Below are 66,789 nucleotides of genomic sequence, written 5' to 3'. Positions count from 1 at the left end.
AGAACATTTTTTCAAAAATCTTGAAGCACAGCAATATAATCTGCGGCTCTCCCAGCGTTTCAATCACAAAATATCTAAAATATAAAATTATTTACAGTTAAGGAAATAATTTAATTGTATTAAAAACATTCTAGTACACTTAAATAAACCGAATTTAAATCACAAATTTAACTAAGAGGCTCCAAAATAATTTATTTATGAATATCTCAACTTTTAACCTAAAACACGTACCTGTCACTTTAAAACACTTATAAAAATAGTTCTAGTCCATGTAGAGCCTTGGAACTTTTGGGCAGCAAAAAGGAGGTTCAAATTTAATAAAAAATCCAACGGGGCACTCGAAAAATACGCAGAACTATTTTCACAAGCTGTAGAAGTCCAGTGAAACTTTTGTGACCATCGCAGCACTCCAATCACCAGAAAACTGAAATATAAATTTATTTACAGTTAGAAGAAAAATAAAATTGTAATAAAAACACTGTAATACATTAAATAATAAAAATTTTAAGTCAGAAATTTAACTTGAAAGCCTGAAAATGATTAATTTAAAAGTAACTCTACTTTTAACCTCAAAAACATACCTGTCACTTTTAAAACACTTATAAAAAATAGTTCTAGTCCATGTAGAGCCTTGGAACTTTTTGGGCAGCAAGAAGAATGTTCAAAATTGATGGAAAATCCAACAGGACCCTCGTGGATGCAGCAGAACATTTTTTATAAAATTCTGAAGCACAGTAATATATTCTGCGGCCCTCCAAGCGTTTCAATCACAAGATATCTGAAATATATAATTATTTACAGTTAAGGAAATAATTTAATTGTATTAAAAACATTCTAGTACACTTAAATAAACCGAATTTAAATCACAAATTTAACTAAGAGGCTCCAAAATAATTTATTTATGAATATCTCAACTTTTAACCTAAAACACGTACCTGTCACTTTCAAAACTCTTAATAAAAATAGTTCTAGTCCATGTAGAGCCTTGGAACTTTTGGGCAGCAAAAGGAGGTTCAAATTTAATAAAAATCCAACGGGGCACTCGAAAAATACGCAGAACTATTTTCACAAGCTGTAGAAGTCCAGTGAAACTTTTGTGACCATCGCAGCACTCCAATCACCAGAAAACTGAAATATAAATTTATTTACAGTTAGAAGAAAAATAAAATTGTAATAAAAACACTGTAATACATTAAATAATAAAAATTTTAAGTTAGAAATTTAACTTGAAAGCCTGAAAATAATTAATTTAAAAGTAACTCTACTTTTAACCTCAAAAACATACCTGTCACTTTTAAAACACTTATAAAAAATAGTTCTAGTCCATGTAGAGCCTTGGAACTTTTTGGGCAGCAAGAAGAATGTTCAAAATTGATGGAAAATCCAACAGGACCCTCGTGGATGCAGCAGAACATTTTTTATAAAATTCTGAAGCACAGTAATATATTCTGCGGCCCTCCAAGCGTTTTAATCACAAGATATCTGAAATATATAATTATTTACAGTTAAGGAAATAATTTAATTGTATTAAAAACATTCTAGTACACTTAAATAAACCGAATTTAAATCACAAATTTAACTAAGAGGCTCCAAAATAATTTATTTATGAATATCTCAACTTTTAACCTAAAACACATACCTGTCACTATTAAAACACTTATAAAAATTGGAACTTTTCACAAGCTGTAGAAGTCCAGTGAAACTTTTGTGACCATCGCAGCACTCCAATCACCAGAAAACTAAAATATAAATTTATTTACAGTTAAAAGAAAAATAAAATTGTAATAAAAACACTGTAATACATTAAATAATAAAAATTTTAAGTCAGAAATTTAACTTGAAAGCCTGAAAATGATTAATTTAAAAGTAACTCTACTTTTAACCTCAAAAACATACCTGTCACTTTTAAAACACTTATAAAAAATAGTTCTAGTCCATGTAGAGCCTTGGAACTTTTTGGGCAGCAAGAAGAATGTTCAAAATTGATGGAAAATCCAACGGGAACCTCGTGGATGCAGCAGAACATTTTTTATAAAATTCTGAAGCACAGTAATATATTCTGCGGCCCTCCAAGCGTTTCAATCACAAGATATCTGAAATATATAATTATTTACAGTTAAGGAAATAATTTAATTGTATTAAAAACATTCTAGTACACTTAAATAAACCGAATTTAAGTCAAAAATTTAACTTAGAGGCTCCAAAAAAATTTATTTATGATTATCTCAACTTTTAACCTATAACACGTACCTGTCACTTTTCAAACTCTTAATAAAAATAGTTCCCGTCCATGTAGAACCTTGGAACTTTTTGGGCAGCAAAAAGGAGGTTCAAATTTAATAAAAATCCAACGGGGCACTCGAGGAATACGCAGAACTATTTTCACAAGCTGTAGAAGTCCAGTGAAACTTTTGTGACCATCGCAGCACTCCAATCACCAGAAAACTGACATATAAATTTATTTACAGTTAGAAGAAAAATAAAATTGTAATAAAAACACTGTAATACATTAAATAATAAAAATTTTAAATCAGAAATTTAACTTGAAAGCCTGAAAATAATTAATTTAAAAGTAACTCTACTTTTAACCTCAAAAACATACCTGTCACTTTTAAAACACTTATAAAAAATAGTTCTAGTCCATGTAGAGCCTTGGAACTTTTTGGGCAGCAAGAAGAATGTTCAAAATTGATGGAAAATCCAACAGGACCCTCGTGGATGCAGCAGAACATTTTTTATAAAATTCTGAAGCACAGTAATATATTCTGCGGCCCTCCAAGCGTTTCAATCACAAGATATCTGAAATATATAATTATTTACAGTTAAGGAAATAATTTAATTGTATTAAAAACATTCTAGTACACTTAAATAAACCGAATTTAAATCACAAATTTAACTTAGAGGCTCCAAAAAAATTAATTTAACAATATCTCCACTTTTAACCTTAAACACATACCTGTCACTTTTTTAAAGTCTTAATAAAAATAGTTCCCGTCGATTCACAAACTTGGAACTTTTTGAGCAGCAAGAAGAATGTTTAAAATTGATGGAAAATCCAACGGGACAATCGAGAATGCACCAGAACATTTTTTCAAAAATCTTGAAGCACAGCAATATAATCTGCGGCTCTCCCAGCGTTTCAATCACAAAATATCTAAAATATAAAATTATTTACAGTTAAGGAAATAATTTAATTGTATTAAAAACATTCTAGTACACTTAAATAAACCGAATTTAAATCACAAATTTAACTAAGAGGCTCCAAAATAATTTATTTATGAATATCTCAACTTTTAACCTAAAACACATACCTGTCACTATTAAAACACTTATAAAAAATAGTTCTAGTCCATGTAGAGCCTTGGAACTTTTTGGGCAGCAAAAAGGAGGTTCAAATTTAATAAAAAATCCAACGGGGCACTCGAAAAATACGCAGAACTATTTTCACAAGCTGTAGAAGTCCAGTGAAACTTTTGTGACCATCGCAGCACTCCAATCACCAGAAAACTGAAATATAAATTTATTTACAGTTAGAAGAAAAATAAAATTGTAATAAAAACACTGTAATACATTAAATAATAAAAATTTTAAGTCAGAAATTTAACTTGAAAGCCTGAAAATGATTAATTTAAAAGTAACTCTACTTTTAACCTCAAAAACATACCTGTCACTTTTAAAACACTTATAAAAAATAGTTCTAGTCCATGTAGAGCCTTGGAACTTTTTGGGCAGCAAGAAGAATGTTCAAAATTGATGGAAAATCCAACGGGAACCTCGTGGATGCAGCAGAACATTTTTTATAAAATTCTGAAGCACAGTAATATATTCTGCGGCCCTCCAAGCGTTTCAATCACAAGATATCTGAAATATATAATTATTTACAGTTAAGGAAATAATTTAATTGTATTAAAAACATTCTAGTACACTTAAATAAACCGAATTTAAATCACAAATTTAACTAAGAGGCTCCAAAATAATTTATTTATGAATATCTCAACTTTTAACCTAAAACACATACCTGTCACTATTAAAACACTTATAAAAAATAGTTCTAGTCCATGTAGAGCCTTGGAACTTTTTGAGCAGCAAAAAGGAGGTTCAAATTTAATAAAAAATCCAACGGGGCACTCGAAAAATACGCAGAACTATTTTCACAAGCTGTAGAAGTCCAGTGAAACTTTTGTGACCATCGCAGCACTCCAATCACCAGAAAACTGAAATATAAATTTATTTACAGTTAGAAGAAAAATAAAATTGTAATAAAAACACTGTAATACATTAAATAATAAAAATTTTAAGTCAGAAATTTAACTTGAAAGCCTGAAAATGATTAATTTAAAAGTAACTCTACTTTTAACCTCAAAAACATACCTGTCACTTTTAAAACACTTATAAAAAATAGTTCTAGTCCATGTAGAGCCTTGGAACTTTTTGGGCAGCAAGAAGAATGTTCAAAATTGATGGAAAATCCAACAGGACCCTCGTGGATGCAGCAGAACATTTTTTATAAAATTCTGAAGCACAGTAATATATTCTGCGGCCCTCCAAGCGTTTTAATCACAAGATATCTGAAATATATAATTATTTACAGTTAAGGAAATAATTTAATTGTATTAAAAACATTCTAGTACACTTAAATAAACCGAATTTAAATCACAAATTTAACTTAGAGGCTCCAAAAAAATTAATTTAACAATATCTCCACTTTTAACCTTAAACACATACCTGTCACTTTTTTAAAGTCTTAATAAAAATAGTTCCCGTCGATTCACAAACTTGGAACTTTTTGAGCAGCAAGAAGAATGTTTAAAATTGATGGAAAATCCAACGGGACAATCGAGAATGCACCAGAACATTTTTTCAAAAATCTTGAAGCACAGCAATATAATCTGCGGCTCTCCCAGCGTTTCAATCACAAAATATCTAAAATATAAAATTATTTACAGTTAAGGAAATAATTTAATTGTATTAAAAACATTCTAGTACACTTAAATAAACCGAATTTAAATCACAAATTTAACTAAGAGGCTCCAAAATAATTTATTTATGAATATCTCAACTTTTAACCTAAAACACATACCTGTCACTATTAAAACACTTATAAAAAATAGTTCTAGTCCATGTAGAGCCTTGGAACTTTTTGGGCAGCAAAAAGGAGGTTCAAATTTAATAAAAAATCCAACGGGGCACTCGAAAAATACGCAGAACTATTTTCACAAGCTGTAGAAGTCCAGTGAAACTTTTGTGACCATCGCAGCACTCCAATCACCAGAAAACTGAAATATAAATTTATTTACAGTTAGAAGAAAAATAAAATTGTAATAAAAACACTGTAATACATTAAATAATAAAAATTTTAAGTCAGAAATTTAACTTGAAAGCCTGAAAATGATTAATTTAAAAGTAACTCTACTTTTAACCTCAAAACCATACCTGTCACTTTTAAAACACTTATAAAAAATAGTTCTAGTCCATGTAGAGCCTTGGAACTTTTTGGGCAGCAAGAAGAATGTTCAAAATTGATGGAAAATCCAACAGGACCCTCGTGGATGCAGCAGAACATTTTTTATAAAATTCTGAAGCACAGTAATATATTCTGCGGCCCTCCAAGCGTTTTAATCACAAGATATCTGAAATATATAATTATTTACAGTTAAGGAAATAATTTAATTGTATTAAAAACATTCTAGTACACTTAAATAAACCGAATTTAAATCACAAATTTAACTTAGAGGCTCCAAAAAAATTAATTTAACAATATCTCCACTTTTAACCTTAAACACATACCTGTCACTTTTTTAAAGTCTTAATAAAAATAGTTCCCGTCGATTCACAAACTTGGAACTTTTTGAGCAGCAAGAAGAATGTTTAAAATTGATGGAAAATCCAACGGGACAATCGAGAATGCACCAGAACATTTTTTCAAAAATCTTGAAGCACAGCAATATAATCTGCGGCTCTCCCAGCGTTTCAATCACAAAATATCTAAAATATAAAATTATTTACAGTTAAGGAAATAATTTAATTGTATTAAAAACATTCTAGTACACTTAAATAAACCGAATTTAAATCACAAATTTAACTAAGAGGCTCCAAAATAATTTATTTATGAATATCTCAACTTTTAACCTAAAACACATACCTGTCACTATTAAAACACTTATAAAAAATAGTTCTAGTCCATGTAGAGCCTTGGAACTTTTTGGGCAGCAAAAAGGAGGTTCAAATTTAATAAAAAATCCAACGGGGCACTCGAAAAATACGCAGAACTATTTTCACAAGCTGTAGAAGTCCAGTGAAACTTTTGTGACCATCGCAGCACTCCAATCACCAGAAAACTGAAATATAAATTTATTTACAGTTAGAAGAAAAATAAAATTGTAATAAAAACACTGTAATACATTAAATAATAAAAATTTTAAGTCAGAAATTTAACTTGAAAGCCTGAAAATGATTAATTTAAAAGTAACTCTACTTTTAACCTCAAAAACATACCTGTCACTTTTAAAACACTTATAAAAAATAGTTCTAGTCCATGTAGAGCCTTGGAACTTTTTGGGCAGCAAGAAGAATGTTCAAAATTGATGGAAAATCCAACAGGACCCTCGTGGATGCAGCAGAACATTTTTTATAAAATTCTGAAGCACAGTAATATATTCTGCGGCCCTCCAAGCGTTTTAATCACAAGATATCTGAAATATATAATTATTTACAGTTAAGGAAATAATTTAATTGTATTAAAAACATTCTAGTACACTTAAATAAACCGAATTTAAATCACAAATTTAACTTAGAGGCTCCAAAAAAATTAATTTAACAATATCTCCACTTTTAACCTTAAACACATACCTGTCACTTTTTTAAAGTCTTAATAAAAATAGTTCCCGTCGATTCACAAACTTGGAACTTTTTGAGCAGCAAGAAGAATGTTTAAAATTGATGGAAAATCCAACGGGACAATCGAGAATGCACCAGAACATTTTTTCAAAAATCTTGAAGCACAGCAATATAATCTGCGGCTCTCCCAGCGTTTCAATCACAAAATATCTAAAATATAAAATTATTTACAGTTAAGGAAATAATTTAATTGTATTAAAAACATTCTAGTACACTTAAATAAACCGAATTTAAATCACAAATTTAACTAAGAGGCTCCAAAATAATTTATTTATGAATATCTCAACTTTTAACCTAAAACACATACCTGTCACTATTAAAACACTTATAAAAAATAGTTCTAGTCCATGTAGAGCCTTGGAACTTTTTGGGCAGCAAAAAGGAGGTTCAAATTTAATAAAAAATCCAACGGGGCACTCGAAAAATACGCAGAACTATTTTCACAAGCTGTAGAAGTCCAGTGAAACTTTTGTGACCATCGCAGCACTCCAATCACCAGAAAACTGAAATATAAATTTATTTACAGTTAGAAGAAAAATAAAATTGTAATAAAAACACTGTAATACATTAAATAATAAAAATTTTAAGTCAGAAATTTAACTTGAAAGCCTGAAAATGATTAATTTAAAAGTAACTCTACTTTTAACCTCAAAAACATACCTGTCACTTTTAAAACACTTATAAAAAATAGTTCTAGTCCATGTAGAGCCTTGGAACTTTTTGGGCAGCAAGAAGAATGTTCAAAATTGATGGAAAATCCAACGGGAACCTCGTGGATGCAGCAGAACATTTTTTATAAAATTCTGAAGCACAGTAATATATTCTGCGGCCCTCCAAGCGTTTCAATCACAAGATATCTGAAATATATAATTATTTACAGTTAAGGAAATAATTTAATTGTATTAAAAACATTCTAGTACACTTAAATAAACCGAATTTAAATCACAAATTTAACTAAGAGGCTCCAAAATAATTTATTTATGAATATCTCAACTTTTAACCTAAAACACATACCTGTCACTATTAAAACACTTATAAAAAATAGTTCTAGTCCATGTAGAGCCTTGGAACTTTTTGAGCAGCAAAAAGGAGGTTCAAATTTAATAAAAAATCCAACGGGGCACTCGAAAAATACGCAGAACTATTTTCACAAGCTGTAGAAGTCCAGTGAAACTTTTGTGACCATCGCAGCACTCTAATCACCAGAAAACTGAAATATAAATTTATTTACAGTTAGAAGAAAAATAAAATTGTAATAAAAACACTGTAATACATTAAATAATAAAAATTTTAAGTCAGAAATTTAACTTGAAAGCCTGAAAATGATTAATTTAAAAGTAACTCTACTTTTAACCTCAAAAACATACCTGTCACTTTTAAAACACTTATAAAAAATAGTTCTAGTCCATGTAGAGCCTTGGAACTTTTTGGGCAGCAAGAAGAATGTTCAAAATTGATGGAAAATCCAACAGGACCCTCGTGGATGCAGCAGAACATTTTTTATAAAATTCTGAAGCACAGTAATATATTCTGCGGCCCTCCAAGCGTTTTAATCACAAGATATCTGAAATATATAATTATTTACAGTTAAGGAAATAATTTAATTGTATTAAAAACATTCTAGTACACTTAAATAAACCGAATTTAAATCACAAATTTAACTTAGAGGCTCCAAAAAAATTAATTTAACAATATCTCCACTTTTAACCTTAAACACATACCTGTCACTTTTTTAAAGTCTTAATAAAAATAGTTCCCGTCGATTCACAAACTTGGAACTTTTTGAGCAGCAAGAAGAATGTTTAAAATTGATGGAAAATCCAACGGGACAATCGAGAATGCACCAGAACATTTTTTCAAAAATCTTGAAGCACAGCAATATAATCTGCGGCTCTCCCAGCGTTTCAATCACAAAATATCTAAAATATAAAATTATTTACAGTTAAGGAAATAATTTAATTGTATTAAAAACATTCTAGTACACTTAAATAAACCGAATTTAAATCACAAATTTAACTAAGAGGCTCCAAAATAATTTATTTATGAATATCTCAACTTTTAACCTAAAACACATACCTGTCACTATTAAAACACTTATAAAAAATAGTTCTAGTCCATGTAGAGCCTTGGAACTTTTTGGGCAGCAAAAAGGAGGTTCAAATTTAATAAAAAATCCAACGGGGCACTCGAAAAATACGCAGAACTATTTTCACAAGCTGTAGAAGTCCAGTGAAACTTTTGTGACCATCGCAGCACTCCAATCACCAGAAAACTGAAATATAAATTTATTTACAGTTAGAAGAAAAATAAAATTGTAATAAAAACACTGTAATACATTAAATAATAAAAATTTTAAGTCAGAAATTTAACTTGAAAGCCTGAAAATGATTAATTTAAAAGTAACTCTACTTTTAACCTCAAAAACATACCTGTCACTTTTAAAACACTTATAAAAAATAGTTCTAGTCCATGTAGAGCCTTGGAACTTTTTGGGCAGCAAGAAGAATGTTCAAAATTGATGGAAAATCCAACAGGACCCTCGTGGATGCAGCAGAACATTTTTTATAAAATTCTGAAGCACAGTAATATATTCTGCGGCCCTCCAAGCGTTTTAATCACAAGATATCTGAAATATATAATTATTTACAGTTAAGGAAATAATTTAATTGTATTAAAAACATTCTAGTACACTTAAATAAACCGAATTTAAATCACAAATTTAACTTAGAGGCTCCAAAAAAATTAATTTAACAATATCTCCACTTTTAACCTTAAACACATACCTGTCACTTTTTTAAAGTCTTAATAAAAATAGTTCCCGTCGATTCACAAACTTGGAACTTTTTGAGCAGCAAGAAGAATGTTTAAAATTGATGGAAAATCCAACGGGACAATCGAGAATGCACCAGAACATTTTTTCAAAAATCTTGAAGCACAGCAATATAATCTGCGGCTCTCCCAGCGTTTCAATCACAAAATATCTAAAATATAAAATTATTTACAGTTAAGGAAATAATTTAATTGTATTAAAAACATTCTAGTACACTTAAATAAACCGAATTTAAATCACAAATTTAACTAAGAGGCTCCAAAATAATTTATTTATGAATATCTCAACTTTTAACCTAAAACACATACCTGTCACTATTAAAACACTTATAAAAAATAGTTCTAGTCCATGTAGAGCCTTGGAACTTTTGGGCAGCAAAAGGAGGTTCAAATTTAATAAAAATCCAACGGGGCACTCGAAAATACGCAGAACTATTTTCACAAGCTGTAGAAGTCCAGTGAAACTTTTGTGACCATCGCAGCACTCCAATCACCAGAAAACTGAAATATAAATTTATTTACAGTTAGAAGAAAAATAAAATTGTAATAAAAACACTGTAATACATTAAATAATAAAAATTTTAAGTCAGAAATTTAACTTGAAAGCCTGAAAATGATTAATTTAAAAGTAACTCTACTTTTAACCTCAAAAACATACCTGTCACTTTTAAAACACTTATAAAAAATAGTTCTAGTCCATGTAGAGCCTTGGAACTTTTTGGGCAGCAAGAAGAATGTTCAAAATTGATGGAAAATCCAACAGGACCCTCGTGGATGCAGCAGAACATTTTTTATAAAATTCTGAAGCACAGTAATATATTCTGCGGCCCTCCAAGCGTTTCAATCACAAGATATCTGAAATATATAATTATTTACAGTTAAGGAAATAATTTAATTGTATTAAAAACATTCTAGTACACTTAAATAAACCGAATTTAAATCACAAATTTAACTTAGAGGCTCCAAAAAAATTAATTTAACAATATCTCAACTTTTAACCTTAAACACATACCTGTCACTTTTAAAAGTCTTAATAAAAATAGTTCCCGTCCATTCAGAAACTTGGAACTTTTGAGCAGCAAGAAGAATGTTTAAAATTGATGGAAAATCCAACGGGACAATCGAGAATGCACCAGAACATTTTTTCAAAAATCTTGAAGCACAGCAATATAATCTGCGGCTCTCCCAGCGTTTCAATCACAAAATATCTAAAATATAAAATTATTTACAGTTAAGGAAATAATTTAATTGTATTAAAAACATTCTAGTACACTTAAATAAACCGAATTTAAATCACAAATTTAACTAAGAGGCTCCAAAATAATTTATTTATGAATATCTCAACTTTTAACCTAAAACACATACCTGTCACTATTAAAACACTTATAAAAAATAGTTCTAGTCCATGTAGAGCCTTGGAACTTTTGGGCAGCAAAAGAAGGTTCAAATTTAATAAAAATCCAACGGGGCACTCGAAAATACGCAGAACTATTTTCACAAGCTGTAGAAGTCCAGTGAAACTTTTGTGACCATCGCAGCACTCCAATCACCAGAAAACTGAAATATAAATTTATTTACAGTTAGAAGAAAAATAAAATTGTAATAAAAACACTGTAATACATTAAATAATAAAAATTTTAAGTCAGAAATTTAACTTGAAAGCCTGAAAATGATTAATTTAAAAGTAACTCTACTTTTAACCTCAAAAACATACCTGTCACTTTTAAAACACTTATAAAAAATAGTTCTAGTCCATGTAGAGCCTTGGAACTTTTTGGGCAGCAAAAAGGAGGTTCAAATTTAATAAAAAATCCAACGGGGCACTCGAGGAATACGCAGAACTATTTTCACAAGCTGTAGAAGTCCAGTGAAACTTTTGTGACCATCGCAGCACTCCAATCACCAGAAAACTGAAATATAAATTTATTTACAGTTAGAAGAAAAATAAAATTGTAATAAAAACACTGTAATACATTAAATAATAAAAATTTTAAGTCAGAAATTTAACTTGAAAGCCTGAAAATGATTAATTTAAAAGTAACTCTACTTTTAACCTCAAAAACATACCTGTCACTTTTAAAACACTTATAAAAAATAGTTCTAGTCCATGTAGAGCCTTGGAACTTTTTGGGCAGCAAGAAGAATGTTCAAAATTGATGGAAAATCCAACGGGAACCTCGTGGATGCAGCAGAACATTTTTTATAAAATTCTGAAGCACAGTAATATATTCTGCGGCCCTCCAAGCGTTTCAATCACAAGATATCTGAAATATATAATTATTTACAGTTAAGGAAATAATTTAATTGTATTAAAAACATTCTAGTACACTTAAATAAACCGAATTTAAATCACAAATTTAACTAAGAGGCTCCAAAATAATTTATTTATGAATATCTCAACTTTTAACCTAAAACACATACCTGTCACTTTTAAAACTCTTATAAAAAATAGTTCTAGTCCATGTAGAGCCTTGGAACTTTTTGAGCAGCAAAAAGGAGGTTCAAATTTAATAAAAAATCCAACGGGGCACTCGAAAAATACGCAGAACTATTTTCACAAGCTGTAGAAGTCCAGTGAAACTTTTGTGACCATCGCAGCACTCCAATCACCAGAAAACTGAAATATAAATTTATTTACAGTTAGAAGAAAAATAAAATTGTAATAAAAACACTGTAATACATTAAATAATAAAAATTTTAAGTCAGAAATTTAACTTGAAAGCCTGAAAATGATTAATTTAAAAGTAACTCTACTTTTAACCTCAAAAACATACCTGTCACTTTTAAAACACTTATAAAAAATAGTTCTAGTCCATGTAGAGCCTTGGAACTTTTTGGGCAGCAAGAAGAATGTTCAAAATTGATGGAAAATCCAACGGGAACCTCGTGGATGCAGCAGAACATTTTTTATAAAATTCTGAAGCACAGTAATATATTCTGCGGCCCTCCAAGCGTTTTAATCACAAGATATCTGAAATATATAATTATTTACAGTTAAGGAAATAATTTAATTGTATTAAAAACATTCTAGTACACTTAAATAAACCGAATTTAAATCACAAATTTAACTTAGAGGCTCCAAAAAAATTTATTTATGAATATCTCAACTTTTAACCTAAAACACATACCTGTCACTTTAAAACACTTAATAAAAATAGTTCTAGTCCATGTAGAACCTTGGAACTTTTGGGCAGCAAAAAGGAGGTTCAAATTTAATAAAAATCCAACGGGGCACTCGAGGAATACGCAGAACTATTTTCACAAGCTGTAGAAGTCCAGTGAAACTTTTGTGACCATCGCAGCACTCCAATCACCAGAAAACTGAAATATAAATTTATTTACAGTTAGAAGAAAAATAAAATTGTAATAAAAACACTGTAATACATTAAATAATAAAAATTTTAAATCAGAAATTTAACTTGAAAGCCTGAAAATGATTAATTTAAAAGTAACTCTACTTTTAACCTCAAAAACATACCTGTCACTTTTAAAACACTTATAAAAAATAGTTCTAGTCCATGTAGAGCCTTGGAACTTTTTGGGCAGCAAGAAGAATGTTCAAAATTGATGGAAAATCCAACAGGACCCTCGTGGATGCAGCAGAACATTTTTTATAAAATTCTGAAGCACAGTAATATATTCTGCGGCCCTCCAAGCGTTTTAATCACAAGATATCTGAAATATATAATTATTTACAGTTAAGGAAATAATTTAATTGTATTAAAAACATTCTAGTACACTTAAATAAACCGAATTTAAATCACAAATTTAACTTAGAGGCTCCAAAAAAATTAATTTAACAATATCTCCACTTTTAACCTTAAACACATACCTGTCACTTTTTTAAAGTCTTAATAAAAATAGTTCCCGTCGATTCACAAACTTGGAACTTTTTGAGCAGCAAGAAGAATGTTTAAAATTGATGGAAAATCCAACGGGACAATCGAGAATGCACCAGAACATTTTTTCAAAAATCTTGAAGCACAGCAATATAATCTGCGGCTCTCCCAGCGTTTCAATCACAAAATATCTAAAATATAAAATTATTTACAGTTAAGGAAATAATTTAATTGTATTAAAAACATTCTAGTACACTTAAATAAACCGAATTTAAATCACAAATTTAACTAAGAGGCTCCAAAATAATTTATTTATGAATATCTCAACTTTTAACCTAAAACACATACCTGTCACTATTAAAACACTTATAAAAAATAGTTCTAGTCCATGTAGAGCCTTGGAACTTTTTGGGCAGCAAAAAGGAGGTTCAAATTTAATAAAAAATCCAACGGGGCACTCGAAAAATACGCAGAACTATTTTCACAAGCTGTAGAAGTCCAGTGAAACTTTTGTGACCATCGCAGCACTCCAATCACCAGAAAACTGAAATATAAATTTATTTACAGTTAGAAGAAAAATAAAATTGTAATAAAAACACTGTAATACATTAAATAATAAAAATTTTAAGTCAGAAATTTAACTTGAAAGCCTGAAAATGATTAATTTAAAAGTAACTCTACTTTTAACCTCAAAAACATACCTGTCACTTTTAAAACACTTATAAAAAATAGTTCTAGTCCATGTAGAGCCTTGGAACTTTTTGGGCAGCAAGAAGAATGTTCAAAATTGATGGAAAATCCAACGGGAACCTCGTGGATGCAGCAGAACATTTTTTATAAAATTCTGAAGCACAGTAATATATTCTGCGGCCCTCCAAGCGTTTCAATCACAAGATATCTGAAATATATAATTATTTACAGTTAAGGAAATAATTTAATTGTATTAAAAACATTCTAGTACACTTAAATAAACCGAATTTAAATCACAAATTTAACTTAGAGGCTCCAAAAAAATTTATTTATGAATATCTCAACTTTTAACCTAAAACACATACCTGTCACTTTAAAACTCTTAATAAAAATAGTTCCCGTCCATGTAGAGCCTTGGAACTTTTGGGCAGCAAAAGGAGGTTCAAATTTAATAAAAATCCAACGGGGCACTCGAGGAATACGCAGAACTATTTTCACAAGCTGTAGAAGTCCAGTGAAACTTTTGTGACCATCGCAGCACTCCAATCACCAGAAAACTGAAATATAAATTTATTTACAGTTAGAAGAAAAATAAAATTGTAATAAAAACACTGTAATACATTAAATAATAAAAATTTTAAATCAGAAATTTAACTTGAAAGCCTGAAAATAATTAATTTAAAAGTAACTCTACTTTTAACCTCAAAAACATACCTGTCACTTTTAAAACACTTATAAAAAATAGTTCTAGTCCATGTAGAGCCTTGGAACTTTTTGGGCAGCAAGAAGAATGTTCAAAATTGATGGAAAATCCAACAGGAACCTCGTGGATGCAGCAGAACATTTTTATAAAATTCTGAAGCACAGTAATATATTCTGCGGCCCTCCAAGCGTTTCAATCACAAGATATCTGAAATATATAATTATTTACAGTTAAGGAAATAATTTAATTGTATTAAAAACATTCTAGTACACTTAAATAAACCGAATTTAAATCACAAATTTAACTAAGAGGCTCCAAAATAATTTATTTATGAATATCTCAACTTTTAACCTAAAACACATACCTGTCACTATTAAAACACTTATAAAAAATAGTTCTAGTCCATGTAGAGCCTTGGAACTTTTTGAGCAGCAAAAAGGAGGTTCAAATTTAATAAAAAATCCAACGGGGCACTCGAAAAATACGCAGAACTATTTTCACAAGCTGTAGAAGTCCAGTGAAACTTTTGTGACCATCGCAGCACTCCAATCACCAGAAAACTGAAATATAAATTTATTTACAGTTAGAAGAAAAATAAAATTGTAATAAAAACACTGTAATACATTAAATAATAAAAATTTTAAGTCAGAAATTTAACTTGAAAGCCTGAAAATGATTAATTTAAAAGTAACTCTACTTTTAACCTCAAAAACATACCTGTCACTTTTAAAACACTTATAAAAAATAGTTCTAGTCCATGTAGAGCCTTGGAACTTTTTGGGCAGCAAGAAGAATGTTCAAAATTGATGGAAAATCCAACAGGACCCTCGTGGATGCAGCAGAACATTTTTTATAAAATTCTGAAGCACAGTAATATATTCTGCGGCCCTCAAGCGTTTCAATCACAAGATATCTGAAATATATAATTATTTACAGTTAAGGAAATAATTTAATTGTATTAAAAACATTCTAGTACACTTAAATAAACCGAATTTAAATCACAAATTTAACTTAGAGGCTCCAAAAAAATTAATTTAACAATATCTCCACTTTTAACCTTAAACACATACCTGTCACTTTTTTAAAGTCTTAATAAAAATAGTTCCCGTCGATTCACAAACTTGGAACTTTTTGAGCAGCAAGAAGAATGTTTAAAATTGATGGAAAATCCAACGGGACAATCGAGAATGCACCAGAACATTTTTTCAAAAATCTTGAAGCACAGCAATATAATCTGCGGCTCTCCCAGCGTTTCAATCACAAAATATCTAAAATATAAAATTATTTACAGTTAAGGAAATAATTTAATTGTATTAAAAACATTCTAGTACACTTAAATAAACCGAATTTAAATCACAAATTTAACTAAGAGGCTCCAAAATAATTTATTTATGAATATCTCAACTTTTAACCTAAAACACATACCTGTCACTATTAAAACACTTATAAAAAATAGTTCTAGTCCATGTAGAGCCTTGGAACTTTTGGGCAGCAAAAGGAGGTTCAAATTTAATAAAAAATCCAACGGGGCACTCGAAAAATACGCAGAACTATTTTCACAAGCTGTAGAAGTCCAGTGAAACTTTTGTGACCATCGCAGCACTCCAATCACCAGAAAACTGAAATATAAATTTATTTACAGTTAGAAGAAAAATAAAATTGTAATAAAAACACTGTAATACATTAAATAATAAAAATTTTAAGTCAGAAATTTAACTTGAAAGCCTGAAAATGATTAATTTAAAAGTAACTCTACTTTTAACCTCAAAAACATACCTGTCACTTTTAAAACACTTATAAAAAATAGTTCTAGTCCATGTAGAGCCTTGGAACTTTTTGGGCAGCAAGAAGAATGTTCAAAATTGATGGAAAATCCAACAGGAACCTCGTGGATGCAGCAGAACATTTTTATAAAATTCTGAAGCACAGTAATATATTCTGCGGCCCTCCAAGCGTTTCAATCACAAGATATCTGAAATATATAATTATTTACAGTTAAGGAAATAATTTAATTGTATTAAAAACATTCTAGTACACTTAAATAAACCGAATTTAAATCACAAATTTAACTTAGAGGCTCCAAAAAAATTAATTTAACAATATCTCCACTTTTAACCTTAAACACATACCTGTCACTTTTTTAAAGTCTTAATAAAAATAGTTCCCGTCGATTCACAAACTTGGAACTTTTTGAGCAGCAAGAAGAATGTTTAAAATTGATGGAAAATCCAACGGGACAATCGAGAATGCACCAGAACATTTTTTCAAAAATCTTGAAGCACAGCAATATAATCTGCGGCTCTCCCAGCGTTTCAATCACAAAATATCTAAAATATAAAATTATTTACAGTTAAGGAAATAATTTAATTGTATTAAAAACATTCTAGTACACTTAAATAAACCGAATTTAAATCACAAATTTAACTAAGAGGCTCCAAAATAATTTATTTATGAATATCTCAACTTTTAACCTAAAACACATACCTGTCACTATTAAAACACTTATAAAAAATAGTTCTAGTCCATGTAGAGCCTTGGAACTTTTTGGGCAGCAAAAAGGAGGTTCAAATTTAATAAAAATCCAACGGGGCACTCGAAAATACGCAGAACTATTTTCACAAGCTGTAGAAGTCCAGTGAAACTTTTGTGACCATCGCAGCACTCTAATCACCAGAAAACTGAAATATAAATTTATTTACAGTTAGAAGAAAAATAAAATTGTAATAAAAACACTGTAATACATTAAATAATAAAAATTTTAAGTCAGAAATTTAACTTGAAAGCCTGAAAATGATTAATTTAAAAGTAACTCTACTTTTAACCTCAAAAACATACCTGTCACTTTTAAAACACTTATAAAAAATAGTTCTAGTCCATGTAGAGCCTTGGAACTTTTTGGGCAGCAAGAAGAATGTTCAAAATTGATGGAAAATCCAACGGGAACCTCGTGGATGCAGCAGAACATTTTTTATAAAATTCTGAAGCACAGTAATATATTCTGCGGCCCTCCAAGCGTTTCAATCACAAGATATCTGAAATATATAATTATTTACAGTTAAGGAAATAATTTAATTGTATTAAAAACATTCTAGTACACTTAAATAAACCGAATTTAAATCACAAATTTAACTAAGAGGCTCCAAAATAATTTATTTATGAATATCTCAACTTTTAACCTTAAACACATACCTGTCACTTTTTAAAGTCTTAATAAAAATAGTTCCCGTCGATTCACAAACTTGGAACTTTTTGAGCAGCAAGAAGAATGTTTAAAATTGATGGAAAATCCAACGGGACAATCGAGAATGCACCAGAACATTTTTTCAAAAATCTTGAAGCACAGCAATATAATCTGCGGCTCTCCCAGCGTTTCAATCACAAAATATCTAAAATATAAAATTATTTACAGTTAAGGAAATAATTTAATTGTATTAAAAACATTCTAGTACACTTAAATAAACCGAATTTAAATCACAAATTTAACTAAGAGGCTCCAAAATAATTTATTTATGAATATCTCAACTTTTAACCTAAAACACATACCTGTCACTATTAAAACACTTATAAAAAATAGTTCTAGTCCATGTAGAGCCTTGGAACTTTTTGGGCAGCAAAAAGGAGGTTCAAATTTAATAAAAATCCAACGGGGCACTCGAAAATACGCAGAACTATTTTCACAAGCTGTAGAAGTCCAGTGAAACTTTTGTGACCATCGCAGCACTCTAATCACCAGAAAACTGAAATATAAATTTATTTACAGTTAGAAGAAAAATAAAATTGTAATAAAAACACTGTAATACATTAAATAATAAAAATTTTAAGTCAGAAATTTAACTTGAAAGCCTGAAAATGATTAATTTAAAAGTAACTCTACTTTTAACCTCAAAAACATACCTGTCACTTTTAAAACACTTATAAAAAATAGTTCTAGTCCATGTAGAGCCTTGGAACTTTTTGGGCAGCAAAAAGGAGGTTCAAATTTAATAAAAAATCCAACGGGGCACTCGAGGAATACGCAGAACTATTTTCACAAGCTGTAGAAGTCCAGTGAAACTTTTGTGACCATCGCAGCACTCCAATCACCAGAAAACTGAAATATAAATTTATTTACAGTTAGAAGAAAAATAAAATTGTAATAAAAACACTGTAATACATTAAATAATAAAAATTTTAAGTTAGAAATTTAACTTGAAAGCCTGAAAATAATTAATTTAAAAGTAACTCTACTTTTAACCTCAAAAACATACCTGTCACTTTTAAAACACTTATAAAAAATAGTTCTAGTCCATGTAGAGCCTTGGAACTTTTTGGGCAGCAAGAAGAATGTTCAAAATTGATGGAAAATCCAACAGGACCCTCGTGGATGCAGCAGAACATTTTTTATAAAATTCTGAAGCACAGTAATATATTCTGCGGCCCTCCAAGCGTTTCAATCACAAGATATCTGAAATATATAATTATTTACAGTTAAGGAAATAATTTAATTGTATTAAAAACATTCTAGTACACTTAAATAAACCGAATTTAAATCACAAATTTAACTTAGAGGCTCCAAAAAAATTAATTTAACAATATCTCCACTTTTAACCTTAAACACATACCTGTCACTTTTTTAAAGTCTTAATAAAAATAGTTCCCGTCGATTCACAAACTTGGAACTTTTTGAGCAGCAAGAAGAATGTTTAAAATTGATGGAAAATCCAACGGGACAATCGAGAATGCACCAGAACATTTTTTCAAAAATCTTGAAGCACAGCAATATAATCTGCGGCTCTCCCAGCGTTTCAATCACAAAATATCTAAAATATAAAATTATTTACAGTTAAGGAAATAATTTAATTGTATTAAAAACATTCTAGTACACTTAAATAAACCGAATTTAAATCACAAATTTAACTAAGAGGCTCCAAAATAATTTATTTATGAATATCTCAACTTTTAACCTAAAACACATACCTGTCACTATTAAAACACTTATAAAAAATAGTTCTAGTCCATGTAGAGCCTTGGAACTTTTTGGGCAGCAAAAAGGAGGTTCAAATTTAATAAAAATCCAACGGGGCACTCGAAAATACGCAGAACTATTTTCACAAGCTGTAGAAGTCCAGTGAAACTTTTGTGACCATCGCAGCACTCCAATCACCAGAAAACTGAAATATAAATTTATTTACAGTTAGAAGAAAAATAAAATTGTAATAAAAACACTGTAATACATTAAATAATAAAAATTTTAAGTCAGAAATTTAACTTGAAAGCCTGAAAATGATTAATTTAAAAGTAACTCTACTTTTAACCTCAAAAACATACCTGTCACTTTTAAAACACTTATAAAAAATAGTTCTAGTCCATGTAGAGCCTTGGAACTTTTTGGGCAGCAAGAAGAATGTTCAAAATTGATGGAAAATCCAACGGGAACCTCGTGGATGCAGCAGAACATTTTTTATAAAATTCTGAAGCACAGTAATATATTCTGCGGCCCTCCAAGCGTTTTAATCACAAGATATCTGAAATATATAATTATTTACAGTTAAGGAAATAATTTAATTGTATTAAAAACATTCTAGTACACTTAAATAAACCGAATTTAAATCACAAATTTAACTAAGAGGCTCCAAAATAATTTATTTATGAATATCTCAACTTTTAACCTAAAACACGTACCTGTCACTTTCAAAACTCTTAATAAAAATAGTTCCTAGTCCATGTAGAACCTTGGAACTTTTGGGCAGCAAAAGGAGGTTCAAATTTAATAAAAATCCAACGGGGCACTCGAGGAATACGCAGAACTATTTTCACAAGCTGTAGAAGTCCAGTGAAACTTTTGTGACCATCGCAGCACTCCAATCACCAGAAAACTGAAATATAAATTTATTTACAGTTAGAAGAAAAATAAAATTGTAATAAAAACACTGTAATACATTAAATAATAAAAATTTTAAGTCAGAAATTTAACTTGAAAGCCTGAAAATGATTAATTTAAAAGTAACTCTACTTTTAACCTCAAAAACATACCTGTCACTTTTAAAACACTTATAAAAAATAGTTCTAGTCCATGTAGAGCCTTGGAACTTTTTGGGCAGCAAGAAGAATGTTCAAAATTGATGGAAAATCCAACAGGACCCTCGTGGATGCAGCAGAACATTTTTTATAAAATTCTGAAGCACAGTAATATATTCTGCGGCCCTCCAAGCGTTTTAATCACAAGATATCTGAAATATATAATTATTTACAGTTAAGGAAATAATTTAATTGTATTAAAAACATTCTAGTACACTTAAATAAACCGAATTTAAATCACAAATTTAACTTAGAGGCTCCAAAAAAATTAATTTAACAATATCTCCACTTTTAACCTTAAACACATACCTGTCACTTTTTTAAAGTCTTAATAAAAATAGTTCCCGTCGATTCACAAACTTGGAACTTTTTGAGCAGCAAGAAGAATGTTTAAAATTGATGGAAAATCCAACGGGACAATCGAGAATGCACCAGAACATTTTTTCAAAAATCTTGAAGCACAGCAATATAATCTGCGGCTCTCCCAGCGTTTCAATCACAAAATATCTAAAATATAAAATTATTTACAGTTAAGGAAATAATTTAATTGTATTAAAAACATTCTAGTACACTTAAATAAACCGAATTTAAATCACAAATTTAACTAAGAGGCTCCAAAATAATTTATTTATGAATATCTCAACTTTTAACCTAAAACACATACCTGTCACTATTAAAACACTTATAAAAAATAGTTCTAGTCCATGTAGAGCCTTGGAACTTTTTGGGCAGCAAAAAGGAGGTTCAAATTTAATAAAAATCCAACGGGGCACTCGAAAATACGCAGAACTATTTTCACAAGCTGTAGAAGTCCAGTGAAACTTTTGTGACCATCGCAGCACTCCAATCACCAGAAAACTGAAATATAAATTTATTTACAGTTAGAAGAAAAATAAAATTGTAATAAAAACACTGTAATACATTAAATAATAAAAATTTTAAGTCAGAAATTTAACTTGAAAGCCTGAAAATGATTAATTTAAAAGTAACTCTACTTTTAACCTCAAAAACATACCTGTCACTTTTAAAACACTTATAAAAAATAGTTCTAGTCCATGTAGAGCCTTGGAACTTTTTGGGCAGCAAGAAGAATGTTCAAAATTGATGGAAAATCCAACGGGAACCTCGTGGATGCAGCAGAACATTTTTTATAAAATTCTGAAGCACAGTAATATATTCTGCGGCCCTCCAAGCGTTTCAATCACAAGATATCTGAAATATATAATTATTTACAGTTAAGGAAATAATTTAATTGTATTAAAAACATTCTAGTACACTTAAATAAACCGAATTTAAATCACAAATTTAACTAAGAGGCTCCAAAATAATTTATTTATGAATATCTCAACTTTTAACCTAAAACACATACCTGTCACTTTTAAAACACTTATAAAAAATAGTTCTAGTCCATGTAGAGCCTTGGAACTTTTGAGCAGCAAAAGGAGGTTCAAATTTAATAAAATCCAACGGGGCACTCGAAAATACGCAGAACTATTTTCACAAGCTGTAGAAGTCCAGTGAAACTTTTGTGACCATCGCAGCACTCCAATCACCAGAAAACTGAAATATAAATTTATTTACAGTTAGAAGAAAAATAAAATTGTAATAAAAACACTGTAATACATTAAATAATAAAAATTTTAAGTCAGAAATTTAACTTGAAAGCCTGAAAATGATTAATTTAAAAGTAACTCTACTTTTAACCTCAAAAACATACCTGTCACTTTTAAAACACTTATAAAAAATAGTTCTAGTCCATGTAGAGCCTTGGAACTTTTTGGGCAGCAAGAAGAATGTTCAAAATTGATGGAAAATCCAACGGGACCCTCGTGGATGCAGCAGAACATTTTTTATAAAATTCTGAAGCACAGTAATATATTCTGCGGCCCTCCAAGCGTTTCAATCACAAGATATCTGAAATATATAATTATTTACAGTTAAGGAAATAATTTAATTGTATTAAAAACATTCTAGTACACTTAAATAAACCGAATTTAAATCACAAATTTAACTAAGAGGCTCCAAAATAATTTATTTATGAATATCTCAACTTTTAACCTAAAACACATACCTGTCACTATTAAAACACTTATAAAAAATAGTTCTAGTCCATGTAGAGCCTTGGAACTTTTTGAGCAGCAAAAAGGAGGTTCAAATTTAATAAAAATCCAACGGGGCACTCGAAAATACGCAGAACTATTTTCACAAGCTGTAGAAGTCCAGTGAAACTTTTGTGACCATCGCAGCACTCCAATCACCAGAAAACTGAAATATAAATTTATTTACAGTTAGAAGAAAAATAAAATTGTAATAAAAACACTGTAATACATTAAATAATAAAAATTTTAAGTCAGAAATTTAACTTGAAAGCCTGAAAATGATTAATTTAAAAGTAACTCTACTTTTAACCTCAAAAACATACCTGTCACTTTTAAAACACTTATAAAAAATAGTTCTAGTCCATGTAGAGCCTTGGAACTTTTTGGGCAGCAAGAAGAATGTTCAAAATTGATGGAAAATCCAACAGGAACCTCGTGGATGCAGCAGAACATTTTTTATAAAATTCTGAAGCACAGTAATATATTCTGCGGCCCTCCAAGCGTTTCAATCACAAGATATCTGAAATATATAATTATTTACAGTTAAGGAAATAATTTAATTGTATTAAAAACATTCTAGTACACTTAAATAAACCGAATTTAAATCACAAATTTAACTTAGAGGCTCCAAAAAAATTAATTTAACAATATCTCCACTTTTAACCTTAAACACATACCTGTCACTTTTTTAAAGTCTTAATAAAAATAGTTCCCGTCGATTCACAAACTTGGAACTTTTTGAGCAGCAAGAAGAATGTTTAAAATTGATGGAAAATCCAACGGGACAATCGAGAATGCACCAGAACATTTTTTCAAAAATCTTGAAGCACAGCAATATAATCTGCGGCTCTCCCAGCGTTTCAATCACAAAATATCTAAAATATAAAATTATTTACAGTTAAGGAAATAATTTAATTGTATTAAAAACATTCTAGTACACTTAAATAAACCGAATTTAAATCACAAATTTAACTAAGAGGCTCCAAAATAATTTATTTATGAATATCTCAACTTTTAACCTAAAACACATACCTGTCACTATTAAAACACTTATAAAAAATAGTTCTAGTCCATGTAGAGCCTTGGAACTTTTTGGGCAGCAAAAAGGAGGTTCAAATTTAATAAAAAATCCAACGGGGCACTCGAAAAATACGCAGAACTATTTTCACAAGCTGTAGAAGTCCAGTGAAACTTTTGTGACCATCGCAGCACTCCAATCACCAGAAAACTGAAATATAAATTTATTTACAGTTAGAAGAAAAATAAAATTGTAATAAAAACACTGTAATACATTAAATAATAAAAATTTTAAGTCAGAAATTTAACTTGAAAGCCTGAAAATGATTAATTTAAAAGTAACTCTACTTTTAACCTCAAAAACATACCTGTCACTTTTAAAACACTTATAAAAAATAGTTCTAGTCCATGTAGAGCCTTGGAACTTTTTGGGCAGCAAGAAGAATGTTCAAAATTGATGGAAAATCCAACGGGAACCTCGTGGATGCAGCAGAACATTTTTTATAAAATTCTGAAGCACAGTAATATATTCTGCGGCCCTCCAAGCGTTTCAATCACAAGATATCTGAAATATATAATTATTTACAGTTAAGGAAATAATTTAATTGTATTAAAAACATTCTAGTACACTTAAATAAACCGAATTTAAATCACAAATTTAACTAAGAGGCTCCAAAATAATTTATTTATGAATATCTCAACTTTTAACCTAAAACACATACCTGTCACTTTTAAAACACTTATAAAAAATAGTTCTAGTCCATGTAGAGCCTTGGAACTTTTTGGGCAGCAAAAAGGAGGTTCAAATTTAATAAAAATCCAACGGGGCACTCGAAAATACGCAGAACTATTTTCACAAGCTGTAGAAGTCCAGTGAAACTTTTGTGACCATCGCAGCACTCCAATCACCAGAAAACTGAAATATAAATTTATTTACAGTTAGAAGAAAAATAAAATTGTAATAAAAACACTGTAATACATTAAATAATAAAAATTTTAAGTCAGAAATTTAACTTGAAAGCCTGAAAATGATTAATTTAAAAGTAACTCTACTTTTAACCTCAAAAACATACCTGTCACTTTTAAAACACTTATAAAAAATAGTTCTAGTCCATGTAGAGCCTTGGAACTTTTTGGGCAGCAAGAAGAATGTTCAAAATTGATGGAAAATCCAACGGGACCCTCGTGGATGCAGCAGAACATTTTTTATAAAATTCTGAAGCACAGTAATATATTCTGCGGCCCTCCAAGCGTTTCAATCACAAGATATCTGAAATATATAATTATTTACAGTTAAGGAAATAATTTAATTGTATTAAAAACATTCTAGTACACTTAAATAAACCGAATTTAAATCACAAATTTAACTAAGAGGCTCCAAAATAATTTATTTATGAATATCTCAACTTTTAACCTAAAACACATACCTGTCACTATTAAAACACTTATAAAAAATAGTTCTAGTCCATGTAGAGCCTTGGAACTTTTTGAGCAGCAAAAAGGAGGTTCAAATTTAATAAAAATCCAACGGGGCACTCGAAAATACGCAGAACTATTTTCACAAGCTGTAGAAGTCCAGTGAAACTTTGTGACCATCGCAGCACTCCAATCACCAGAAAACTGAAATATAAATTTATTTACAGTTAGAAGAAAAATAAAATTGTAATAAAAACACTGTAATACATTAAATAATAAAAATTTTAAGTCAGAAATTTAACTTGAAAGCCTGAAAATGATTAATTTAAAAGTAACTCTACTTTTAACCTCAAAAACATACCTGTCACTTTTAAAACACTTATAAAAAATAGTTCTAGTCCATGTAGAGCCTTGGAACTTTTTGGGCAGCAAGAAGAATGTTCAAAATTGATGGAAAATCCAACAGGACCCTCGTGGATGCAGCAGAACATTTTTTATAAAATTCTGAAGCACAGTAATATATTCTGCGGCCCTCCAAGCGTTTCAATCACAAGATATCTGAAATATATAATTATTTACAGTTAAGGAAATAATTTAATTGTATTAAAAACATTCTAGTACACTTAAATAAACCGAATTTAAATCACAAATTTAACTTAGAGGCTCCAAAAAAATTAATTTAACAATATCTCCACTTTTAACCTTAAACACATACCTGTCACTTTTTTAAAGTCTTAATAAAAATAGTTCCCGTCGATTCACAAACTTGGAACTTTTTGAGCAGCAAGAAGAATGTTTAAAATTGATGGAAAATCCAACGGGACAATCGAGAATGCACCAGAACATTTTTTCAAAAATCTTGAAGCACAGCAATATAATCTGCGGCTCTCCCAGCGTTTCAATCACAAAATATCTAAAATATAAAATTATTTACAGTTAAGGAAATAATTTAATTGTATTAAAAACATTCTAGTACACTTAAATAAACCGAATTTAAATCACAAATTTAACTAAGAGGCTCCAAAATAATTTATTTATGAATATCTCAACTTTTAACCTAAAACACATACCTGTCACTATTAAAACACTTATAAAAAATAGTTCTAGTCCATGTAGAGCCTTGGAACTTTTTGGGCAGCAAAAAGGAGGTTCAAATTTAATAAAAATCCAACGGGGCACTCGAAAATACGCAGAACTATTTTCACAAGCTGTAGAAGTCCAGTGAAACTTTTGTGACCATCGCAGCACTCCAATCACCAGAAAACTGAAATATAAATTTATTTACAGTTAGAAGAAAAATAAAATTGTAATAAAAACACTGTAATACATTAAATAATAAAAATTTTAAGTCAGAAATTTAACTTGAAAGCCTGAAAATGATTAATTTAAAAGTAACTCTACTTTTAACCTCAAAAACATACCTGTCACTTTTAAAACACTTATAAAAAATAGTTCTAGTCCATGTAGAGCCTTGGAACTTTTTGGGCAGCAAGAAGAATGTTCAAAATTGATGGAAAATCCAACGGGAACCTCGTGGATGCAGCAGAACATTTTTTATAAAATTCTGAAGCACAGTAATATATTCTGCGGCCCTCCAAGCGTTTCAATCACAAGATATCTGAAATATATAATTATTTACAGTTAAGGAAATAATTTAATTGTATTAAAAACATTCTAGTACACTTAAATAAACCGAATTTAAATCACAAATTTAACTAAGAGGCTCCAAAATAATTTATTTATGAATATCTCAACTTTTAACCTAAAACACATACCTGTCACTATTAAAACACTTATAAAAAATAGTTCTAGTCCATGTAGAGCCTTGGAACTTTTTGAGCAGCAAAAAGGAGGTTCAAATTTAATAAAAATCCAACGGGGCACTCGAAAATACGCAGAACTATTTTCACAAGCTGTAGAAGTCCAGTGAAACTTTTGTGACCATCGCAGCACTCCAATCACCAGAAAACTGAAATATAAATTTATTTACAGTTAGAAGAAAAATAAAATTGTAATAAAAACACTGTAATACATTAAATAATAAAAATTTTAAGTCAGAAATTTAACTTGAAAGCCTGAAAATGATTAATTTAAAAGTAACTCTACTTTTAACCTCAAAAACATACCTGTCACTTTTAAAACACTTATAAAAAATAGTTCTAGTCCATGTAGAGCCTTGGAACTTTTTGGGCAGCAAGAAGAATGTTCAAAATTGATGGAAAATCCAACAGGACCCTCGTGGATGCAGCAGAACATTTTTTATAAAATTCTGAAGCACAGTAATATATTCTGCGGCCCTCCAAGCGTTTTAATCACAAGATATCTGAAATATATAATTATTTACAGTTAAGGAAATAATTTAATTGTATTAAAAACATTCTAGTACACTTAAATAAACCGAATTTAAATCACAAATTTAACTTAGAGGCTCCAAAAAAATTAATTTAACAATATCTCCACTTTTAACCTTAAACACATACCTGTCACTTTTTTAAAGTCTTAATAAAAATAGTTCCCGTCGATTCACAAACTTGGAACTTTTTGAGCAGCAAGAAGAATGTTTAAAATTGATGGAAAATCCAACGGGACAATCGAGAATGCACCAGAACATTTTTTCAAAAATCTTGAAGCACAGCAATATAATCTGCGGCTCTCCCAGCGTTTCAATCACAAAATATCTAAAATATAAAATTATTTACAGTTAAGGAAATAATTTAATTGTATTAAAAACATTCTAGTACACTTAAATAAACCGAATTTAAATCACAAATTTAACTAAGAGGCTCCAAAATAATTTATTTATGAATATCTCAACTTTTAACCTAAAACACATACCTGTCACTATTAAAACACTTATAAAAAATAGTTCTAGTCCATGTAGAGCCTTGGAACTTTTTGGGCAGCAAAAAGGAGGTTCAAATTTAATAAAAATCCAACGGGGCACTCGAAAATACGCAGAACTATTTTCACAAGCTGTAGAAGTCCAGTGAAACTTTTGTGACCATCGCAGCACTCCAATCACCAGAAAACTGAAATATAAATTTATTTACAGTTAGAAGAAAAATAAAATTGTAATAAAAACACTGTAATACATTAAATAATAAAAATTTTAAGTCAGAAATTTAACTTGAAAGCCTGAAAATGATTAATTTAAAAGTAACTCTACTTTTAACCTCAAAAACATACCTGTCACTTTTAAAACACTTATAAAAAATAGTTCTAGTCCATGTAGAGCCTTGGAACTTTTTGGGCAGCAAGAAGAATGTTCAAAATTGATGGAAAATCCAACGGGAACCTCGTGGATGCAGCAGAACATTTTTTATAAAATTCTGAAGCACAGTAATATATTCTGCGGCCCTCCAAGCGTTTCAATCACAAGATATCTGAAATATATAATTATTTACAGTTAAGGAAATAATTTAATTGTATTAAAAACATTCTAGTACACTTAAATAAACCGAATTTAAATCACAAATTTAACTAAGAGGCTCCAAAATAATTTATTTATGAATATCTCAACTTTTAACCTAAAACACATACCTGTCACTATTAAAACACTTATAAAAAATAGTTCTAGTCCATGTAGAGCCTTGGAACTTTTTGAGCAGCAAAAAGGAGGTTCAAATTTAATAAAAAATCCAACGGGGCACTCGAAAAATACGCAGAACTATTTTCACAAGCTGTAGAAGTCCAGTGAAACTTTTGTGACCATCGCAGCACTCCAATCACCAGAAAACTGAAATATAAATTTATTTACAGTTAGAAGAAAAATAAAATTGTAATAAAAACACTGTAATACATTAAATAATAAAAATTTTAAGTCAGAAATTTAACTTGAAAGCCTGAAAATGATTAATTTAAAAGTAACTCTACTTTTAACCTCAAAAACATACCTGTCACTTTTAAAACACTTATAAAAAATAGTTCTAGTCCATGTAGAGCCTTGGAACTTTTTGGGCAGCAAGAAGAATGTTCAAAATTGATGGAAAATCCAACAGGACCCTCGTGGATGCAGCAGAACATTTTTTATAAAATTCTGAAGCACAGTAATATATTCTGCGGCCCTCCAAGCGTTTTAATCACAAGATATCTGAAATATATAATTATTTACAGTTAAGGAAATAATTTAATTGTATTAAAAACATTCTAGTACACTTAAATAAACCGAATTTAAATCACAAATTTAACTTAGAGGCTCCAAAAAAATTAATTTAACAATATCTCCACTTTTAACCTTAAACACATACCTGTCACTTTTTTAAAGTCTTAATAAAAATAGTTCCCGTCGATTCACAAACTTGGAACTTTTTGAGCAGCAAGAAGAATGTTTAAAATTGATGGAAAATCCAACGGGACAATCGAGAATGCACCAGAACATTTTTTCAAAAATCTTGAAGCACAGCAATATAATCTGCGGCTCTCCCAGCGTTTCAATCACAAAATATCTAAAATATAAAATTATTTACAGTTAAGGAAATAATTTAATTGTATTAAAAACATTCTAGTACACTTAAATAAACCGAATTTAAATCACAAATTTAACTAAGAGGCTCCAAAATAATTTATTTATGAATATCTCAACTTTTAACCTAAAACACATACCTGTCACTATTAAAACACTTATAAAAAATAGTTCTAGTCCATGTAGAGCCTTGGAACTTTTGGGCAGCAAAAGGAGGTTCAAATTTAATAAAAATCCAACGGGGCACTCGAAAAATACGCAGAACTATTTTCACAAGCTGTAGAAGTCCAGTGAAACTTTTGTGACCATCGCAGCACTCCAATCACCAGAAAACTGAAATATAAATTTATTTACAGTTAGAAGAAAAATAAAATTGTAATAAAAACACTGTAATACATTAAATAATAAAAATTTTAAGTCAGAAATTTAACTTGAAAGCCTGAAAATGATTAATTTAAAAGTAACTCTACTTTTAACCTCAAAAACATACCTGTCACTTTTAAAACACTTATAAAAAATAGTTCTAGTCCATGTAGAGCCTTGGAACTTTTTGGGCAGCAAGAAGAATGTTCAAAATTGATGGAAAATCCAACGGGAACCTCGTGGATGCAGCAGAACATTTTTTATAAAATTCTGAAGCACAGTAATATATTCTGCGGCCCTCCAAGCGTTTCAATCACAAGATATCTGAAATATATAATTATTTACAGTTAAGGAAATAATTTAATTGTATTAAAAACATTCTAGTACACTTAAATAAACCGAATTTAAATCACAAATTTAACTAAGAGGCTCCAAAATAATTTATTTATGAATATCTCAACTTTTAACCTAAAACACATACCTGTCACTATTAAAACACTTATAAAAAATAGTTCTAGTCCATGTAGAGCCTTGGAACTTTTTGAGCAGCAAAAAGGAGGTTCAAATTTAATAAAAATCCAACGGGGCACTCGAAAATACGCAGAACTATTTTCACAAGCTGTAGAAGTCCAGTGAAACTTTTGTGACCATCGCAGCACTCCAATCACCAGAAAACTGAAATATAAATTTATTTACAGTTAGAAGAAAAATAAAATTGTAATAAAAACACTGTAATACATTAAATAATAAAAATTTTAAGTCAGAAATTTAACTTGAAAGCCTGAAAATGATTAATTTAAAAGTAACTCTACTTTTAACCTCAAAAACATACCTGTCACTTTTAAAACACTTATAAAAAATAGTTCTAGTCCATGTAGAGCCTTGGAACTTTTTGGGCAGCAAGAAGAATGTTCAAAATTGATGGAAAATCCAACAGGAACCTCGTGGATGCAGCAGAACATTTTTATAAAATTCTGAAGCACAGTAATATATTCTGCGGCCCTCCAAGCGTTTCAATCACAAGATATCTGAAATATATAATTATTTACAGTTAAGGAAATAATTTAATTGTATTAAAAACATTCTAGTACACTTAAATAAACCGAATTTAAATCACAAATTTAACTTAGAGGCTCCAAAATAATTTATTTATGAATATCTCAACTTTTAACCTTAAACACATACCTGTCACTTTTTAAAGTCTTAATAAAAATAGTTCCCGTCGATTCACAAACTTGGAACTTTTTGAGCAGCAAGAAGAATGTTTAAAATTGATGGAAAATCCAACGGGACAATCGAGAATGCACCAGAACATTTTTTCAAAAATCTTGAAGCACAGCAATATAATCTGCGGCTCTCCCAGCGTTTCAATCACAAAATATCTAAAATATAAAATTATTTACAGTTAAGGAAATAATTTAATTGTATTAAAAACATTCTAGTACACTTAAATAAACCGAATTTAAATCACAAATTTAACTAAGAGGCTCCAAAATAATTTATTTATGAATATCTCAACTTTTAACCTAAAACACGTACCTGTCACTTTCCAAACTCTTAATAAAAATAGTTCCCGTCCATGTAGAACCTTGGAACTTTTTGGGCAGCAAAAAGGAGGTTCAAATTTAATAAAAAATCCAACGGGGCACTCGAAAAATACGCAGAACTATTTTCACAAGCTGTAGAAGTCCAGTGAAACTTTTGTGACCATCGCAGCACTCCAATCACCAGAAAACTGAAATATAAATTTATTTACAGTTAGAAGAAAAATAAAATTGTAATAAAAACACTGTAATACATTAAATAATAAAAATTTTAAGTCAGAAATTTAACTTGAAAGCCTGAAAATGATTAATTTAAAAGTAACTCTACTTTTAACCTCAAAAACATACCTGTCACTTTTAAAACACTTATAAAAAATAGTTCTAGTCCATGTAGAGCCTTGGAACTTTTTGGGCAGCAAGAAGAATGTTCAAAATTGATGGAAAATCCAACGGGAACCTCGTGGATGCAGCAGAACATTTTTTATAAAATTCTGAAGCACAGTAATATATTCTGCGGCCCTCCAAGCGTTTTAATCACAAGATATCTGAAATATATAATTATTTACAGTTAAGGAAATAATTTAATTGTATTTAAAACACTCTAGTACACTTAAATAAACCGAATTTAAATCACAAATTTAACTAAGAGGCTCCAAAATAATTTATTTATGAATATCTCAACTTTTAACCTAAAACACGTACCTGTCACTTTCCAAACTCTTAATAAAAATAGTTCCCGTCCATGTAGAACCTTGGAACTTTTTGGGCAGCAAAAAGGAGGTTCAAATTTAATAAAAAATCCAACGGGGCACTCGAAAAATACGCAGAACTATTTTCACAAGCTGTAGAAGTCCAGTGAAACTTTTGTGACCATCGCAGCACTCCAATCACCAGAAAACTGAAATATAAATTTATTTACAGTTAGAAGAAAAATAAAATTGTAATAAAAACACTGTAATACATTAAATAATAAAAATTTTAAGTCAGAAATTTAACTTGAAAGCCTGAAAATGATTAATTTAAAAGTAACTCTACTTTTAACCTCAAAAACATACCTGTCACTTTTAAAACACTTATAAAAAATAGTTCTAGTCCATGTAGAGCCTTGGAACTTTTTGGGCAGCAAGAAGAATGTTCAAAATTGATGGAAAATCCAACAGGACCCTCGTGGATGCAGCAGAACATTTTTTATAAAATTCTGAAGCACAGTAATATATTCTGCGGCCCTCCAAGCGTTTTAATCACAAGATATCTGAAATATATAATTATTTACAGTTAAGGAAATAATTTAATTGTATTAAAAACATTCTAGTACACTTAAATAAACCGAATTTAAATCACAAATTTAACTTAGAGGCTCCAAAATAATTTATTTATGAATATCTCAACTTTTAACCTTAAACACATACCTGTCACTTTTTAAAGTCTTAATAAAAATAGTTCCCGTCGATTCACAAACTTGGAACTTTTTGAGCAGCAAGAAGAATGTTTAAAATTGATGGAAAATCCAACGGGACAATCGAGAATGCACCAGAACATTTTTTCAAAAATCTTGAAGCACAGCAATATAATCTGCGGCTCTCCCAGCGTTTCAATCACAAAATATCTAAAATATAAAATTATTTACAGTTAAGGAAATAATTTAATTGTATTAAAAACATTCTAGTACACTTAAATAAACCGAATTTAAATCACAAATTTAACTAAGAGGCTCCAAAATAATTTATTTATGAATATCTCAACTTTTAACCTCAAAAACATACCTGTCACTTTTAAAACACTTATAAAAAATAGTTCTAGTCCATGTAGAGCCTTGGAACTTTTGGGCAGCAAAAGGAGGTTCAAATTTAATAAAAATCCAACGGGGCACTCGAAAAATACGCAGAACTATTTTCACAAGCTGTAGAAGTCCAGTGAAACTTTTGTGACCATCGCAGCACTCCAATCACCAGAAAACTGAAATATAAATTTATTTACAGTTAGAAGAAAAATAAAATTGTAATAAAAACACTGTAATACATTAAATAATAAAAATTTTAAGTCAGAAATTTAACTTGAAAGCCTGAAATAAATTAATTTAAAAGTAACTCTACTTTTAACCTCAAACACATACCTGTCACTTTTAAAACACTTAATAAAAATAGTTCCCGTCCATTAGAGCCTTGGAACTTTTGGGCAGCAAGAAGAATGTTCAAAATTGATGGAAAATCCAACGGGACCCTCGTGGATGCAGCAGAACATTTTTTTACAAGATCCTGAAGCACAGTATATATTCTGCGGCCTCCAAGCGTTTCAATCACAAGATATCTGAAATATAAATTATTTACAGTTAAGAGAATAATTTAATTGTATTAAAAACACTCTAGTACACTTAAAAAACCAAATTTAAATCACAAATTTAACTTAGAGGCTCCAAAAATTTATTTATGAATATCTCAACTTTTAACCTAAAACACATACCTGTCACTTTTAAAACTCTTATAAAAAATAGTTCCCGTCCATGTAGAGCCTTGGAACTTTTTGGCAGAAAGAGGAAGGTTTAAAATTGATAAAAATCCAACGGGACACTCGAGGAAAACTCAGAACTATTTTCACAAGCTGTAGAAATGCAGTGAAACTTTTGTGACCCTTGCAGCACTCCAATCACCAGAAAACTGAAATATAAATTTATTTACAGTTAGGAGAAATATTAAATTGTAATTAGAACACTCTACTACATTAAATAAAAACGATTTTAAGTCAAAAATTTAACTTGAAAGCTTGAAAATAATTTATTTAAGAGTAACTCTACTTTTAACCTCAAACACATACCTGTCACTTTTTTAAAATCTTATTAAAAATAGTTCTAGTCAATTGAGCTTGGAACTTTTTGGGCAGCAAGAAGAATGTTCAAATTTGATGGAAAATCCAACGGGACAATCGAGGATGCAGCAGAAGTAAAAGCGAAGATAATGGAAGTAAATAAGATCGGGGGATAAATAAGGAGGATACGGGATGGTATGGGTGAAATTTGAAAATTTTAAGGACAAGGTGGAAATAATGAAAAAAAAAGGAAAGTTAAAGGAGAGAACGGAATGGATTGGGGTAGACATGACGGAATATGAGAGAAAGGTAGAATGGGTAATAAAAAGAGAGGCAGAGAAAAGAAAGAGAGAAGGTAGCCAAGTGAAAATAGGGTACAAAAAAATGTGAGTGGACAAAGAACTTTGGGTATGGGACGAAATAAAAGATGAGTTGAGAAAGTGGCCGGAAGTAAAGATAATGGAAAAAGAGGAGGAAAAGAACAAAAAAAAGATAATGGTAGATAAAAGTAATATGAGTTTTTAGAGAAAGGCGGAAAAAGAGAAGGTGAAAGTGGAACGGGTAATGGAAGAAGTATGGAAGGAGAGAAGGAGGAAAAAGAAGGGAAGAAAAGAGAAGTAAAAATGAAGAAAAGAAAAGAAGAAAGTGTAATGAGGATAGGTTTTTGGAACGTGGCGGGGATGGAAAATAAGGATAAAGATTTTTGGAAAAAATTAGAGCAGTGGGACGTGATTTTTATGTGTGAGACATGGTTGCAGGAAAAAGAATAGGGAAGGATCAAGGGGAAGTTACCGAAAGGTTACAAATGGATATGGGAAGAAGCAAAGAAAAGGAATAGGAAGGAAGAGCAATGGGGCATAGTAATGGGATGGAGGAAGGAGTTTGAAGGGGAAAGGAAAGAGAAATGGAGAAGAAGAAGGGGTATTGGGTTTAAAGATATGCTGGGGAAGAGTGAAATGGAAAATAATAGGAGTTTATATTAGTGATAATATGGAGGAGGTGGCGGAAATGATGAAAGGATGGATGGAGGAGAAGGAGGAAGGATGTAATTATTTAATAGGAGGAGATTTTAATGTGAGAACGGGAGAGGAGGAAGGAATCTGGGATGAATTTGTGGAGGAAGAGGGAGAGGAGAAGAAAAGAAGATCAAAGGATAAAAAGATAACGGGGGAGGGTAGGAAATTTTGTAAAATGCTGGAAGAGGAGGGGTGGGAAATTTTAAACGAATGTGTAAAGGGGGATGAGGAAGAAGAGTGGACGTATACAGGGGGTAGAGGGGAAACAGTGATTGATTACGTGATTTGTAATGGAGAGACAAAAAGAAGAATTAAGGAGATGAGAGTAAAAGAAGAAGTAGATTCGGACCACTACCCGATAATAGTAATGGTGGAGGGAGGGGGGCAGAAAAGGAAATGGAATAAGAATGAAGAAAGAAGGGGAAGGTTAAAATGGAATGAAAAAGGAAAGAAGCTGTTTGAGGAAGGGTTTAGAAGAAAGAAGGAAAGAAGAAAAAGGAGGGAAAATGGAAAGACCTGAGTGAATGGGTAAGAGAAGTAAAAAACGAAGTAAGAAGAGAAGTGAATAATGAGGATGGGGAAAGGAAGGAAAAAGCGGTAGAGGATTGGTGGGACGAAGAATGCAAAAGGAATAAAACGAAAGTTAAAGAGGAACTGGAAGAATGGAGAAAGGGTGGGGGGAGTGGGAAAGAATATAAGAAAAGTAAAAGGGAGTATAAGAAGCTATGTGATAGAAAGAAAGAGGAGGAAAAAAGGAAATGGGAAAAGGAGGTGGAGCAGGCAAAGACAGAAGAAGAAGTGTGGAAAATAGTAAACAAAGGAAGGAAGGGTAGGAGGGAAGTGGATGAGAAAATTGAAATAAGAGAATGGGAAGAATATTTCAGGGGGGTACTGGGAGGAGTGGAGTGGAGAGTGGGAGGGGAAGTAGAGAGAAGTAAGGAGAGAGGAGATGAGGAAAAGGAGATGGAGAGAGAGGAGTTTAAAAAAGTAATAAAAAAGCTGAAAAAGGGAAAGGCAGCAGGAAGTGATGACATTGAAAATGAGATATGGAGAGAAGGGGGAGAGGAGGTGAAAGAAGAGCTATGGGAAATATGCAAAAGGGTGTGGAAAGGAGAAGGGTTTCCAGAAGAATGGAAGGAAGGGATAGTTGTGCCAGTCTTAAAGAAAGGAAAAGGAGAAAAAGTGGAAGAATACAGAGGGGCGACACTGACACAAACAGGGTATAAAGTATATGCTTCGGTCTTGAAGGAAAGGATAAGAGAAGAAGTGGAAGAGAAGAAAATAGTTCCACAGAGTCAGGCAGGATTCAGGAGATACATGGAGACGCTGGATCAAATTTGTTTTAAACCACCTGATAAATAGAAGAATAGAGGGAAAGGAGGGGAAGCTAGTAATAGCTTTCATTGATATGAAGGCAGCCTTCGATTCTGTGGACAGAAGAAAATTGATGGAAGCAATGAGAAATAGGGGGATAAGGGAGGGGTTGGTAAAAAGGTGCGAAGAGATAATGGAGGAGACGAGTAGCAAAGTTAGAGTAAAAAAAAGAGGAAGGGAGAAAATTTTGGACGGTGAGAGGGGTGAGGCAGGGATGTCCGCTGAGCCCGAGTTTATTCACGATCCTGCTGGCAGACTTGGACGAGGAATTGAAAAAGGGTGGATGGGGCGGAACTAAGATAAAAGGCAGGAGGGTGTACTCGCTGGCGTACGCGGATGACATTGCATTGATTGCAGAAACGGAAGCAGGAATAAAGGGAATGTTGAAGACATTAGAGGAATATGTGGAAAAAAAGGGATTGGAGGTAAATGTGGATAAGACAAAGTTGATGAGGTGCCGAAAAGGAGGAGGGAGATGGAAAAGGGTAAAGTAGGTGTGGAAGGGTAAAAAAATAGAAGAGGTTAAAAGATTTAATTATTTGGGTTATGTGGTGACAAAGAATGGAGATCAGAAAGAGCACGTGAAGGAAAGAGTAAAGAAAGCAGCAAGGGTGATGGGACAAATATGGAATATTGGCAAAAAGAAATTTGGAAAAGATTGGGGCAGAAGACTATGGCTGTTTGACAGGCTTGTATGGACAGTAATGAGCTATGGGGTGGAGATATGGAGGTGGAAGGAAAGGGAAGAGATTAAAATGGTACATGAGAGGTATTTAAGATGGATAATGGGGGTAAGTACAAGTGTGCCGGGGTATATAATGAGAGAGGAATTTCAGAGGGAAAAGTTGTCTGAGAAAGCGGGAATGAGGGCTTGGAAATATGAGAAAAGATTGGAAGAAGGAAGAGGGGAGGTTTTGGCAAGAGGATGCTGGGAAGAAATGAAAGAGAGAGCGAGGGAAGAAAAAACAAGTGGGAAATGGGAAAAAGAAAGGGAGAAATTCTTTGAAAGATTGGGGTGGACGCTGGAGAGGATAGAAGAAAGAAGAGAAGAAGAGGGAATGAGAGGTAAAGAGATAGTGGTAAAAGATAAAGAATTACAAAGAAAAGAGAGATGGGAAAAAATAAGAATGGGGAAATTTAATAAGGATTATGGAAAAATAAAGGAGGAAGGAGTACCGGAATATTTAAAGAAGGGATGGAAGGAGGAGAAATGGCAAAGGGTGGGAAGGTTTAGAGTGGGGGATGATATGAGGGGAAATAGATACTGGGAGGAAATAGAAAAAAAAAGTGCAGGATGTTTGGATAAGGAGGAAACGTGGAAACATGTTTGGGAGGAGTGTGTAAACTGGGGGGACGGGAGGAGTTGGAAGGAAGCAATTGGAGATGTATTGGGAGGGGAGGGAAATGGGGAGGAATGGTTAAGAATACCGGAAGGAGGGTAAGGGAAGGAATAGGAGAGAATGAAAGAATGAATGAGGCAGACTATGAAGATGTAAAAGCGTCGGAAGCGGGGGTCCATGAGAATGAATGAGAAATAGAGTAAGAGAATGATTTCTGGCGGTGTGAGCGTAAGAACGTATGGGTATCTTTCTCTCTCTCGTGTGCTAAGCGGCGTTTAGAGAAAGTAAGAAAAGCGAAAAGTGGGAAGTAAGTTATTTGCAGGGAAGAACAAGAAAGAAGAGAAATTAAAAGAAGATGGAAGATTGATAAGAAAGATTAAGGTAGAAATAAGAAAGCGTTTAGGAAATAAGACGAGGTTTTTGTTGTTTGTCTTTTCAGGATAATGGAAGTAAGAAAGGAATGTAAAAGAAGACAGAAGAGTGTAAAGTTGATAGAAGAAAAAGGAAGAGAAGAAGAAAAAAATAAAGATAAGAAAATGTTGTAAGGCGAGGACGAATAGATGAAATGGATAAAAAGCGTAAAATGATAGAAGGAAATAGTGGCAATAAAGGTAGACAGTAGTGAGGAAGGTAGTGGAAAAGTAAAAGAGTAAAAAGAGTTGGCGGAGTTAAAATGTAAGAAAGAAATATTGAATGTAAGAGGTTTATAGAGAATTGTTATTGTTATGAGTATGGTTAAGTTTAAGTTTATAAAGATTTAAAGATGTAAGGAGACGAAAGTCCGAAAATGTACCTCGAAAGAGTAATAAACATTATTACATACATATATATACATACATATATACAGGGTGTTTGAAATAAGGTTTCCTTCCCGGTAACTGTAGATAGATATCGGGAATACAAATCGAAAAGTCAGATATCATTTAGTGAAATTCGTAACCGTTACCGAGTAAGAAATTACTGAATTTTGACGAATTAGCGCGGAGCACATAATAAGTCGGGCGCGGCAGGTGAGAGCGGGTGGGCCTTAGGGAGAGAACGGGGTGAAACGCCGCGCGACATTGTGGGGTGGGGGTGAGGGAGTCAACGCGTGGTGTGATAGACAATTGTCGCGCAGCGTTTCACCCCGTTCTCTCCCAGGCCCACCCGCCTCACCTGCCGCGCCCGACTTATTATGTGCTCCGCGCCAATTCGTCAAAATTCAGTAATTTCTTACTCGGTAACGGTTACGAATTTCACTAAATGATATCTGACTTTTCGATTTGTATTCCCGATATCTATCTACAGTTACCGGGAAACCTTATTCAAACACCCTGTATATATATATATACAGGGTGTTTGAAATAATATTAATATTTTTTTGAAATATATTAAATAATTTTTGAAATATATTAAATAATTAATATTTAATCCAATTAATCTTTTTACCATGTTTTTTCAAAGATAATGTTTTTATTTTTCTACTGTCGTCAAAATAGCCGATCTGTACTTTTTTCCTTATATTTACAGTCCAGTACGTCATATTTCAAAAGCGTAATAAATATATATATATATGCGTCAAATAATCAATATCTAATTCAATTGTCCATCTTTATTTTACTTTCTAAAAGTAATCCTTTATTTTTCAACTGTCGTCAAAGTAACCGATCTGTAATTTTTCCTTATATATATCATTTCAGTGCGTCACATCAAAAAAGTATAATAAATATATACGTCAAATAATCAATGTCTAGAGCAATTCAGTTTCTGTAACGAATTTACGTAAAAGTAACCCTTATATTTTTATACTGTAGTCAAAAAAGCCAATCTGTACTTTTATCCTTATATGTATATATATATCTTCCAGTGAAAAATAAGTTATAAAAGCTTAATTACATTAGATATTAATTACTTGACCCATGTATTAACTATACTCTTGAAAAATAACGCAATGAAAAGTAATGTATAACGAAAGAGTACAAATCGGCTACTTTGACGACGGTAGAAAAAAAAAGGATTGCTTTTGAGAGAATATAGTAAAAAAGTTTATTTGGAATAGAAATTGATTAACTGATGTACATATTTATTATTCTTTTGAAATATGACGCACTGGAAAATTTACATTTTAGGAATTAAGTACAGATCGGATACTTTGATATAATACAAAAATAAGAGAATTACTATTGAGAAAATATAGCAATAAAAGTTAATTGGACTAAATTTAAATTGTTTGACGTATATATTTATTATACTTTTAAAATATGATGCACTAGAAAGTATATATATGGCATAAAGTACAGATCAGCTACTTTGACGACAGTAGAAAAATAAAAGGATCTTTAAGAAAACATTGTAAAAGATTAATTGGACTAGATATTGATTATTTAATGTACATATTTGTTATGTCCATGAAATATGGCGTACTGTCTTTATTACCTTGTTTTTTCAAAGATAAACGTTTTACTTTTTTACTGTCACCAAAAAAGCCGATCTGTACCTATTTCTTTATATGTACTTTTCAGTGTGTCAGATTTCAGAGCATAATAAATATGTGTGTCAAATAATCAATAAATAGTCTATTTGAACTTTTTACCATGTTTTCTTAAAGGTAATCCTTGTATTTTTCTACTGTCGTTAAAGTAGCCGATCTGTACTTTATTCCATATATACAGGGTGTTTGAAATAAGGTTTCCTTCCCGGTAACTGTAGATAGATATCGGGAATACAAATTGAAAAGTCAGATATCATTTAGTGAAATTTGTAACCGTTACCGAGTAAGAAATTACTGAATTTTGACGAATTAGCGCGGAGCATATAATAAGTCGGGCGCGGCAGGTGAGAGCGGGTGGGCCTTAGGGAGAGAACGGGGGTGAAACGCCGCGCGACAATTGTCTATCACACCTCGCGTTGACTCCTCCCACCCCCACCCCACACGTCGCGCGGCGTTTCACCCCGTTCTCTCCCTAAGGCCCACCCGCTCTCACCTGCCGCGCCCGACTTATTATGTGCTCCGCGCTAATTCGTCAAAATTCAGTAATTTCTTACTCGGTAACGGTTACGAATTTCACTAAATGATATCTGACTTTTCGATTTGTATTCCCGATATCTATCTACAGTTACCGGGAAGGAAACCTTATTTCAAACACCCTGTATATATATATATATATATATATATATATATATATATATATATATATCTTTTAATGTGACATATTTCAAAAATATTGCAAGGAAGTTGCGCGTGAGTGAGCGCGACAGGCGACGGCGCCATTCCTAGCCATTCGCCTGTTGCGCTCACTCACGCGCAGCTTCCTTGTCGCTCTTACGTCTATACATTTTATGCATTTTAATTTTTTTCTTAATAACAATTGAGAATTTTGCAAAATGGTACGGGACTTTCCTGTTTGTATTTTCGAGTTCTATCTATAAATAAGAGATGCTGACTACTCAACCAGACACCCTGTATATAGGGTGTCCCAGATCAGTGGACGATGCCGAAAATGATAGGTAGATTTAATCGAATTAAAACGAAAAGTCCTGTATCATTTTGAAAAATTCTCAATAGTTTTCAAGAAAAAAATTAATTTATGTACGCGTAAGAGCGACGAAGAAGCGTGGGCTGAGTGAGCGCGACAGACGACGGTGCCATTTCTAGTCATTCTACTGTCGCGCTCACTCACGCGCAGCTTTCTTATCGCTCTTACGCTTATACATTTTATATATTTTAATTTTTTTCTCGAAAACTATTGAGAATTTTCCAAAATGGTAAAAGACTTTTCGTTTTAATTCGATTAAATCTACCTATCATTTTCGGCATCGTCCACTGATCTGGGACACCCTGTATATTGTATAATAATTCACATTTTCTACTCACAAATTTCTTTACGAAAGATTCTTCTCGCAGTAAAATTTCTATGGTTTTGATGTTATCAATGGTTGTTAATGGCAACATATATTTAACACGTTCTGTTGAAACCTTAATAAAATGTTGGTTTGGCCCAAGTGTATTAATATGCCGCGTTAGATCCTGTATTTGCAATTCGAATGATGCACACATTCTCAGTAAAGTTTTTGTATTATCTGTAAATAGAATAATGTGTTAAATTGTATTTTACTTAAACTTTTTATATAAATATAAATATAAAAGAAAAAAAAATAATTTGTTGGTCTTTGACAACCTGTATAACAAGAAATATAAATATAAATTGTGTATAAATTAACCTTTAATCTCTATTACAATTTTTATCAATTCTTCATCATTATTGCTATTAGAAAATAAAAACTCAGAATTATTACTATTTACTGATTGACAGGTCAATGTACAATAAAGTTGAGGTTTATTTTGTAAAATGTTGTCTTGCTTGTTAGTATTATCTTCATAGACTAAAAAAATTAATTGTGTATATATTTAACATATATTTTATATTACTAATTTACTTACGTATATATATGATTACTCACTATGTTCATGAATTGTACCCAAATGGCTAATATTTCTTGAATTAACGGTAGATGGCCACTGTGGTAATTTATTGGTAATGTCAATATTTTTTTCAGTATCCACAGTATTATGTACATTAATTTTTAACTTTTTGTTATTATTTTTCTTTATAACTTGCAAACTAGAATTATTTTCTTTATTCTTATTATAATCTTCATGTTTATTTTCATCTTCTGACACTGAGTCATCAGTATTATCTTCCTGATTAATATAATGATTTGGAAATTTCTTTCGACATCCTTTTCCTAATTGTGAATTTTCTGCCGAAGTATAATTCTCATCTTCTGCAATTTTGCGTGCCTTTTCAATTGTGTCTAAAAATAGAATGCAAATATTATTTTGTATATACATATTAAATGAGATGTAAATATTATACAAATATGTATAAAATAATCTTACCACAATATTTTTCTATTTTTACTGCAACTAGAAACCAAGTTTTTACATTAGGTTCTACTCGTTTCGATATAAGTGATTTTGTGTTCTTTGTATTTTACAGCGGCCACCAACACATGTCGCTATTTCCATCGTTATATAACCAGTTTGTCGGAATCACTGATGTAAGACCATCATCGATAAAGGATACAATTGCAAAAGCCGTATTCTAAATACATGAGAAGTCAAACTGTTACATTAAATGAGTTAATAAATAATACAATTATATACAAATTAAAACTAATAATATTAAACTTAATTGTTAAGTAAAAATGTTTTTTTAATATAAAAATATTAATTCATTACAAGTAATATAAACATTAATATAAATATTACATGTTTATATTAGATATGATGAATTAGTGGAACAATTACTGGATTTGAAAATCCAAAATACGTGATTTTCAAACATTTTTTTTGTATCTCGGAAATTGATACCATAATATTTTCCATATGTTCATCTATTACACAAATCTGCAAATTTAATGAATTACAAGGTGGCAAAAATAATGGCTGAATGTAAGGAAATTTATTATTACAAATGTGTAATACGTTATTAAGAAAAATGATTTCTTTTACAATACATATTAAATTATCTTTTAATAGACAGCAATTGTTAGGGCTCTTTATGGAAATATTAAATTCTTTTAATTTTATAAGACATATTTTTCCAGATTTTGAATAATGAACATACGGATACAATTTTAAATATTATTTTACAATAGGAAGTTAATTTTTTTTATTTAATCTATTAATTAATTGTTCCAAAAGTTTTCCTGAAGTTAGAAGTTTTCTTCTTATACTTTGTAAATAATTGTCAAATTGAAAACAACTGAATTTATCTAAAGAACCGAAAGTTTTAACATCATTTGCTAAATTTAGTAAATTGTGAACATTATATGACATGTATTGATTACCATACAAATATTTGTAATTGTCTATGTTACGTCCTCGGACTCCACATCTCCTTTTTTCCGACACGGATTCAATAAATTAGATAAAGGGGGTAAACCGTGACCATTTGGTGACGAGAGAGAACTTCCAAGCTTCCAGAAGAAATAATTTAAACTCTAAAATCCTTATCGCCGGATGCTTAAATTATACTTAGAACAATCACGCTATAAATGCCGACGAAAATCTAAACAGAAAACTCTTCAAGGGATATTAAACTAATAGGGACCCAAAACGATTTAGAATCAATATCTAATATCTGGCGATAAGTGAAACACTTGAGTTCGCGGTTATATCGTGGCTCCGAAGTATAAGCAAACAAAGGGCGCGAAAGTCCTGCGGTCGTAAGAATATGACACGCGACCGGATCCCATAAACAAACGCAACCCGGTGATAACGGAAAGGAGCCCTTAAGAATTTTCTTCTAACTATTAATGATAACATTCTGGAAGATTGGAAGGGGAAGCCATGCGGGCGGAGTTTGGTACGACCGAAATTTTTCTCTCGAGCCAATAGATATCGGGAACTCCTCACCATTAATTAAAAATCTAAGGGCGAAAACTAGAGCTTAAGTAAATCAGAGAAGGGATGAGATCTGAGTAACCAATAATTAAGAAAAAGGAAAAGTGGAGGGACACGGCTGGCAAATGAGAACACTGATTCTTTTGAAAATGAAAACCCGGCGCTAGTCCTTCCTTTTTCCGAAGTTATAAAACCGCGTGTTTCGGCGGGACTTGCTCTCATTCAGTCTCTGAATTATATATATATCCGAGCTATCGCCTTCACAGTTTAGTGACTAGTGATTCCACTGTGTCAACGTAAAAATTAATAAAGAAGTTGTCAGAGATTCGTCCGAGGCAACCGAAGACGACAAGAAGTAAGTCTCATCATTTATTCAACCTTATTACCTCCTCCCCTTTGAAATGGTTCCACTAAAATTCTAAAATTCATATCTTTGAAAATGAATGACGTGGGTATTGCCAGGGTGCCGTTTGCGTTTTCCGAAGTAGGCATCTTTCTAGAATCCTTTGAATTCTCCGCTAACTCGACTCGGTTAATGGGTCTCCTCCTGTCAGAGGTTGCGATATGCCGCCAGTAAATGGTGACTATCAAAACCTTAGCTCGAGTGAGGGTCCATCCGGTCAGAGGTACCGGAAGAATCTTTAAGGCGATGTAGAGAGAGATCCGGAAGGAAGAATGCGGCGCGTTGCCCTGACATTTTTCCCACTAAAATCATTTCGTTAAATTAAATTCAAATTGACACCTTTTAGTGGAATCAAGAAACCTTCGGTCTATTAAGAAAAGCCGCGCCCGAAGGAATCGGAAGATCCGGAAATTGCAAGAATTGGTCAGGAGTTTCTTCGTCTAATTCTTATTCGCGGCAGCGCCAAGGGAGGTCACACCTGAACCTCCAAAAACCAGATCAGAGCGGCCATGGTCGCCTCCGCCTTCCGTACCTCCCAACTCGCCGTTTAACGGTGAAGATTCAGGAAGGGGAGAAACTCTCCGCCGCGAACACCATCACCATCGCGTTCGAAGTCCCACGTCGTCCAACCTGAGTCGGAGCTGTTCCGCCCTACTTCTTCATCCTATACTCCCAGATGTTTCCTTAGATTCCTCCGAACCTTCTTCTGGAGTTGCTTCTAGAGCATGCTCCTCGCCCATCCGTCACCGATTCCTTATCCTGGGGAACCCGAAGAGGTCGGTTCTTTGCTGAGGACAAAACCGTCTCTTGGCAAGAGCCTGACAGCCCGGAACACTCCCCTTCCCCGCCCCGAGTGTTGAGTTTCTCGAGGAACAAGAGGAACCGAGAGCAGTCGTTGACCCTCTCCTCGAGCTCCTCCGGAGGACCTGCACTCCGTGGACGGATCCTGTCCCGGAAAAAGCCTATACCATAGGCCCTGACTACTTGAATCCCGAAGAGATCAGGAGGGAGGCCAGGAAAGCGACTCCTGATCATAATATTTTTATCTATTATCCCGGGGTGGAACACCCCTTCCTAGCTCCGATCAGGCTCGTCGAACGAGTATTTCCGAGGTCAACAGCTCAGTTCTCGGAAATAATTGAGATCGACCTAGAATAATTTTATTACATATAACCTAATACACTGTACATACACTTATATTCACATTTGTTATCTTTTAATTCTGTTACCTTTTTTTTTATAATCGATACGTTTTCTTAAAAATGTTTAAAATATATCTCTTATTAAGTCCTATTCCTCTTTCTTTTTATATAATTATTTCTCTAAATTCATTTAATTTGTTTTTATATTCTAAAATTGTATTCAATTAATATTAAATTCATCAACTGCATTACTGAGAACTCAGAGTTATTTATTTCAATTTAAACCAAATATCGTTTGTTGCGAAAAATTACCTCCGGTTCTGTCCTAGGGAATAGGAATTAAATTTCTTTCCCTAAAAAAGAACCAAAACAACTAGTTCCTCCTTGTAACCGTTGTAACTCATTCCTAGCGCGTTTACGCGTGGCATTTCTAAACACGTGCCACGCAAGGATCGGCTGTTACGTCACTCTCCAAATCTTCCTAAGCACCCGAAGAGCGGTCAATGAACTCCTTTAAAATACTCACATCCTTGACGTAACATCTACAAAATAAACTAATAAATTGTGTGCATAATTCATTGTTAAGCATAACTCAATGTCACACGAAATTCTGATAGCAATACTAAGCGTGAGAAAATGAGTATAATATTCGTTACTCATGGTAGATCTCAAAATTACAGGACCTAAATATAACAAAAATAACCGAAATTTAGTTGCTTTCCATTTTTCTAATTCATTAAAACTTCGAGGTAAACGTGCAAATTTGGACGGAATTGAACATCTTACTGCTAACAAAGCATTACATATATCATTTTGTCTTTCCACATTTAAACGAACATTTTTTTAACCTTTTACCCAAAATAAGAGAAGCCGTTTCATAACTCCTAAACAAACAAGATGCATATAATCTAATGCAATTTGATTGACTATATCAAGGTCTAATTTTACTAAAGAAGATACACCTGTATGATGTTCTTCTTACTCTTGGGTACGAAATAATTTATCAGTTCTTAATGTAAATTTTAATTCTGGAAAAACAACAGATTTTATATATTCACCTTGTTGAGTACATTTGTGACAACTGAAATAACCAGAATGGCTTTTTGTACATGTTATAAAAGCTTTCGCAGGAGCATCACAAACAATGTCTGCAATAGATACTTTACATATTTTGCCATTATACAAAATTCCATTTTGGAGAATTTCTGTCGTCTCATTTATGAAATGACTTAAAAAAGTATTTGCATTTTTTGGTTTTGACACACCATGATATACATCGATAGGAAAAGGTTATGTTCGAATGTTTAAATATAATGATACTAAAATTGGCCAAAACTGACTACCAGAGCTTTTTGTTAATGACATTCCGTCACAGTTAATAAGTAATTTAATTGAATCTGAACAATCTTTAAAATATCTTTGTATTAAACGTTGTAAACCATTCAGTAACCCAAAATGTACATAAAAACCATTATCCATTTCTTTTATCTATTTTGAAACGTTTCCTTGTGTTTGCAATAAAGTTCGAACATCTGTAGGTAGCGAATTATGGCCACATTTGCGAAGTATCTTTAACAAAGAATTACAGCATTTATGAGGTATTTGTTCATCATTACCCCATGATCGTAATTTAATTTCTAGATTTTGTGAAGTATCGTTATCTCTAGATATAAAGTAATTTTTATTTTTGAAAAGACTTGAATTGGAAGAAATTACGTGCTGATAAAAAACTTCAAATGATATATTTTCGTGACAACAACTTTCTTCTATATTCGATACAAAATTAAGAAAATTGTTTTCCAGAAATGTTTAAATAGATTTTTCTTTATTATTTAACTTATAATTTACACTTGTAACTAGTTTCGATCGCTGTGCGCTAATATCGTGCCTAATACTATTTTTGTGACGATTTATTGTTAAACGAATGAGTTGATTCTTCCTTTGTTTCGAAATAAAACATAATTTATTTATCATGTCCTTATTAAAGTAACCCTACAATTAAAATAAACAAAAAGTTACGTATTACATAAAAAAATAAATAAACAAAAAGGAATGTATTTAAATAAAACAATTTTAAAAAATGTCACAAATATAAAATTATAAATAGAAATATAAAAAAAAAATTAAGGCAGTCGAGTGTAGACGCCGAAAAGCACATCAGATTAATCTCATATCAAAAACAAGAAACCAACATTGAAATTATTAGTTTTAACTTACTCTTAGGAAGACGACCAATAAGCCACCAAAGAACCTTTTATACAAGTGTTTTTTGAATCTTAATATATTTGTAATAGCGCAAAGTACAATCGTTAATCCTGAAAAACAAAGAAATATTAAGTATTCATACATTTTTTAACAATTACACACGTCGAAGACAGAGTTTTACGCGCCATGTTTCTGTAGCAGGAGCTTGTCACGTGGTAGAGACACGCACACGCGTACAATCGTCATCTATGTACTCTGTTCATGGAGCACATGGATAAAGATTGCATGTGTGTACACGTCCTTATTACGAGGCACGCGACTGCTACAGAAATCTAACAGGCAAGGCTTGATTTCGCCGGTGTGTATAATTTTATATAGACACAGTAATTATTATCTGATGATATGCACTCTCCAACTTTTACACCGAACAATCTATTCCAAATTGCTTTGAAATGCGCCAGACGTACCGACACGTTGCCACGTGTATGAAGAACTAAGTGAACTAACAATCACTAATGGCGAACTGCTGGTTTCGTTGCGCGACTAGCGCGCCATATATCTTTACGGGAACATCCGAAAGTATTAGGCAAATAAATCCGTTCACTTTTTCTCATTCGTTAAAAAAGTTAATAAACTTGTACATAAAGCCCGATCTACATTACCATAGTAAACTTTAAGCCGTAAGAAATCAGCCAATTGTATTACAAATTCCAAGAGAATTAATTAATATGATTGGCTAATTTCTTACGGCTTAAAGCTTACTACGGTAATATAGATCAGGCCTAAATGTTACATAAATACATTATAAATAGAGTGTAACATTGTTATATTACTTGTTGCTTCTATGTTACATTGCGGTTATATTTTGTGTTTGCTAGACAAATTAATAAATGCGATGATTCCGCAGATTTTGACCACGATTGATTCTTTTCAGAATCAGTAAAATCTTCACACCGCGAGTAGAAATGTCTATACAGGTGTTTCACTCGTTCGAATAGCCGGCTAATCAGTCATGTCCGGCCAGTAGTGTTATTCTATCTGTTCTAAAGACAGTAGCATTATTATGTTGTTATATATTTTTTAATTTATATTGTCATTGCGGAATTATGTGCGTGTTCATGGGAAAGTTAAAATATAAAACAATTTATTCAAGATTAGTAATTTTAAAAAAAAAAAAGAAAATCTTAATATTAATTTGAAAAAAATACAGTAATAATGTGACATTAATAACAAATAAAAGCTGTTTCATAAAATATAAGTATTTTATCGGCGCGTGCTACAAATGCATATTTTCAGTTGTCCGTCCGCGCTTGTTATATGTCTATATCTTTCTCGCCCGCTTGAATGAACAAGTGCGAATGAGAGAGGTAGTGAACATCTATAACGAAGTTTGTCTTGCAGTGCGTTTTCTCTTACTCGCACGCTTCACTAAAGGATGGAGTATAAAACTCATATATGTAATACTACTATATTGCCAGTGTAGACAGAAAACGGGTCGAAAATTACGGTGCCGACGATCACTCTCTGTCTCTATGCTTAGTACTTTTGCCACTTATGCGCATGCTCGGCAATGAATGGGCGTGTAAATGTAAGATCGTTGAGTGGGGAAATTAAAGGATTTAAAGCTAGTCACATCAGGATTTTTAGATATGACTCATTTTTTATCTTAAATAAAAATCAGAAAAAATTATTTTTGACTCTTAGGCATTTTGTAACAGATAGAATAAAAGGTATCGTTACATATGTTTGATATAAAGTTTTTTATGCTAATTTAAAAAATAACGAAAATTTTCCGTCGAGTTTTGTTTTTAAGATATTTAGCGGTAAAATTGGAAATACTTTGCTTTTAGATGTTTTATATTACTTCTTTATTTTATAAAGAGTATTATGTGTTATTGAATTTGACTAAAATTCTTCGCTACTTATTTACTTTTTGATTAGTTTCACCAACTCATTTTTTTGATAACATTCTGAGTTCATGAGAAACGAACTCAATTGAACAATAGTCGCAAATCTGTGTTCATCGTATTCACGATCGCAAAAGTAGCACTCGTACCGCTTCACATTTTTTGATGTTTTTTGTTTATTAAATATACAGCTGTTACTCCAATCGGACTTGTAATTGACGGAAAATATGGGAGGTGGTTTTTAATAAAGAATGGAGATTAGAGCGTCGATATATACTGTAGCTTTATTTAAGAGCGACTGACTGCTCTGGACCGTTTGCAAGTCCAGGGCAGCGTTCCCGTCGATACATCCTTTGTTGTCCGTACAGAGATAATAGGTATCATTTTGCTGGAAGCGCAGCTGAGACATGCACGCGTGTTTTATCAATGCCAAGTGATGACGGATGTATCGAGGTTCTAGTCGGAAGATACAGTTTAGTGTTACGAAGTGACTAAGAGATTAATCTAAAGAATACTAATTACTACGGGAAATATCACAGGACTCATCATCAAAAATTCGTTTATTTTCTGGCCTACTGTTGGATTTACTTTGGGTTGTAGTTCTGTTTATTTAGTGTTTTTTTAGTGTTGGGTTGTAGTTCTGTTTATTTAGTGTATTTAGTGTTGTACTTTTTTTTATTTATTTTTTAATTAACTTTATACAGGTTTCTATTTGTATTAACAAAATGGGAACTAAAAATCTATGCTTTAATGACCCCAACCGATTTTGTTATGTTTGTGGGAAATATATTTTTCCTCCTCATAAAAGAAGGAAGTAATGTGAAGTATTCAAAAACACAATATTTCCAATTTTATTGCTAAGCATCATTAAAATAAAACGTAATGGAAAATTTTTATGATTGTTTTTAAACTTAGCATAAAAAACTGAATAGAAAACATGTGTCGCAATACCACCTTGATCAAAAAGTTCCCGGAATTTATTCAGAAAATTAAAAATACAAGTTTATTCATCTAAATCTATATTGTCCCCTTCAAAGTAATCCCCATCGACTGCAACACACTTATGCCAGCGCTTGATTCAATCCTCGAAACATTTTTTATATTTGGTTTTCGGTATGTCCTTTAGTGCTTCCTGCGATTTTTGCATTACTTCCTCTCGGCTGCTGAAACGCGTTCCCTGTAGTGGTTTTTTAACTCGATTGAACAGAAAGAAGTCACAGGGAGCTAAATCAGGTGAATTCGGTGGCTGTTGGATGGTATTTGTTGAATTTTTTGTCAAAAAATTACGAATAATAATGGCATTATGCGACGGTGCGTTGCAAAAAATGAAACTTAACATCTATATATTTTGTGCGTCAATAAAACATATTATTTTTAATTAATTTTATAGCAGCTAAGTTGTCACAGTTTAATGTAGTTAGACAATTTTATGTTATTCCAATTTCTTCAAGTATTCTGCATTTTTATACAATTTTCTTTGTTGCATTTTGTGCTGCTACATATTCCGCGTCTGTTGTTGAAGTAGCTACTACTCCTTGTTTACAAGCAGACCAAATTATAGGACCTTCATTAAGAATAAATATAGTTCACCTTTATCAAATTTTACTTGTTGAGACGCCGCAAGGATGTTATCGCGATCGTGGACGGATCCTCCCGATCAAGTAGGCGGTTGTTAAACCCTTCGATTAAGGAAACTCACGCAGGAACCGTGTGATCGAGCACGTGAACGAGAAAAATGAGTTGCACTAATTTTTATCTTGATGAGTGTTCGTACAATGTTTGTATTGAGTGTCTGCACTTGACTGTCTATTTGTTTCACTGATGATATTTTACTGCCACGTATAATTATATTGATACGGGCCATGCACTTGAGGAAGCTGCCGGTCGACAGAGTACGAGGCTCAACCAGTGATGGGAACAGTGATGTTAGATGGGACGGGTTTTTACGCGCATGCGCGGCCAATAAGGCCTCAGTTCTGTACACGTTACAATAAAACTTGGTTTTTTTAGTACCCATACACATTTTATTAAAAATAATTATTTTGTGTATAATATTAAATATATTATGTAAATAAGGAAAGGGAGACATTAATAATTAATAAAACAGAATATATGTTTAAAATAAAATATTTTATTTGGCGGAATCTTGTACAGAATACCAACATTTGTTGCTAGGGTAAGGAAAACCGCCGAAAACCTTACCAGTATTCATAAAAAAAACGTCTATAATAATTATAACATAAAATAAATTTAATTTTAATCTTTTAAAACACAAAAAACAAAATAATAAACTATTATTAATAAATAAAACATACATTTTAATATATTATATAAATAATTTCTTTAAAATAAAGTTACTCTGAAACATACTGAAAAATATTATTGCACAAATAATTACAACGTGATGACTAAATTGACTAGAAAAATTGTGGCTAGGTATAGTATTTTACGCAAAAAATAGAAAAAAAATTGAAGCACAATTATTCAGCCTCATCAGATGTGCTATCGTATAAATTATGTGAATTATGCAGTTCTAGATGCCTACGCTCAATTTCAAAATTAGTACAATTAATACCGTCCGCTTGAAAACTTGACCGAACTACACAAAGAGCAGAAACATTATCATTAGTTAACCGATTTCGTTTTTTACATTTAATATCCGTTACCATTGAAAAAATTCGTTCGGCCTCGGCATTTGAGTGAGGAAAAGAAAGAACGATTTCTACTAAGAATTTTAAATTTTGAAAAGTCTTTTCCTCGTTAAAATTTATATGATTTAATATCTTGTTCCACATAATATCTATTTCTAAAATTTCTAATTCTTTTTTTTGTTCGTTATCAAAAATTGAAGGTAGAATTCGCCATTCATAAGCTAATTTACAAATATCTATATCTTTTACTAATATCGCGGCAATATCTGTTAAATCTTTAAATTTTGTTCTACCTTCATTATATAAAGCAATTTTTGGATCTAGAAACATTAACGATTGAAAAATAGAATCATTATACGGTAAACGTTTAAGCATTTCTAGAACTGCAATTTTATAAAAATTTAGACAAACTAATTTAAAATCTACTCTACATTCATGTGATAATAATTCTAAAAACTTTTCACATTCCGGTCCTACATATACATTTTCTAAATTTAAAATTTGTTTATCATTATTAATATTAATATTTTTAATATTATTTAATGCTTCTACGGTCATAAAATTCTGAGCCAATTGATGAATCAATTGTCGGCTACTTACATATAATTTGTGTATTAAAATTTTTCGTGATTGAAATAATCCATTAAAATTATTAAAAAAATTTAACACGTATTTTAAAAATAAAAAATAGGCTTTAATTTTATTATTATTTAATGAACTTAAAATAACGTCTGCCGATTGTAATTTATCTTCTACTACTGCTAATATAAAATAATTTTTTAAAACGTCCCAATTTTCTAAAATTCTTAAAACGCATTGATGTAATACGAGCCATCTAGTTCCCGATAATTTTAATAACTTGTTTCTTTCCACTTCGAAGAAATCTTGGAAGTCTTGTAAAATTGCCGTTCTTTTGGCACTTCCGGAAATATAAGAATATATATTGCGAATTAAATTTTTACACAATGACGGGATCTGTTGACAAGCTTTACTAGCTACTAAAGCGGAAGAATGACAAATACAATTTAAAACAATTAAATTAGGAACTTCTAATTTTAGATTTTGCGCGAAAGAATTATTACATCCCGTCATTACCGATGCGTTATCACAAGCTAACCCGACAATATTTGTAATAAGAATTTTTTTTTCGCTTAAAAGATCTTTGAAAGTTTTAAAAAGTTTATTGGCCGAACAATCTCTTGCGTCTAAACTTACTAACTCTAATAATTGAGTAATAACTTGGCCATTGTTAGGCGAAACGTATTTTGCAAGAACACACATTAATTTTGAATCGGATATATCAGTGCTTTCGTCAATTAAAATTGAAAATTTGCAAAACTGCAGATTGTTAATTAATTTTTCTACTTCGCGTTTGGCTATAATGTGTTTAACAATTTCATTACATTTATTCCGACCGAGTTTGAGATTTTGAATAACTTTCGATTCCAAGCAAATATCCTTCAAAAGTGGAATTAAGTGATCGGCAGTACTAAAAGCAGTATTATGTTCCGCGAAAAAAGCAGCTAATTTAATTTCGGCTCGTTTAACTTTATCTTTATGATTTAACTCTACTTTATCATTGGGACTTTCATTATAAATTTTGTTATTTAAATTAATATTAGTTATATGTTTGACCGTTTGTGAATGTTGTACTAAATCAGATTTATTACATCTGATGAGCTTGTTACATGCAGTACATAATGCTTTATTTTCTTGATGGTAAGGAGCCAACCATCCTTTAAAAATATTTTCATCTAGCCACGAATATTGAAACTCTTTAACTCTACGTTTCTTAATTGCTCCTTTTTCGTTCAAAGCCATATTAAAAATAAATAATTTATTTATTCTTACCTTAACCAAAATTACGTTGTCTGTCACTCACTACTGCATTTACCGCCAACAGTGCTTAGCAAGCTCGACAATTGGCGAGCTAGCAGGCTCGGCGATTGGCGAGCTTGATATTTGTCTGCTCGTTGATTGGAAGAATCAGTGTTTGGCGGGATTACATTTAGTGACATGTGTAAGGACTTGAAGTTAATATAAATATTCATCTATTTTTGATATAATTTCAATGTAGAATTACGGAATTTTAATTTACATTGGCTCCTTATTATTAAAAAAATATAAAAATGTGCATTGCCTATAACATACTCATCAGATGTTGTAAGATCAAATATTAGATGGGTATATAATATTTATTATTATATTTTTTAAATAATTTGACTATTTTATTTATAAATAATATTGTTTTTATTTATATATTTATCAATTATGTATAATTAAATATATATACAAATATATACGCGTGCCCTTTTTTAAGGATCTTCTACGTTTAGTAAGGTATACAGAACTGAGGCCTTATTGGCCGCGCATGCGCGTAAAAACCCGTCCCATCTAACATCACTGGATGGGAATCGGGACGGAATTTTCGCGCATGCGCGGTAGAAATAACTAAATTGCCAGTGATGTAGTCACTAAATCGCACCGTTAAATCGATGAAATAATTCCGTCCGATACAACGTACAGCTCATAGAGGTAAGCGTATTTATCAATTATATATTTGGGTATAATGGATTGTAGCAATAAAGGAGCAATTAAAAAACGTAGAGTTAGAGAATTCCAAGCTTCTTGGCCAGATGACAGTAGTTTTAAAGGATGGTTAGCTCCTCATCCTTCAGAAAATAGAGCGCTTTGCATGATATGTAATAAAAGTATAAATTGCCGAAAGTCGGATTTAATTAATCATTCACATACGGTCAAACATATTGAAAATTCAGGGAAATGTAAAGCCATTAGCAACGATAATACTTTATCACATAGAGATAAAGTTAAACGCGCGGAAATTAAATTAGCTGCATTTTTCGCGGATCATAATATTGCATTTTCCACCGTAGATCATTTGGTTCCGTTATTAAAAGATATAAGTATTGACTCTAAAATTGTGCAAGACCTTTCACTGTCTCGAAAAAAATGTTCCAAAATTGTTAAAAATATTATTGCCAAACGCGAAACTGAAAAACTTATTTTAAATTTAAAAACACGTAAATTTTCCGTTTTAATTGACGAGAGTACTGATATCTCGGAAACTAAAATAATGTGCGTACTTGTTAGATATTTATCTCCTATAAATAAAAAGATCAGTACTCAATTATTAGATTTAATATCGTTAGACGCGAAAGATTGTTCGTCGAGTAAAATTTTTGAAGCATTTAAAAATTTATTTCAAACAAAACAAATTCCTCTTACTAATATTATTGGATTAGCGTGTGATAATGCATCCGTCATGATAGGATGTAATAACTCATTTATGACACATTTAAAATCGGAAATTCCGGAATTAATAACTTTAAATTGTATTTGCCATTCATCGGCACTTGTGGCTAGTAGAGCTTGCGAAAAATTACCGGATATATGCGAAAATTTAATTAAAGGAGTAGCTTCTTATATTTCGGGCAGTGCAAAGAGATGTGCAATTTTAGCAGAGTTTCAGGATTTTTTTCATGTAGATCGACATAAAGTATTAAAACTTGCTAATACTAGATGGCTTAGTTTTCAAAAATGCGTTTGTCGACTTCTCGAAAATTGGGACGTTTTAAAAAGTTATTTTCTTTTAGCGGTCGTTGAAGATAAATTAAAATCCGCGGAAACTATATTACATTATTTTCAAGATAATTTAATTAAAGCATATTTATTATTTTGAAATATTCATTAAATTTTTTAATACTTTTAACGCTTTATTTCAGTCCCGTAATATTTTAATTCATTTATTATATAAAAATAGTCGGCAATTAATATTACAGTTTGGTCAAAATTTTGTAAAATTAAATGTTTTAAATGATATTTTTAACTTAAATTTAAAAGATAAAAATAATATTCAACCCGTGAACGAAATATATGTGGGACCGGAATGTGAAAGCTTTTTAGAAAATTTTACTGTAGAATGCGTGCATGAAATAAAATTAAAATGCTTAGACTTTTATGTTACTGCAGTTCAGGAAATGTTGAATCGTTTGCCATGTAAAGATCCTTTTTTTGAACAGTTATCGTTTTTAGATCCGAAAATAGCATTGTTTAATGACGGTAGAATTAAAATTAAAGATTTAACGTTAATTGCCAAACGATTAAATTATAATAATATTACGCGGTTAGCATATGAATGGCGAATTCTGCCAACAATTTTTGACGATGAAAAAAAAGTAGAATTAGCTTCTTTAGAAATAGATGAGATGTGGAAAAACGTATTAAAGTCCAAACATTTCGATAATTCAAAAATATTTCCAAATTTAGAAAATTTAATTGAAATAGTATTTTCTCTTCCACACTCGAATGCTGAGGCCGAAAGAATTTTTTCAATAGTTACAGATGTAAAATGTAAAAAACGTAATCGTTTAACAAATAATACTCTTTCCGCGATTTGTATAGTTCGGTCCAGTTTTCAAGATCAAAATATTAATTGTTATAATTTTGAGGTAGACGATAAACATTTAGAACTGCATAACACGGCAAGTTTGTATTTAGATCAAACCTCATCTGATGAGGATTAATTTTTTTAGTTTTTTAAATATTATTTTGTATAATATTAGTTTGTGCATTGTAGGTCATCTAGTAATTTCTTTTTTTTTTTTTTGCAAATATTTTTTAGTATTAATTTTTCAGTATTAATAAAAGCTTTAATTTTTTTATTATTAATAATGGTAAATTTATGTGCAATATTTTTATTTTTTATTTATAATTAATAAATATTTATTATTTATTTTTATTTTTTATTTAAGTATTTAATTTTTTATTTAAGTATTTAATTTTTTATTTAAATATTTATTATTTAGTAAAATTTTATTTTTTTTTAAATGTGCAATATTAATATTAACTTTAAATGTTTCAGAATTAATTTAATTTAATATATGTTATTATATAATTATATATGACTTCCGTTTCCGGTTGCGCATGAGGTGGATGGGTGAATGTGTGGTGTAAGAGCGACAAAGGTTTAAAGGGAAACGAAGGGCAAGATTTAGACAGGAAGGAGTTGTAGTGAAAGAGAAAGTTAGTAGGAAAAAGGGTAAATGGAGGGAAGAATGGGGGAAGAGGAATAAGAAAGGAAAAGATAAGGAAAGGAGATAGATGTTTTGAGGTTAGATGTGGGTAGAAGACAAAGGAAAGTTAAGCATAGATGACAGAGTAATTAAGAGGGAAGTGTAGTGGAGTTTTTAGTAGGAGAAAAGTGAAGCAGTTGGACGGGTAGAACAGTGGGGAATAAAAGAGCAAGGAGTAGGTAAGGTAGGAAAGGATAAGATCGAGAAAGGAGTAGTAAGTTCAGGAACATGAATGAAAAAGTATTGGAGGGTAAAGGCAAAGGCAAACATATGCAGCAGGAAGGATGGATGGAAATTATAAAAGAATTAAGAACGGGTTTTGGTGTGATGGCAAAGGAGTTAAAAGATACAGCAGAATGTAATGTGGAGATAAAGAAGTGTTTAGTGGAAATAGTGGAGGGTTGTGAAAGAGATAAAGAAATGTTTAAAAAAATAATAGTAGATATGGAAAAGAAAATTAAAGAATATGAAAATAGAATAGAAAAGTTTGGAAAGGAAAAGGAAGAAATGGAGAAAGAAAAAGAAAGGATTAGAAAAAAGGTTGAGGAAGTAGAAAGAAGAATGAAAGGTTGGGATGGTAAAATAGAGAGGATAGGAAAGGAAAGGGGGGAAAAAGAGAAAGAAACGATGAGGCTAAAGAAGAAAATGGAGGAAGTAGAAAATAGAATGAAAAATTGGGAAGAAATATTGGAGAGAGCAGGAAAAGTAAGAGGAGAAAAGGAAGAAGGGACAGAAGTTAAAGATAAAAGGTTAGATGAAGTTAAAATAGGAAAGGATAGTGGAATAGAAGAAAGATTAAAGACTTTGGAATTAGATAAAAAAGATAAAAGGGATTGGGAAGAGAAGGAAAAAGAGATAGAAGAGAAGAAGGAAAATGAGAAAGAAAAAGAGATAGTAAAAAAGAGATTCGAGGAAATAGAAAAAACTATGAATGGCTGGGAAGAAAAGTTAGAAAAAGCGGGAAAGGTAAAGGATGAAAATAAGGCGGAGATAGAAGAAAAAAAGGAAAGTTTAATAGAAGATAATATAGGAAAAGAAAGTGGATTGGTAGAGAGAGTCATGAGTTTGGAGTTAGATAGAGAAAGAAAAGATAGAGAAGTAAGAAAGAAGAACATAATAATAAAAGGCGTGAAAATAATGGAAGGGAGAAAGGAAGTTTGGAGAAGAAATGTAGAGGAAATAATAAAGATGACGGGAGCAGAGGTTAAAGTTGGAGAAGTGAGGAAAATAGGAGCAATTAATAAGGAGGGGATAGGAATGGTGGTGGTAAAATTTGAGAGTATAAAAGAGAAATTGGAGGTTTTTAAAGGAAAAGTAAAGTTAAGGAATAGAAAAGAATGGATTCAAGATGATTTAACGGTAAAGGAAAGGAAAGCAGAATGGATTATCAGGGCGGAAGCTGAGAGATTAAGACGGGCAGGAAAAATGGTTAAAAAGGGTTATATGAAATTGTGGATAGAGAATAAAGTATGGGTGTGGGATGAGGTAAGAGAAGAACTGAGGGAATGGAAAGGCATGAGAAAGGAAAGGTGGGAAGAACAGGTAATAAAAGAGAATGAGGTAAAGAGAAAGAGGTTTGGATTAAGTGAGATAGGGAAAAGATTGTAAGAGTTAGTATAGGAAAATGAGATTAAAAGGTAGTAGAAAAAGATGGTAGATAAAGATGTTTTTAGAAGAAGAAAAGAGGAAAATGAAGGTTAGAAGTGTGAATGAGGTGAATGGGAAGATTAAAAAGAATGCGCCGGAAGCGAAGGTCCCGTAGCATGTGTGAGAGGAATGGAAGTATGGGTGAAATGTGGCTCTCTCTCTCTAATGTTAGAATTAGTATTTTGGTATATGGAGGATAGTTGTATAATAGTTTAAGCATTGGGAAAGAAATAATTGTAAACGGAGCGGAGGTCCGGTGTACCCCGCAAGGGAATAAAACACCTTCTGTATATAATTATATATTTTATTAATTATTATAAATCAATTTTATTTTTGTTTATAACGTTGTTAAATTTAAAATGTTTTTAATTTAATTTTGTAAAGAATACTGATAAGGTTTTTTAGCAGTTTCCCTTATCTATGTAACAACAAATGTTGGTATTCTATAATATTTCTGCTAATAAAAACAAAAGTTTAATTTTTTATATTTACAGTGTGTTTTGTTATAAAATTTTTATTACGTTCCCTTTTCCTTTAATTATATTACTTTTATAGTTGAGAGCATGTGTTCATTTATTTCTTTTTATATTTTTTAATATATAATTTATTAGGGGCGACCATTAATACATTCTTTCCCTAGTAGTGGCTACTATACTGAGAGCCATTTTCAACGCGCATGCCCGAAAATTCCGTCCCGATTCCCATCACTGGGCTCAACACGCCGAGTGCAGACCGGTGATTTCATTTGAGTTGCACACGAAATAAGTGTCAGCAGATTCTTTGTTCTACTCTGAGTGATTCAAAGAGATGAGACCAACGAGGTGAATAACGGTGAGTAAAAACTTGATAACAAAAAGCTGCACAAGAAAAGCACACGAGATACACACTGCGAAATCCGGCACGATTGGCGACGTGCTACTCCGCGGCGGTCCATCTCTAATTATCAGCTAAAATTCTAACAATACCATTTATCGATTTACATGTGTCTAAGCATGTAGCAAAATCTGCATCTGAAAGTGCAATTAAACGATTAATTTGTTCACATTTTCCATTAAATGTAATTCCAAAATTTGTTGTTCCTTGAAGATATCAAAGTACGCGTTTTGCTGCTTTCCAATGATTTATTGACGGATTTTCAAGAAACTGATAAATTGTTAACAGCGAATGCAAAATCAGGAGGTGTACTAACCGCAAGATGTATTAATAAACCGATAATCTGTCTGTTACGTCTCCGACTTCGCGTCTCTTTTTTTCGACGTATATTAAAATTTTAGTTAAGGGGAAGGTAGACCGTAGTCCATTGTAACATAAAAAAAAGGAACTTCAGAGCCTTTCAGAAGAAAATTCAACAGACGTCAACATATTCCGGGACAATTTGTTGCGTGAAAGCATAAAAAACATGCAACAAATTGCAAACGGGCGCCAACAAACGTCAGACAAAGAATTTGTCTAGACATAACACAAAAAATCAAAATTTAAGGGCTCATAAATATTTCAACTTTGATAACCTGTCTGTCACAGGAAAAGGAAAAATAACTTTTTTCTTAAAAATGTAATTGCGAACAGATCCAGAGCTTTAGAAAAACCAAGGGCGCGAGAAGCCCGAAATTACCGGAGTATGTGGCGCAAGCAAAGGCAATAAAGCCAGGTAACCATATGTCGTATGGAAAGTAAAAGTACCCTACCATCTCTCGATGGAAATGATAGAAAAATTCTGGAAGGCTCGGAAGGGGTAACTCGTTGAAGCGGGGGTGCCTCGTGGGCATATTACTTCCTTAAAACCAATGGATTTCGGGAACTCCTCACCAAAATTTAGAAACTAAGGGCGAAAACTTAAAAGTTTAAGAAATAAAGAAGGGATGAAGTGCGAATGCCCAATAATTTTGAGATAGGAAAAGTGGAGGAATAAGCTCTGCAAATGAAAGATTAGAATTTCAGAAAAATGAAAATTCGGGAAGAGTCCTCCCCTTTTCCGAGCTTATAAAATCTTGTGCTCAGGCTGAGCACGCTCTCTTGCATCTCAGCTACAAACCGGATTAGTTTGCTTAAAACCTAACGTGAGTGTTTTGAGTGTGCAAGTCGATCCAGAAGCTATCGAAGAAGCCGTTTGAAGATCTTCTACAAAGTAAGTTCCAACGTTTCAATATGTTTCCCTGCGAAAACACGATTCCACTAAATATATTTCTCAATTAATTGTTTCCAAAGTGTTATCTAAGAGAGAAAGAAATGTCCGAGTCGAGGTTCCGCGGTTCTGATTCTGTTCTGATTGTTCCCGTGATCCGTTAAATGTGCGAGAATACCTGCTTCCGAACACCGGTCGGGACACGCTGTCGAATAACTAGCGATTTTCTGTGGTTAGCGCCGCGAAATATTGCTGGAACTTTGGCGACTGTCCACGGCTAAAGAATCGGCAAGCGATTCTTGCCAAGAATAGATTACGCGGAATCTCTCATGGGCGGGTCGAGGCCTTCGGAATTCGTCGGTGACAAATCTCCTTCACTCCATTGTTACTAAACTTTCCAAAATTCTGTTCAAATTAAATTAAAATTAATTAATAATTTTAGTGGAATCTCTAAATAAGAAAACCCTGAAGAAAAGTCGGGCGCGACGGAATAAACAAATCAAACACTTGAGGTAGCTGGTCCGCCGCTTCTTCATTCAATACCTGCTCGCGGCGGCACCAAGCGAAGAGGTATTCGTCTCTCCCGCGCGCCACGAAGAGAGACCTTGGTCTCCTCGTCCGGGCCCTCCGCCACCATCACCTATCCACGGCGATCCGGAGCCGTTACATGGATATTTCCCGGAAGAAGAGGAGACCCTGAATAATTCCATTGCAAATCCTACCATCGAGGTCAATTTTTCAAGCCAGTCCACGGAGCCGGGATCGGAACAATTCCGCCCCACGACTCCTTCTTATACCCCGAATTCTTTCCTCATCTCCGAGTCACGGTTTCCCGGAGGTGAGCCAAGAGCCTGCTCCTCTCCTCTCTCACCACCTCCTTTTCCTTTCGAACCCGAGGAAACCGACTCTCTGGGCGAAGATGAATCTATCTCTCTCTCAGGAGTAGACTTCCCCGATCAACCTCCCTCACCGGTCCCGAGTATAGAGATTCTCGAGGAGCGTCCAGAACCAAGAGAGGTTATAGATCCTCTCCTGGAGCTCCTCCGCAGGGCCTGTACTCCGTGGACAGATCCTGTCCCGGAAAGGGCCTTCTTCATTCGGCCCTGACCACTTCGAACCAGAGGAGATCAGGATTCAGGCAGCTCGGTCTGATCCTGATTCTCACTTTTTCATTTTTTACCCCGGAGTGGAATTTCCTTTCCTGGCCCCGATGCGACTGATAGATTTGGTCTTCCCGAGATCCACAGCGAGGGTGGTGGAGATCGAGGAAGTCACATTAGACTAATTATTAAAACAGATACACACCCACACACACACACTCATGTATATAATGTAAATACTCAACTCCGTTATGTGTAATTTATATTTGTTCATTCGCCTTCAACCTTTTTCTTATTATTTAATTTTTTCCGTAAAAACTTTCGTATTATTTTTATATCTCAGACGAACTGATTGAATTTTTCTAAATTGTTTATTTGTCATTGTATGGATCATTTTTATTTGTAATTAGAGTCATTTATTTAGTATTAAATTGTTAACTTTACGTTATTCAAATCGTGACTTAATTATTTTATTATTACCCTAAATTATCCTGTCTAAGCGAACAATCACGCCTGGTTCTATCCCAGAGAATAAGGATTCATTTCCTTTCTCTAAAAAGAACCACTTACGCGCTCAATTGAAATCCGAAAATAATCTGCGCGTAAAATTGTGTAGATTCAAATTTCGAATTACACATAAATTCGGTGGTACGTCACTTTCCTACCCTACCGGCAAGGTCCATTCCAAGGAATCCCTTCCAACTAATTAATTAAACAAAATTAACCTTCCTGACGTAACAGTCATTATGGAAAATTAATTATACTTTTTTTATTTTTATTTGTAGTTACGTTACGACGTAACATTGTATTTGCATCTAATAGCGTTAATGTTGCATTTGCCTCAGTCATATTAAATCTACATAATATATTAGATACATAAGCAGTTTGATGAATATATATCTTTTGTGTTTTACAATCTTGTTCAATTTCAATTTCAAGATAATATTTAGTTTCTGTATTGTTCGCATCAAATTCTTTTTTGAGTTTATTGAGTAATTTAACTACAATATATCATCTTAGAATTTTCCAATTATTAATCTATCATTTACATATAATGCAAGGAGCAGAAAATCATTAGAATTTGAATAAATACACGAATTATTGTAGATTGTAGATTTTAACTCAAATGTCTTTAAAATATCATCCAATTTTTGATACCATTGACGCGGTGCTTGTTTTAAACCAGTGCTCGGAATAAGATGCACATTTCGGCTCGAATTTGCTAAACTTCTCCTCTGTTCCCCCACTATAGCTCGAAGGCTAGCAACCGAGTTGCCGATTGCGCGTGTGACGCTATGTCTCAGAAGCGTTTGTATGTAACGGGCGCTCCCAACCGCCGCCTTCCCGGTTGCCCCGGGCAACCATAATTTCACCGACGGGCGCTCCCGTCGGTCCAGACCAATTCGACGACCCGGAACTAGAGGCGTCAGTGTCGTTTTTTGCTTCTAGGTAGTCGAGCGCTCCCGACTCACGAAGATTCCAGATTCACGAAGATTCTGCCCTTGGGCTCGTCCGCTCGGTTTCTCGCCGCGTCGTCCGTCTACTAAATCCCGGCCTCCTACCGGCGTAGCTCGCTCGACATCCTTGTCTCGGCGCGCGTCTACACGAACCTCGGTTCCAACGAGCGTAATCCTAGCACTTAGCGACGCGCCGCGACGCTATCGTTACAAAACTATGCAATGTTTTTGTAACAATTGCAACTTCAGCTTGTTTTTGACCAAGATCTTCAAGTTTCCTAGCCATTTCTTCAATCTTCGACACGTGTTGTCCTATTGTCATGTCTTCTTCCAATTAATAATCGAAAAATTTTTGTAGTAGAGGATGAGCTGTTGTTTTATTTTGTAATTCATACAATGATGACAGTCATGTCCACATTTCTTTTGCTGTCTTAAAATTCATTATTTGACATACATTTGATTCTAGTGCACTTCCGATAATCAAACGAGTTTTCCTGTCATTTTTTATCTATTTGTTTAGATTCTTTTCTTCAGAGGCTGCTGGGCGTCATTGCGTGCCATTTACAATTTCCAGAAGATTGTTCATAACTAGATATGATTCAATCTGAAATTTACAAACAGCAAATTCTTCGCTGTTTAATTTAAACAGCACCAATTTTTTCATCTTTTTTCTTTTTTTTTATATTTTGTTTGATGCATGTTTCACTTGCGCACTCTTTTAGCACGAACAAACCTCAAAAAAGGACGTAATCGTCAGTCAGCGACATACACTGACGCATTATGTAACTTTAAGGTTAGTTGAATAATTATTTGTAATAATTGGTGGAGTTAGTTTAGCATAAAATAGCGTAGCAAAGTCAAAGATTTTCTACCTGGCCATCATTTTCGATTGCAGACCGACGCAAAAAGATTATAAAAAGACCATAACCAGCTTTGACAAACATTGCGTATGAAAATTGTATGCTGTACAAATCCATCTTTACACCTGGTAAATGCTGTAGCTCTAGTCGTTGCGGTAGTATACCGCAACGAAAAAATGAAGAAAGAGACTTATGTTCGGTGGTCAACTTGTGAAATAAAATATGGCGGCGTTCGTAATGCACCACCCACTGACTTATCTCGATGATGTCGGTCTTTCGTTAATAACCTCTTAAGTCTCTTAATTCTTTTTAATAATTTGTCCTCTTTATATTTCTTATCTGTATCACAGCGTCTCTTGCTCATTTTTTCATTAATACTTTCACTAGAATTTTTATTAAAACTTCTAAATTATTTTGATAATTTCTGTGTATGCTATTGCATTAGCACAATGAAGAAAAATTAGAAAGCACGTGGTGGGTGTGAGCATGGCGAACCGCCACCTAACAATGATTTCAAGCTCTCAAAATTTTTGTCGTTACATCGGTGCACAGTAGGCGGTACTACAACTGATTTTAAGGAAGAGGCGCGAGGTACAACATAATGTGGTTAAAATCTTATCAACTTTTATTTACAAAAATTATGTTAATTTTGAAATAACCTTGAATAAAAAATATCTTTTTATTAATTAATTTTTTTTAAATGAAACTTGAATGTCAACGGTAACGTAACTTTTAATCCTTATAACTCGAAAAGTACTCATCAAAAAAACATTTTGTTATAGTATTTTTGAAAGCTTTTAAGATAATTTACAAGAAATATGTACTGAAAAATAGTAGGTTCCATTTAAGAAATTAAAGATAATCTTTATGTGACTTTCTAACACCTCTTCGATGTCAAATCAATGACACTAATTTATGTCCTCTTTAAAGTTATAGAACTTTTATTTGAAACTTTCCTCTAAAATTGAAAACAAAAAAAATATTTAGGTGGAAAGTTTTCAAATTGACTTCGTAGTTGAAAAAAAGGACATTGCTAATGTTACGTCAGGAAGGTTAGTTTTGTTTAGTTAATTAATTGGAAGGAATTCTCTGGAATGGACTTTGACGGTAAGGTAGGAAAGTGACGTACCACCGAATTTATGTGAGATTCGAGATTCGAATCTTCACAATTTTACGCGCAGATTATTTATTTCTATATCTCGGATTTGAATTAAGCGCGTAAGTGGTTCTTTTTAGAGAAAGGAAATGAATCCTTATTCTCTAGGATAGAACCAGGCGTGATTGTTCGCTTAAACAGGATAATTCAGGGTAATATTAAAATAATTAAGTCATGATTTAAGTAACGCAAAATTAACAATTTAATTCT

General features: G+C 31.9%; 5 protein-coding genes across 5 annotated transcripts; 4 read left to right on the top strand and 1 right to left on the bottom strand.

The window, feature by feature from the left end:
• The first annotated feature begins 35,708 nt into the window (after positions 1-35,708).
• On the top strand, positions 35,709-37,096 carry LOC139102167 (golgin subfamily A member 6-like protein 22). Its single transcript, XM_070655889.1, has 2 exons — positions 35,709-36,098; positions 36,212-37,096. Exons 1-2 carry the CDS (start codon positions 35,709-35,711, stop codon positions 37,094-37,096), a joined length of 1,275 nt encoding a protein of 424 aa, XP_070511990.1.
• A 145-nt stretch (positions 37,097-37,241) lies between these two features.
• Positions 37,242-38,993, top strand: LOC139102126 (golgin subfamily A member 6-like protein 24). Its single transcript, XM_070655815.1, has 4 exons — positions 37,242-37,302; positions 37,364-37,533; positions 37,669-38,546; positions 38,888-38,993. The coding sequence occupies exons 1-4, from the start codon at positions 37,242-37,244 to the stop codon at positions 38,991-38,993; spliced, it is 1,215 nt and encodes a 404-aa protein (XP_070511916.1).
• Positions 38,994-52,973: 13,980 nt separating this feature from the next.
• On the bottom strand, positions 52,974-54,965 carry LOC139102125 (protein FAM200C-like). The gene has a single exon (XM_070655813.1). The coding sequence runs from the start codon at positions 54,963-54,965 to the stop codon at positions 52,974-52,976; it is 1,992 nt and encodes a 663-aa protein (XP_070511914.1).
• A 748-nt stretch (positions 54,966-55,713) lies between these two features.
• LOC139102124 (SCAN domain-containing protein 3-like) lies at positions 55,714-56,844 on the top strand. Its single transcript, XM_070655812.1, has one exon. It carries the CDS (start codon positions 55,714-55,716, stop codon positions 56,842-56,844), a length of 1,131 nt encoding a protein of 376 aa, XP_070511913.1.
• Positions 56,845-58,465: 1,621 nt separating this feature from the next.
• On the top strand, positions 58,466-59,845 carry LOC139102123 (golgin subfamily A member 6-like protein 22). The gene has a single exon (XM_070655811.1). The coding sequence runs from the start codon at positions 58,466-58,468 to the stop codon at positions 59,843-59,845; it is 1,380 nt and encodes a 459-aa protein (XP_070511912.1).
• The last annotated feature ends 6,944 nt before the right edge of the window (positions 59,846-66,789 follow it).

The sequence above is a fragment of the Cardiocondyla obscurior genome, linkage group LG04 (assembly GCF_019399895.1).
Source record: "Cardiocondyla obscurior isolate alpha-2009 linkage group LG04, Cobs3.1, whole genome shotgun sequence".
NCBI classification, from domain to species: domain Eukaryota; kingdom Metazoa; phylum Arthropoda; class Insecta; order Hymenoptera; family Formicidae; genus Cardiocondyla; species Cardiocondyla obscurior.
The sequence above is the reverse complement of the archived record's forward strand: the minus strand, read 5'-3'. Positions and strand labels throughout refer to the sequence as shown.

Coding starts and splice junctions, on each gene's coding strand:
- LOC139102167 (XM_070655889.1), top strand. CDS start 35,709: ATGGAGGAGGTGGCGGAAATGATGAAAGGATGGATGGAGGAGAAGGAG. Junction 36,099..36,211: donor CGGACCACTACCCGATAATA/GTAATGGTGGAG, acceptor AGGGTTTAGAAG/AAAGAAGGAAAGAAGAAAAA.
- LOC139102126 (XM_070655815.1), top strand. CDS start 37,242: ATGGAGGAGACGAGTAGCAAAGTTAGAGTAAAAAAAAGAGGAAGGGAG. Junction 37,534..37,668: donor TGGAAAAAAAGGGATTGGAG/GTAAATGTGGAT, acceptor GTGGTGACAAAG/AATGGAGATCAGAAAGAGCA. Junction 38,547..38,887: donor TTAAGAATACCGGAAGGAGG/GTAAGGGAAGGA, acceptor TTGTCTTTTCAG/GATAATGGAAGTAAGAAAGG.
- LOC139102125 (XM_070655813.1), bottom strand. CDS start 54,965: ATGGCTTTGAACGAAAAAGGAGCAATTAAGAAACGTAGAGTTAAAGAG.
- LOC139102124 (XM_070655812.1), top strand. CDS start 55,714: ATGGATTGTAGCAATAAAGGAGCAATTAAAAAACGTAGAGTTAGAGAA.
- LOC139102123 (XM_070655811.1), top strand. CDS start 58,466: ATGAATGAAAAAGTATTGGAGGGTAAAGGCAAAGGCAAACATATGCAG.